This window comes from Haliotis cracherodii, unplaced genomic scaffold (genome assembly GCF_022045235.1).
Source record: "Haliotis cracherodii isolate W230 unplaced genomic scaffold, xgHalCrac1.p SCAF_6, whole genome shotgun sequence".
Classification (NCBI taxonomy): Eukaryota; Metazoa; Mollusca; class Gastropoda; order Lepetellida; family Haliotidae; genus Haliotis; species Haliotis cracherodii.
Window position 1 is genome coordinate 31,956,654 of NW_027266319.1, and position 72,089 is coordinate 32,028,742.

Genomic DNA, 72,089 nt, shown 5'->3' on the forward strand with positions numbered 1-72,089 from the left:
TAAATAGTGTTCGAGTTATTCTGTTAGTCCATCTCGATCTCCCTACCTGCATCCTCTGACCCGAGAGGATCCGGCTGAGATTTGGTCTTTGGCAACCAATCACTTATGCATGTCGTAAGAGGCGACTAACGGGATCGGGTGGTCAGGGTCGCTGACTTGGTTGATGGATGTCATCGTATCCAATTTGCGTAGATCGATGCTCATGATTTTAATCACTGTTTTTTTCTGGTCCAGACTTGATTTTTTACAGACCGCCGTCATAAAACTGGGATATTGAAACAACAAACAAACAAACAAACAAAAAGATGGTCAACATACATCTGTACAGCTGTAGTTCAGTTTACTTCTCTGAAAAGTGTTTAATCTCATCCTCATTTGTGAGGGCAATCCCCGCTTGATGTAATTTTCTCGATGCTTCACGAGACTGGTAATCATCTACTGTACGATTTGGGTTTGGTGTCAAACACATCCACGTGATGTCCTTTATTGTCGATATCAGGAAAAGGGCGGAGTATTCCAGATACTCCAAGACCAGGTCATTCAGTACAGACCATTCAGACCATTCAGCACAACAGACCATTCAGCACAACACCCACACATCGGCTTACAAGATTTCTTCACAAATCTTTGAGCTGGAATATTGCTGAGTGCGGCGTTAAACAACAAACAAACAGCAACAAAAAACAAGAAGATGGTCCACATCAATCAACTGTAATGGGTACAGTGTACTTCTCTGAAAATGGGTTCCTTGTGTGAAGCCCATTTCTGGTGTCCCCCGCCCTGATATTGCTGGAATATTGCTAAAAGCGGCGTAAAACGATATTCACTCTCTCATTCTCTGAAAAGTGTTTAATCTCATCCTCATTTGTGAGGGCAATCCCCGCTTGATGTAATTTTCTCGATGCTTCACGAGACTGGTAATCATCTACTGTACGATTTGGGTTTGGTGTCAAACACATCCACGTGATGTCCTTTATTGTCGATATCAGGAAAAGGGCGGAGTATTCCAGATACTCCTAGACCAGGTCATTCAGTACAAAACCCACCCATCGGCTTACAATTGCAAGATTTCTTAACAAACTTCATATTAAGCTCTGATTCAAATAAAAAAGCAAAACTGGTTTGTTTTTCCATATTGCTGCACATAGCCTGTGATAGGTGCATCTGCTACATGACGCACATGTTGTTGTCATGGTGATAGAAATATGACAGTCACATCATCTTGCACAGCTTGTGTTTACATCATACGCCCGAAGTATTAAGCTCGAGATGTATTTTTGACAAAAAGTTAACAGAAAAAAACCCATTAATCTGGAACCTGGAAGTTATTTTGCCAAGGTTTAATACCTAATATTCATTTTCAATTTGAAACACAGAGGTTAACCTTGAAATCGATCAGAAAAGAATTGATTTGTGCATTCAGTAAATGACAACCTAAACCAAAGAATAATCAATACTATATTTAAAAATACAGGTTATCAATAAAAGAAAACGCAATGCAATGGTTCAAATCAGTACCATCAACAATAAGTAACAAGGCCTAAAAAGTAATGTTATTGCACTCACGAATGTTCAGAATATTGTTGATTGTCTTGAATCCAGAATATTTTGGAAGCTGGCAAGAATTCGGTATTTCCAACTTAGTAGATATCCAATCCGCACTCAGCCCGTAGATTTGAAAGAAGCAAGGTTAAAAAGGCCTGGAGAACTTGTATTCTAAGATTGCTATTTTTTTACCTTATTCAAGATGTGGAACCACCCCAGTATGAGAAGTAAAGTCAAAGTAACGCCCTTGTTTGGAACATAGATGACTATTGAATCATTTCACGGGAAAGTAAATGTCCTAACGGTGATATAAAGTATTTTAACTGCGAAAAGCAACTTCGTCTACGGCCACTGAAAATGAGGTGTTGTGTGCAATCAGAATGCCTGACCTAGAAGATGCACAAAACGTTGTTGCTAGGTGTATTGGTGTTCATAGTAGCACCATACAGTCAATGTGGGGTCGGCACTAACAGACGGGCAACAGGAACCGGCCATGTTCAAGACGTGCACGAGTACGTCACGATGGGAGTATGACCATATGTCTCCTTAACCTGCGAAATCGATTTCAGACTGCATCTTTGACAGCTCGCAGCATCCCAGACAGTCGGCTTTCGTCCGATTATTGGAAGGACTGTGAGAAATCGTCAATGACACTGCTACTGGTAATCAAACCCGATACTTTCTTGTGAACTGAAAATTGATCTCATCATTCGTGAACAACACGTGTTATTCCGGGACAAGCCGAGGGCGACTTGTGCCCCTCTCATGGCCATTCTTGCGACCGGGTTCCGTCTTAGCGCAAACGGGCATACCTAAAACAATTGTCAACTCGTTGCGTAAAGGTTCACATATATTTCCTCATATATATATTGGGGGTATTTTTAAATGCAAGACATGTGTAAAATCAAAAACTATTTCTGAGGGATTCTGACAAAGACCTTGAAATCATAAGCGCATTCTCCCACCGCGGTGATAATATTTACACCGCGGTGGAAATAGTTTTCTGTGTATTCATTTTAGTTTTAGACCTTTTCGTTTTGTGTTTTTGACATTTTCATTTTAGTTTTTGACCTTTTCGTTTTGGTTTTTGACATTTCCATTTTAGTTTTTGACATTTTCACTTCACATTTCAGCGACTCAAAAACTACTTAAAAGTACATTTTCTATGTTTTCGTATGTTTTTATACATGATTTATCACATATCTGTATGGCAGGTTGTGTTAATTAGCAAAAGGTTAAGATAAATGTAAGTTAAACATCAAAATATTGAAAAACAGACTTCATGTCCCTTATGGGCCACCGTAATGAATGGATCACTTAAAATCAGTGATGACACCAGGTGTTCGCGAAATGGGAATCCATATATTGCCTTCCCGGTAGCGTCTACCACTCACACAATTCGCATAAAAATAACTGTTTGTTTGTTGCCTGAGGCCGTACATTTGTACTTCTACCATGACACTGCGGTTTGACTACATGTAAATACTTACAGAACATGCAAATCAGGGGAGTTTAGTTTAGTTATAATAAGTTATATATATGCTTTGCCCGTCACTTAAACGCATTTCAAAAGCATAGAGGAAATTCATTTGATATAATGTGCCAAAACTTATAGAACTTAAAGAAATTTAATCCTGCCCTCAAATGAAATGTTAGAAGATGCTGAGAAGAGTTGTCTCCCCTAATATGACGCGTGCATCGTGAACCATTTTACTCGGATTTATTTATTCCAGGTGATCTGTACAAGAGAGAGAGAGAGAGAGAGAGAGAGAGAGAGAGAGAGAGAGAGAGAGAGAGAGAGAGAGAGAGAGAGATTTGACCATCAGGACAATTCAAATTCCATTGCATCATGGAACGAACACGCCCAGACTCTCGCGGTCACGTACATATCAGTTTTAACAGGGTCCCAGCATCACACAAAACATATAATAGGGAGGAAGGTGGGTAGCCTTTCTTTCTCTCTCTCTCGTTTATCTACAGTGTGGTTGCTTTGTATAGGTAATGAGTATATTAGTAACGCTCGGCCTCTCTCCCCTCTCTCTCTCTTTCTCTCTCTCCCCCCTCTCTCTCTCTCTCTCGCTCTCTCTCTCGCTCTTTCTCTCACACACACAACACATATAATAGGGAGGAAGGTGGGTAGCCTTTCTTTCTCTCTCTCTCGTTTATCTACAGTGTGGTTGCTTTGTATAGGTAATGAATATATTAGTAACGCTCGCCCCCTCCCCCCCCCTCTCCTCCCCCCATCCTCCCCCCCCTCTCTCTCGTTTATCTACGGTGTGGTTTGATGCATGACTATAGCATGTTGTGCCGCATGAATGGAACTGGGGACATGTGGCACGAGCGTTACTAATATACTCATAACCTATACAAATCAACCAACGAGGTCGCCTTTGCAGACCTGTGCACAGTACATATAGACGAACATCCACGTGTTGGAGGATCCCACAATAGTCCCAAGCTCTGGATATGTACGTGCGATATGCCGAATGACCGATACAGGTTTTTCAAACAACCGTGACCTACTTGTCACGAGAGAGTCACAATCGTCAGATATGTGTCATCAAACTCAATATTTGCCAACTCACAGGTAGGCGAAGATCATGACGCCATTGCTTATATGAATGCACAGTAACCTCGCTATACGACCATGTATGTATGTATGTGTGTGTGTGTGTGTGTGTGTGTGTGTGTGTGTGTGTGTGTGTGTGTGTGTGTGTGTGTGTGTGTGTGTGTGTGTGTGTCTGTAAGGTACACTCACAGGGACCACTAAGTTTAGTTCGTTAAACCGCATAAACAGTAAACTACCGTCATAAAAAAAGACAAAAAACAACAGTTCGTTATCGTTATAAACGTAGATTACTGTGTATATATATATATACCATTGGTACCACTTTCGTCAGCATCAGTTTTCAGTACAGACGTCGCAGTCTTTATTGGTACATGTACAAGGGTGTTTACAGGCTTACCGTTGTTTGGCGTTATATTGAGGTTTCCACCCCGCTTGGGCCTCCAACGTTGTCTAAAGGATATTTAGTTTTAAGCTTATGCTGTAGGCCTGGTAAATATATTACAAATGTGGGTTTGCTGATCGGTGTGTGTAAAGCTACATTGTTCTAGTGAAGGTGGTAAGTTGGGTAAGTCCGTCACTCAAGAGATGATGAAGTTGGAAATCAGGAGATAACCTAGGCATTAAGTGAGTAGAATATCACACAGAGGACATGGATGGGTGGTACTTCTGACACAGGGGACACGGGTGGTACTTCTGACACAGGGGACACGGGTGGTACTTCTGACACAGGAGACATGGATGGTACTTGTGACACAGGGGACATGGATGGGTGGTACTTCTGACACAGGGGACATGGGTGGTACTTCTGACACAGGGGACACGGGTGGTACTTCTGACACAGGGAACATGGGTGGTACTTCTGACACAGGGGACATGGGTGGTACTTCTGACACAGGGGGCATGGATGGTACTTCTGACACAGGGGACACGGGTGGTACTTCTGACACAGGGGGCATGTGTGGTACTTCTGACACAGGGGGCATGGGTGGTACTTCTGACACAGGGGGCATGGGTGGTTCTTCTGACACAGGGGACATGGGTGGTACTTCTGACACAGGGAACATGGGTGGTACTTCTGACACAGGGGGCATGGGTGGTTCTTCTGACACAGGGGACATGGGTGGTACTTCTGACACAGGGAACATGGGTGGTACTTCTGACACAGGGGGCATGGGTGGTACTTCTGACACAGGGGGCATGGGTGGTACTTCTGACACAGGGGGCATGGGTGGTACTTCTGACGCAGGGGGCATGGGTGGTACTTCTGACACAGGGGGCATGGGTGGTACTTCTGACACAGGGGGCATGGGTGGTACTTCTGACACAGGGAACATGGGTGGTACTTCTGACACAGGGGACATGGGTGGTACTTCTGACACAGGGGGCATGGGTGGTACTTCTGACACAGGGGACATGGATGGTACTTCTGACACAGGGGACATGGGTGGTACTTCTGACACAGGGGGCATGGGTGGTACTTCTGACACAGGGAACATGGGTGGTACTTCTGACACAGGGGACATGGGTGGTACTTCTGACACAGGGGACACGGGTGGTACTTCTGACACAGGGGACACGGGTGGTACTTCTGACACAGGGGACATGGATGGTACTTCTGACACAGGGGACATGGATGGTACTTCTGACACAGGGGACATGGGTGGTACTTCTGACACAGGGGGCATGGGTGGTACTTCTGACACAGGGAACATGGGTGGTACTTCTGACACAGGGGACATGGGTGGTACTTCTGACACAGGGGACACGGGTGGTACTTCTGACACAGGGGACACGGGTGGTACTTCTGACACAGGGGACATGGATGGTACTTCTGACACAGGGGACACGGGTGGTACTTCTGACACAGGGGACATGGGTGGTACTTCTGACACAGGGGACATGGGTGGTACTTCTGACACAGGGGACATGGGTGGTACTTCTGACACAGAGGGCACGGGTGGTACTTCCACACTAAATGGGCAGAATTTCTGCATCCCCAACGATAAATAAATAATACTTGATGATCTGATAGAAGTTGTTTGCGGTATCCTAACGAGTCGTTACATCGTATCCCTGACCTTATAACTGGTAAAATAGTTAAAGTGAGTGATTATTGTCTTACGACGCTTTTAGAAATATTCCTGCAATATCACGACGGGTGACACCAGAAGTGGGCATACCCATGTTGGCAATCGAACCCGGGTCTTTGGCGTGACAAGCGAACGCTTTAAACACTAGGCTACCACATCCAAGGTTATGGACCTCCATAGATTAGTGGGTCACCCGGGTCTTCGGCGTCAAAGCGAACGCTTTAATCATTATGTATAGGCTATCCCAACCAAGGTTACGGACCTCCATAGGTTATTGGGTCACCCGGGTGTTCGGCGTGACAAGCGAACGCTTTAACCACTAGGCTACCCCATCCAAGGTTATGGACCTCCATAGATTTGTGGGTCACCCGGGACTTCGGCGTGACAAGCGAACGCTTTAACCACTATATATAGGCTATCCGTTCCAAGGTTATGGACCTCCATAGCTTAGTGGGTCACCCGGGTGTTCGGCGTGACAAGCGAACGCTTTAACCACAAGGCTACCCCATCCAAGGTTATGGACCTCCATAGCTTAGTGGGTCACCCGGGTGTTCGGCGTGACAAGCGAACGCTTTAACCACAAGGCTAACCCATCCAAGGTTATGGACCTCCATAGGTTAGTGCATGGAGATGATATCCCTAGCTATCCATCCGTATGTTTATACTGTTCCATAATAGGGATGTAACATGTATACGATTTGTCATGATACGATGTGTACCTTGATAGTAAGGTCGCGATAAGATATACAATACGATACGACACATTTGCTGTGCTGGGAGACATAGATTGTGGAGTGAGTGAGTGAGTTAGTGAGTTAGTGAGTGAGTGAGAGTATGGTTTTACGCCGCTTTTAGCAATATTCCAGCAATATCAAGGCGGGGGACACAGGAAATGGGCTTCACACATTGTTCCCATGTCGGGAATCGAACCCGGGTCTTCGGCGTGACGAGCGAACGCTTTAACCACCAGGCTACCCGACCGCCCCATAGACTGTGGAGCTTGAGAAACAATACCTATAAGTTGAATTTATTATATGTTTGACTTTCAATTGCAAATATCTTAAGTAAGCCGTATCATATTCCAAAAATGAACTGCACTGGCGCTTAGTCAGCCCTCAAAGAATATTTCGACATGGTTTCATTTTTTAAATACATTTTGATTTAAAACTTTGAAAAATTATTTTTTTTGGCATAATACACAATTGCGGATGGGTATCTTATACGTTTAGTTTTGAAAATCAACAAATTTGCTTTTTCGGCATGACTACAACATTTCAAATGGAAGGGGTCATGTGGTTGCAAATTTATTTCGTACCCAAGAATTTATTGAACCCATTTATGTTTACACACAATTACCTAGCCACAGATAACATGTTACAAACTGTGTCGTGCTTAAATGGACATTATCAAATTATACAGTGTTCTTTCTCTTTTCAATTACATAAAAAAACAAACTCGGTATAGTTTCTCTTTCCCCCCAGTTTACATATCAGTATCTCATTAAAACAACATGTATTTCACTTCTCTCACATCTGACATTCCTCAAAGCCTCTACATTGTAAACGTTATTTATACACCACAGTAGTGAGTGAGTGAGTTGGGTTTAACGCCGCTTTTAACAGTATTCCAGTTATATCACGGCGTCTCAGCTTAATGTGTGAGGAAGGCCCGAAGTGATGCAGTTCTCAGACGTTTACCACTTCTGTGAAACCAACGAGCACGGGTATGGTGCTGACAAACCTAGAAACATAATCATAGATTTCTGGTGTATACACCACAGTAATTCATGGTAATCCATATTTATGAGTGAGTGAGTATGGTTTTACGCAGCTTTTAGCAATATTCCAGCAATATCAAGGCTGAGGACACAAGAAATGGGCTTCACACATTCTGCCAATGTCGGAAATCGAACCCGGGCCTTCTGTGTGACGAGCGAACGCTTTAACCACTAGGCTACCCGACCGCCCCTACCCATGTTGGTAATTTCCCAGGATGTGGATGTATGTTGTTAAAGGTGCTGCATTCCATAGAATAGAATTACACACATGTAAGGACATCCATAGACATTGTAAACAGTATCTATATTGAAAATAGTAAGGTCAAAAGCATCCTGCATAGTGCAAGCCTCCGTGTCCGTTGTCGCGGGTGTTTGATTGGGTCAGTGAGTAACTAAGTGTTTGTTTGTTTAACGCCTCACTCAGCAATATTCCAGCTACATGACGGCTGTCTGTGAATATTCGAGCCTGGACTAGACAATCCAATGATTGACATCATGAGCATCGATCTACGCAATTGGGATACATTGACATGCATCAACCAAGTCAGCGAGCCTGACCACCCGATCCCGTTAGTTGCCCCTTACCAAAAGCTAGTCACCTTTTACGTTAAGCATAGGTTGCTGAAGACCTTTTCTACCCCGGATCTTTACTGGACGAGTAACTGAGTTAGTTACTGAGTGAGTAATTAAGTGAGAGTGATTATTGCTTAATGCTGCATCAGCAACGTTTCAGCGATCCGTAACTTATACAATCTTATTCCAGGACATCTTGAGCTGAAATTCAGTTATATCACAGCGTCCATTGTTCTACTTCCAAGATAACTGTACCGTACCGACGACCTTTTAATGACAAGAGACCGATAGCTTCTGTGATCTGATAAATTATCGCTTGTTCACACTTGGTGCGACAGTATTTGACCAATGACCTCTGACCTAATTGATAAGAAATATCATTACCATTTACTTCAGATTCATCCCCACATCCGTCATCAGCCGAGTACGATACTCCCCTTACTGCCTGTGATACTGAACACGTTCGTGTTACGACCGCAGGTGAGTGTTTCTAAAACCGTTCTTGTCTTGGCAGAATATTATGTCATCCAATAAACATTGGTATTGTTTAGATGTCTGTACTGTGTGTAGATTACCATTTCGCATGTATGCTCGGTATATGATTTTGTAGAGGCATGTAGTATATGATAATGTACAGGCGCGATAGTTAATATTGTGGTTCGACTTCTTGTATGGGTACAATGTGTAAAGCCTGTTTCTGGAGTTTCCTGCCGTGATGTGGATGGAATTAGGGCTCACTCACTCACTCACTCACTCGGCATGGTATCTCAGTGTGCTATCTCTATAAATCGGCATCAGTCTGGACTAGTACAAGCAGCCCCCCCCCCACACACACACACACATGCACGTCGCTATAGAAGTGCAATAATCTTTGACGCGACGTTAAACCCCATTTCACCTCACCTCACCTCACCTCACGACGCGACGTTAAACCCCATTTCACCTCACCTCACCTCACCTCACCTCACTTCACCTCACGACGCGACGTTAAACCCCATTTCACCTCACCTCACCTCACCTCACCTCACCTCACCTCACGACGCGACGTTAAACCCCATTTCACCTCACCTCACCTCACCTCACTTCACCTCACGACGCGACGTTAAACCCCATTTCGCCTCACCTCACCTCACTTCACCTCACCTCATCTTAATTCTGCGACCCCACGGTCCGTATACAAGGATCTGTATGCGCCTACCGTACTTGGCTTCGCGCCAATTCACGGGTTCTGCATGTGCTGACTTAACAACAACACAGGATTTCACCTGTCAGGATGTTATGCCTAACATTACCCAACACCTTTCTAATGTTGACATTTCATGTTACAGGTAATCATTCCCCTTATATATTCATTCTACATCTATATCTAACTGAATGCTTATGAATCATAAAATACATATTACATATTTACCAATCACGTATTAATGAAATTAGTAAACAATCGGCTCATGTTTGCGTATAACCCAAACATCACTCATATTGCTATTACTAACTTCATCACTGCATCATCATACCACGTAAAGCAGTGCGTGACAGGCATAATATCATAATTATAGATATATTTGATATTAAAATATCATATTATACCCAAAACACGATCTTTTGGATTACTGACCTCGCGGCGTGTGTGACATCATGTCATTGTAACGCGAAAGTATGCATAGCCAGTTAAAATAAATGGTGATACGCATTTTGCCTACTTTACTTATATAATTATCATATGTATAATGTGTATATTCAGTTGTCAGGTTATTATGGTGGCCGACATGGTTCAAAACGTTTCTCATTTCAATTCGTGTTTTATGACAATTCGTGTTTACAGCCAATCTCATTAAAATCAGGCTTAAGTTCTCGCTGCCGCTAAACAAAGCTTTGTTTAGCGATAGCGAGAACTAAGATATGGTTTTAATGAGATTGTGTTACAGCAAATTACTTTGTTTATTATATTCTAACGACACTCCGTCTTCCAAATGCTTGTCTGGAACAACTAGAAGCCTGACCCTGTGACGTGTTTTCGGTATAGTATATCGTTAGACATGTAGTATATCATCGTGTACAGATATATAATGTTATAATTTATGAATATTAGTTATAGTGTGAATATACATATACTGTATTTTATTGTAAATTATTGCTTACATGTATGCGAGAGAGAATGTATTGTGAGGAACACAACGTTTCGGAGTAAAGACTTACTCCGTCATCACCTTGTGTGACATCAATTAATTATATCGCGGGGTAGCCTAGTGGTTAAAGCGTTCGCTCATCACACCTAAAGGCCCGGGTTCGATTCCCTCGTGTGTACAATGTGTGAAGCGCATTTCTGGTGTCCCCCGCCGTGATATTGCTGGAATATTACTAAAAGCGTCGTAAAACCTCACTCACTCACTCACTAACTCTAAATGTCATTCAAGACGTGATACATGTATATAGTATATCCCTGCTATAGATATATAAAGTATACCATTCCTAGTGATGTTTTATATCGTACTAGACACATGTATATATATATGGCACCATTTGGATAAATATTACCATTTTTTATTGTACAGTCTAACGTCGTTCGCATGACGTGGAATAGAGCGTCTTTCATTTTTTGAATAAAAAGTCTTGGACGCGTACAATGGAGTTTCAGTTCTGGTCCGTTGATAAAATAGTTATGATTTAAATACATTAAGATCGCACCTACGCAAACCCACTTGTGTTCCTAAAGTGTTTAACACGTGGCGATTTTTCAAAGTGTCATTGTAACTGCTTTTCTGGTATCTCCTTTTCAGTCTGGTGTTAAGGCATAGACATGCACGCATATGGCGTCCTCATGGCATAGTTTGGCAATGTAGGTCAATACTTTAACGTTACAAGAAACATATACCAACCGCGCCCAGCTGGTAACCGATTTACAATTGTACATGTAAAACGTTCCTTACATTGACACTCGTGTTTGTGCAAGTGACTACTATAGGCGTGACCTCGTTCTATCTGTTGACCTTCGTGACCTCGGTGACCTCGGTGACCTGCTGTTATCACACACTGGATCCATGTTGTAATGAAACTCGGTAAGACCGGAGAAAACAAGGTCAGACATTTCAAACTCAGGTCTTTATATTTTATTGTCCATGGATTACTGATGATTAAATTTGGAAGATCGAAAAAATGTGTTGACGTGAAGAGGGCAGCAGGTTTTGTTTTGTTTTTTTTGTGGTTCGATCCCCGGCCGCGTCATACCCGACAACATCCTTTCAATAGCCACAACATATATCCGCTAAACGCAGAGTCGAAAGTACGATTCCGACGATATCAAGACTATATGTTAATGAATCACTATCAAACAGTGATGATACCAGGTGTTAGCGAAAGGGTTAGCGCATCCTGACCCACCGGCACACCCGGTACAAACACATGCAAAGGAAAGTTAAATTTCATCTGGAATATTGCTCGGCATGAAGGGAAAGCTGACGGTCGGAAAGTTGAAGTCGTTACTTTTGTCAAACAGTGTTGATGAGATATTGTTTTTGTCACTCTGAATCGTTGTACATATACAGTAAACTACGGTTATAACGAACACGCTTATAACGAACTGACGGATATAACGAACTTACTTTTTGGTCTCGACTACTTGCTGTAGTCATGCTGTATATGTACTTATAACGAACTACGGTTATAACGAACTAAAATTAGTAGTCCCGTTGAGTTCGCAATAACCGTAGTTTACTGTATATAACTATGAAAGCCGTTTCACCGTTTTTCTGTTTCTAGTTCAGGTGGGAATTCGAAAGTCAGTGGAGTGAGTGAATATTGTTTTACGCCGCTTTTAGCAATATTCCAGCAATATCACGGCGGGGGACACCAGAAATGGACTGAAAGTCAGTGGAAGGGAATTAGCTATTTGATGGTTATTCAATGATATTGACCGAATCTACGTATACTTATCCTTGGGTGATAGTACATTAGTATAATCTTGTTAATCATTTAGAAATAATAATGATGTCCGATATTGAGCGGTCACAATTAATTTTGATAATTGTTTGGGCTATTTGACCATCTCATACTTTTTGTCCTTTGAAAATGCTCGATGTCAAAGTTGTTTTTATCACTAATTAAAAAACCTTTATGGACGTAACCGGGTTTTCATATAGATATATAATCCAAACTGTCATTCTTATTGTAACATAATCTTTGAAACAGTCTGCAATGAACTAATCACGACCACTTCCGTTAATTTTGTTTTGACGTCAAAAACCCTTACAGTTTCATCGGGATTTTTTATCGGTAAATATAGCTCACGAAAACTTTTCAATGAATGTCTATTTCGACATAGATGTCAAATGTCTATCACCGTTAGGATATATACTTTCCAAGTGTATGATTTATTAGACATAGATTTCAAACAAGGGAGCACACTTGAATTTACTTGCCATATTCGGGTGCTTCAATATAACGATTAACGTAGAAGAGTTGGAAACTTACAATACCAGCACTTGGCTAGACAGTGCATAGATCCATATCCTTGGCGAGGAACTAATGTCCCGTCAGTGTCCCTTTCTTCACGAAGTAGGAGTTAACACATTGGCCTACTCGCCCAATATGCCTGCGCCATAGCTATATCACTAATCCTTTGTGACAGGTATCTAGTGGGCATTTACTTTCACTGATAAGCGGCAGATAAACTTCACATGGTGTTATAATTGTATGTCTTAACTCGATGTATACACGTTCCAAACGGCAATGTTTCAGCGGTACACCGATACTTGTTTAATCAGCAAAGTAGTCCCAGCTGACATGAGGACGTGTATTTATTTCAGGTACCTCAATGACGACATTTTACTTCAGGTACATATGGAAGCACCATATTTCTTTACTTCATACGTGTCAAACGCCATATGCCATTGCTTTATCCGCGTCAAAAACATGTTTCATAACTTCATGCGTGTCAAACACCATGTTTCATAAATTCATGCGTGTCAAACACCATGTTTCATAAATTCATGCGTGTCAAACACCATGTTTCATAAATTCATGCGCGCGTCCAACACCATGCTTCATTTCTTCATGCGCGTCAAACACCATGTTTCAATGCTTCATGCGTGTCAAAACCCATCTTTCACTACTTCATGGGCGTCAAACACCATGTTTCAGTACTTCATGCGTGCCAAACACCATGTTTCATTGCTTCATGCGCGTCAAACACCATATTACATTACTACATGCAAACACAATCATGTTTCTCTGCTTCAGGCACATCACACACGATGTTGTTGAAAGTCCTTCTGTTGGTAGTACTCGCCAGTCCGGCATCGGGGTTCAATTTTACACAAAGCGGCAACTCCTTCAGCGTATCCCTGAAGGACCTGATGGTGAGCATACTGTATATGTTACGTGTCTGTCAGTCTCTGTCAGAAGCAAGTCCGGCATACAGATATTGACGTTGCAAACGTAAGCCAGCAGTGCGAACATCGGGAAAGGTGAGGTGAAGCGGGCTTTAACGTCGCGCTCAAGATGATTGCACTTGATTGCACATCGACGTGTGTGTGTGTGCGTGCGTTCGTGCGTGCGTGCGTGCGTGCGTGCGTGCGTGCGTGCGTGCGTACGTGTGTGTGTGTGTGTGATACCATACGCCTGACAGGGAACAGCAAGGACCACATTTAACTGCTTTTGGTATGACGCGGCCGGGGCTCGAACCATCGATCTCCCCAGCGGGCTGACGCTCTATCCATGAGACCACGGAGGCATTCAGACATCAAGAACAAAGTATTTGACTGTTCGGTAAAATATGTCATTTACCCAGCAGTAAGCTGAACTTTTCATGGCTAATTATTCATGTGTCGTTATCCAGTAAATATCCTCCGTTAACTTTAAAAACGTTGTCAAATGTCGTCAGGCACCGGTGCTATTGAATGCATCCCATAAAGCAATGGTAAAATATCGTTACATTGTTATGGTACCGCACTCATTATATGACGATCGTCAGTAAGACACTGAACATATTGTAAACCCATCGTAATGCCAATCATTTATGATACTGTATACATTTAAAATAATATCGATATATAGTTATATATTGCATTCTTTGTTAAGCCATTGTTAAAACAGACAATACAGTTACGATTGTGTATGCATCGTTAAGACATTGGCAAATCAAGCTTTACAGTTATGATATTGCTTTCATTATTAAGCCGTTGTGATATCACTCTATACAGTTATAATACTGCTTTCATTATTAAGCCGTTGTCATATCACTCTATACAGTTATAATACTGCTTTCATTATTAAGCCGTTGTCATATCACTCTATACAGTTATAATACTGCTTTCATTATTAAGCCGTTGTCAAATCACTCTATACAGTTATGATACTGCTTTCATTTTAAAGCCAGTGTCAAATTACGCTATACATTAATGATACTGCTTTCAATTTTAAGCCATTGACAAATTACGCAAGTTTGCTATGAACCTGCATTTATTTTTAAGCCATTGTTAAATCGCACAAAATCTTCAGTTATGATACTGTTTTTATTTTTAAGCCATAGACTCATCAAGCTATACAATTCTGATATTGCTTTTATTTTTAAGCCATTGTCAAATCACGCTTTACAGTTAAAATACTGCTTTTATTTTTAAGCCGTTGTCAAATCACTCTATAGAGTTAGGTATTCTAAAGCCATGCTCAAAAGTCAGTTTGTGATTTGTAAAGCCGAAGTTTACTGTCGAAAATCATGTTCATGTTTAATACTTTACTTATTGTAAAGTATTAGTTACTTTACTTATTGTAAAGTATTAGTATAATACCGTTATATAGTTATCCTCAGTTACTCTCGGGACATCATAATGACGGCTTGGGATACTTTGGCCCCCACACAGGGTACATCACACCATATACCCCTCGAGATCAGTTGACAAACAATTTATCTCTGATTTCTGATTTCTTTTCATGCACTACTCGCAAACACACAAATCACACCTGTTTCAAGGATATTAACTTTTGTTATGTTTGACATTAGCGTTTGTAAGAACATATTACAATTTTTCATACTTTCTTTTTAACATAAATTTCTACTTGACAAACCCATATTGACAAATCAATAAACTTCAAAAACTGTGCCAGCCTACTTAAGACAGACAGATCGAATGATGACGATGTCGTCCAATCGCTAGGGTAGACAGCGTGAGCTCATTTCGGACTAATGGTGTATATAACATTGAAGCAAAATTAGTATACGAGCAATATTGTATGTCCACTAGTGTCAAAGGAGCGATGGTTAAAACCTTTGCTCGTCATGCCAAAAACCAGGGTTTGACTTCCCACATGGGCACAATGTGCAAATCTTGTTTATGATGTCCCAGCCAATATGATGCTGAAATATTGCTGAAGGCAGGATAACATCATCACTACTGTCATATTAACCGTTTCTAACCCTTCCTACAGCTGCTGAAGCAGAGCCCCGACCTGCCGTGTGTCTACGTGGGGAAGGTGACAACAGTTTTCAATGAGTACCTGGGGAATTTCCACATCAAACAATCCACCGACGAAAGGGTGGGTCTGTCTACGTTTCAATGGACACCAGCCAACAACTCTCTTCTGCTCAGCTATGCTGATTTCTGGGTGAGTTACATACACTATTTGTTTGTTTGTTTGTTGTTTAACGTCGCACTCAGCAGTATTCCCGTTGTATGACGGCGGACGGTACATAATCGAGTCTGGACCAGTGATTGACATCATGAGCATCGATCTACGCAAATGGGATACGAAGACATACAACCAAGTCTGCGAGCCTGACCACCCAATCCCAATAGTCGCCTAATGCGAGAAGCATGGGTTGCTGAAGATCAATTCTAACCAGATCCTCACGGGTTGCATACACTTAATAAACACCAGACAAATGCTCTCAGTCTGGCTTATATGTCCCCATCATGTTCACCCAAGCTAGATTTGCCACCGGGTTTACCCCGAGCGTGGATTTTTGTTAGAGACAGAATGTTTTTATTCAGTCATAGCCTCAAGACTACCGTTATTGTCTTTGAAATGAGGAACTATACACGTCATATTTAGAACACCCGGCATGTACGGCATGGGTCGGCTTTTGGAAGTGAAATAGTAAGTTGAAGGAGTCCCGTGAAGATCCGGGGTAGAATAGGTCTTCAGCAACCCATGCTTGCCGTAAGAGGCGACTATGCTTGTCGTAAGAGGCGACTAACGGACTCGGGTGGTCAGGCTCGCTAACTTGGTTGATGCATATCATCGTATCCCAATCGCGTAGATCGATGCTCATAATGTCAATCACTGGATTATTTGGTCCAGACTCGATTATTTACAGGCCGCCGTCATATAAGTGGTATATTGCTGAGTGCGGCGTTAAACAACAGACAAACAAACAAACAAATTGGAAGGAGATTATAGGTACAAAGGTCGTCAAAACATTATACACTCAGTTAAAAATCCTACAATGCGCACTGGACGATTGTTCTTGTTGGTCGGTTTGCACTGGTAGTTGCCTCCAAGACAGCTGCTGATCACTACCAGGGATAGAGTAACCGCATCTGAGTAGCACATCGCTACACATCTTATATAGATAAGCATTTATACAATTCTTCTCGAAACTGATTATTCAGACCACAAGGAATAGTATAGATATAGAGTTCGCAGGGCGGGAAACTCAACTTTTCAAGGGTTATATTTGCAACCTGTTTTCACACTACGAATATCCAATGTATAGCTAATTATTTTTATGACTGAACTCTAACTCATAACTATAGTAACAAACCTCGCACTAAATTTTACACCAACATATGCCGCCATTATACTGACTGACGTTGCATCCACTCATGTGCCATAAACAGTCTCGGGAGCATTGCATTACCATGACAACGGAGTGTGGTTTGTCGTTAATAATATCGCACAAGAAAATACCTGCAATGCACGTATTAACATAATTTACATTCGCAGTTTAAATAACTTAATCAAAGCTTCACTTAAACTGCCTAGGGCTGTTCACACATTACCTGAATATGTCAAGTTGAAGAAATATGTGTTCCTTTATTTTAAAACGCCTAGCTGAGCAATGTGTTTTCGCCTTGTATGTATGTATGAACGGTTTATCTCTAGTGACGCACTTTGCAGTGTCTCATTGAGACGGACAGCGCTCTCGTGTACCCCGATGTGGTTGCTGTGACTGATTGAGATGAACTCTACATCCCGGGGATGTAACAATGTCAGTTTGACCCAATCGGTTATTTTGCTCCGCACACAAACAAATCAGTTCTCAGCACCTGTGTTTTGGTGGAACGGAATACAGAATCAGAATTGCGATCGTTCTTCTCTGAAGTGATTTCAAACACATTCACGTTACGTATACTCTCCTGTGTTAGAAGTGACAATATATCGGAATTCGTCAAAGAAACGAGACATACCTGTAAGTTATCGCCTCCCAGTAATTCCGGTGGGGTGATTCGCGAGATAGCAATGGGCATGCGTGGTTGACGTCACACCAGATATTTTGTATGAGTGATGCGCATCACCTAGTGCCGTATCAAACAGGTACGTCTAGTTTAAGTCTCGTTTTGCCCAGATATGACAATGAAAGGTGAAGGCACACACACACACACACACACACACACACACACACACACACACACACAGAGCACAGTTTGTGCTATATTATACTTGATGTTGTGTCCCTGTCAACAGAAAATAAACCACTGGTGTTGAGCGAGTGGCCTTGTGGTTAAAGTGTTTGCTCGTCACGCCAAAGACCCGAGTTCGATTCCCGACATGGGTACAATGTGTGAAGCCCATTTCTTCTGTTATCCGCCTTGATATTGCTGGAATATTGCTAAAGGCGGGGTAAAACCATACTCACTTACTATTATTTTCAAGAACAGAAGTGGGCCACGGGTGGCCCAGTCGTCTAAGGCGCCTCGATTAGCTTTGTAGAGTTGCGTCCCTTGGACACGCCAGAAACCTATGACTGATGGTTCGAATCCCGGTTCGCCCCGACTATGTGTCTAGGTTTGTCAGCATCATACCCGTGCTCGTGGGTTTCACCGAAGTGGTAAACGTCTGAGACCTGAATCACTTCGGGCTTTCCTCTCACATTATGCCGACACGCCGCGATATAACTGGCATACTGTTAAAAGCGGCGTTAAACCCAACCCACTCACTCACTCAAGTACAGAAGTTGCAAACGGCAGATCCAATACAAGTTATGTTTTAAACTCTTCAGCTTATAAGCTGGTCACTCATTGAACGATACGGTTTCCCCAAACAGTTGTTATTCGTCATAGTGTATCGGTCCAGATCTGTGTCAGGACGCAGTAAGGTAGCCTTGTGGTAAATGTGTTCTCTCGTCACGTTGGTAGCCCTGGTTCGATTCCTCACAGGGGTACGTACAATTTCTGAAGCAAATATCCGGTGTCCCCCGCCGTGATGTTGTTGGAATATTGCTTAAGCGACGAAAACGCATTACTAACACGGTAATGTTCCAGCACTTCAACAACGCATAATAGCGTTTTCTGGTCAAGGGGAGATAATCGCGGAATACGGGCCCTCAATGCCCGCGAGTGAACACGTGTCTGATGCATATGGCACCAACGTACGTGCTACGCTCTATAGCGGTTGTGTTAGATCTTAGCGGGGATAGCTATGTTTCAGTTTAGACTTTTGTGTGTATATTTCATATAAAAGTAGGGTTATTTAACGTATTAAACATTTTGATAATTTGATGATTATTCATATTAGAAACGTGTTACATTTGCACGGGATTCGGGCTTGTACACCTAGGTCAGGCACACGGGGCTACTGACAACATCGACCGATGCAGAATTTGCTGATACCTATGTGAAGTTATGTTGTCGTCAAAGCGCTTGCACTGCAAACACCGTGATGTTGAAACCGCAGAAAACTGAGTTATCAATGTTGTCCAAGCACTTTGACTACAACTGACTCATGTGAAAGTTTGTAACAGTTAAGCTATATCGGTCTGTCGCGTGCGTTTCAGAAGATTGATGATGTTGAATCAGTGATTGGCATCAACGAGGTGACCTAGCAGCACGTCGCAATGCATCGCATTGAGATAAAGCACTGTCAGTGACTGCTAAAAGTGAAAACGCAGTGAAATTGGCTATCTGAAAGAAAAGAGCGTCATATTTGGTATTGAAAAATAGAGCACAAATGTATCATGTTAAACAATTGTTAAGAGGACTTTAAAAAGAGGCGACTAAGTCCATTCTATTGACATTCTCCATTCCATGGGGCGGGGGGTAGCCTTGTGGTTAAAGTGTTCGCTCGTCACGCTGAAGACCCGGGTTCGATCCCCCACATAGGTACAATATGTGAAGCCCATTTTTGGTGTCCCCCTCGTGATAATGCTGAAATATTGCTTAAAGCGGCGTACAACAATACTTACCTCACCAACAAAGTTCATATGCACGTTCTACGAGTTTTGAGGCAGTACAAGTGCCACCGTTTCGGTCATGTAGCTCAGAATTGCAACAAGAAGCGCCCGTGTGTTGACACATTGGTGGCAAACACCTGTTGACAAATACATTTATGACGGGACGCCAAATTGTTAAAACATATCCGAAGACTATAGTACCGTTAACAAGAGGAGTAGCCAATACTGGAAGCAGTTCCTGTTCAGAGGGATCGTGTTGACAATACGAACAGCCATACGGAGGCACCAGTTTATTAAAATCTGGTACTGCTTCTAAATCAAATGCTTCAACCCTTCAAGATTCAAACCCTAATCTAAGACACGTGTGCCAGACGAGTCCATGCAGATAACCGTTCTCCCAACATTGTTGGGTCGCTGTCAGGTGCTGATATTCCACGGCCTCTTCTTGCTAAAACTGTTAGATAGGTTCAACAGATGAACCCTTTGACACTTAATGTCCAAGTGCTAAGCTTAGAAGTATCCCTTACCCTAAAACATCAAGATACCGGATAGTGTAACCTTTCCGGAATTATGAATTCGCTATGGTGTCTTTAGTAATCATATACAGTGTCATATACGGCAACTAGAGACACCATAATTAATATTTATAATAGTTTTTGTGAATGATAAATGGGTTGTATGTGCCTCATAAGCCTGTATAGCTTGACACTACATTTCAAATACTTGTATTTTTTATCATGTGTGAATCGACTTTTTTTATAGTGTGTGACATAATAATAAAATTAATTTCTTCTTTCTTCTTTATTGCTGAGTACGACATTACAAAAAAAATATTTCTTCTTTCCTTAACTGCCTCCCCCCCCCCCCCCCCCCCCCCCCTGACGGCGCACGTCCTAAAACATCTCCTTCGCATACACAAGTATATGTTGTAATTCTGTTCGAGATCATTGAAATTCTGTTTCCAGAAATTATAAAGGAAGATGAGATGGGCAGCTAAGAATCACCTTGTATTCTCTCGGGATAATTCCAGCAATGTTCACATTGAACAAGAACTATGGATAAGACCCTCCTTATCGTACTACCTATAATCCTTCAGTGAAATGCACGTGGTCCTAATGTGAAATATTACAGTGATAGGTCTTGCTTACCTATGGAATTAATGGAATTAGTATTCAAGAGACATGTTTTGCCCGATTGTGAGTTTTAAATCAATAGTTATGTTAGTCCTAGGCAGGAATGTTTCATAAAAAAACGGAATTTGAAAATCCTCTCAGAAGTGGATGTGCTATTCCGATCTGATGTAGTTTACCAAAACCATGTTCTTGTCAAGTAAAACTGGAAGCTAATGCTGTGAGAATACTCGCATCTGTGAAGGAACATATTTTTGTTATCAACAGTAATGATACAGGTGAACCAAATGTAGAAGAGTATCCTCAAGTTCTTCAAGTGGGGACTTTTGAGAGCCAAAGTGAATCAGAGGTTTGTCAGGAAACAGATCATAATGAGTGAATTGCAAGTGATCTCGCTCTTATAAACAACTCGCACTTATGTCAACGGGTTATCTTAGTAAGTGCTCTTTATCCAGTCTTGACACAGATACGATTGAGTCCCATCATGTCGAGTGATACACTGTTAAAAATGTGTACAGATCATAATTATCCCATATCATTCACATGTTTAGGATTGTGTTTAACAGCAAAATGTGTGTAGAGTTTTTATTTGGGGACGAGCCTTATCACCTAACCCCCCCCCCCCCCCCCCCCCATCCACCCACCCACCCACAACCACACACACACAAACACCCTCCACCCCACCCCTTGAAATTTAGTACATAGGTCATTTTTTTTGTTTTAAAAAGGGTGCTCTCTATATGTTTTTTAGCGTTTAATTGGGCTATAGAAGTATGGGAGGGTTACTATAGTAGTTATCAGGTATACTTCAATTGTCAGGTTCAGTTTTCTGTATGGTAGTAATCAGCCATACAGCAAAAACACATAATAAACACAACACCCACAGTCTGCCGTAGCTGGATGTTTCTGGACACCTTCAGTTTGTCCGGGAATATGATCAAAGGTATCTTTATCTTATACAGCAGTGGTGTTCACAATAGTGTATGCAAGTTCTCAGTCAGTGACGAGTTGATCAGTCGTCGGAAAATTACACCTGGAATCAGGTTACATATTGGAAACAATGACGTTACTTTGGCTCAAAACTTAACTTCTTGCTGGTATAGGTTGCTAGAGATACCTTTTGTCATCACTGATATTCATTGATCCATTCCTTGACATTTTATGTTTAAAGATAATTTCATGTTCGCCCTAATAATGATTTTTGATTGGCCCCGATCGGCACTATATTCGTGCTCATGGGTGTCTCCAAAGTGGGAAACGTCTGAAACCTGCATCCCTCCGGTCTTTCTGTATAACTGAAACACTCTTCAAAAGGCATTTAACCAACTCACTCGCTCAAAACTTCTCGTAGGCGATTGGGGTACACATGATAATGAATGCCTCGTTTTGCCACCCACAGCTTCAGTTTACTGGTTATGATATACCTCATTCGTGATATATACATTTATTTTCCCCAGTTGTCGTTGACATTCAGCGGCGATGCCGATGGTAACGGCTTCAACGTGGACGTGACGGGTATGAGCAAGAACATCAATCAAGTATGGATGAGGTTAGTGGCGCCGGTCGGAGAGAGAGTCTACGGTGGAGGGGAACAGTTCTCCTACTTTAACATGAAGGGACATGCTTTTCCCATCTGGACGCGAGAGCAAGGTATTTGTAGAACCATTGGGGTCTTACCATTACACGTATGTAACAGTTATTAGGTAGGACCTATATGGGGGTACAAGAAGGGGCATTGCGGTGTTGCTCTTGGTTTCATTTGTCCGTGAAGATCCGGGGTAGACTAGGTCTTCAGCAACCCATGCTTGCCGTAAAAGGTGACTTTGCTTGTCGTAAGAGGCGACTGACGGGGTCGGGTGGTCAGGCTCGCTGACTTGGTTGCATGTCATCGTATCCCAATCTCGTGGATGCTCGTGATATCAATCACTGGATTGTCTGGTCCATACTCGATTATTTACAGACCGCCGCCATGTAGCTTGAATATTGCTGAGAGCGGCGTTAAACACCAAACAAACAAACAAACAAAACAAACAAACTTCACGTTTGCCCGAAAGAGGGACAAAGCGAGCATGTCCTTTCAAGGATTCCACAATCGTATCGCTAAAACATCTTAGAGGAAGTTGAGTAGATGAGTGATCAGCGCGTTCACAAAGAAAGCTTGACTTTCTACGAGGAAGTGATAAGACTTCAGTTCTGCCAAGGCACTTGTTTCTAGTGTCTCATCCCTGCTCATGAATTAATTGAGGTCAGGTGATCTGTGGTTTAACATTATTTAAGATTATTGCGTTTATATAACGATATGCATGCACGTTTGTGTGTGTGGCTGCTTGTACTAGTCCGAACTAATGCCGGTTTTATAGTGCCAGCCCACTGAGATATCATGCCACAGTCTCACGTGAATACCCCACTCAGACACATTATACTGTCCCCGAATCGACAACTCCTTGTATTCTACCCTCATAACCGAGCGCCAGACAGGGAAACAACAAGTACCATTAACGTCAATTGGTGTGACTCGGTCAGGGATCGAACTTGCTTATGAAGACGTGGGTCGTAGTCATACTACAATACTTCTAAAAGCAGCTCAGGCAGGTACATTAATCATTGTGCCAAGTGGCCTATAGTCGAGATGAAGATCACGTTAACCTACATTTTTATACAGAGTATTAACTTCATTCATTTATTTTTTTAAACTGAACAAATGTTTTAAATAAAGAGCAGCGTTCACATGTCGTAATTGATGAGGTTTTAAGTTTATTACATATTTCATTGATGAACGAAAGATATTTCCATCTAAGAATTTCATATTTATCACATTAATAAACATACAGTAAACTACGGTTATAACGAACCTAAGGGACCACTAAATTTAGTTCGTAATAACCGTAGTTCGTTATAAGCATATATACAGCATATATACAACAAATGACCTGGACTAAAAATAAGTTCGTTATATCGGTCAGTTCGTTATAAGAGTGTTCGTTATAAACATAGTTTATTGTATTCATCATCCGACTTCTACTTTGCGCGGATGAACGTTTTGGTAATTAAAAGCGACAATACCCTTTCCATAATCCCTAGAAAAGCAGAGCAAATTGTACGATTCCTACTGTATCATTAGTGCGTTTTTATGAATCACCATGTAATATTGATGATACCATGGGTAACTCAAATATATACTGTAACATATATCCCACACTGAAAGCAGGATTCGCTACTTAACAGAACTACTTATTCATTGTTCTCGTTCTCTGTTGTGCTGAGTAATAAAAGCAGTGAGGTTCTACCGATGACGTCATAAAGGTGACTCTATAGCTACCACAGCTTTATCTGCCGCAATGTGCTGAGAGTAGAAGTAGGGAGGTTCTACCGATGACGTCATGAAGGGTAACGTTATCCACAGTTCAACTTTCCTTTGTAGGCGTGGGGAGAAATCTCAGCACCCTGGCCACGTTTTTTGCCAACAACCGTGATGGCGGTGGCGGGGACTATCACACGACCTATTTCCCTCAACCAACTTTCATCAGCACACGCAAGTACTACTTTCATTACACCGGAAGTAACTACGCGAAGCTCGATTTCAGCAACAAGTTCCACGAGATCTCGTTTTACGAGACTCCAATCAGTACAATGAGGTTTGCTACAGCCTCCTCTATGAAGAATCTTGTCAGCGGATTGATATCAATGTTGGGTAAAGTTCCTGAACTACCGGACTGGATCTATGATGGCGCTGTCATCGGTGTTCAAGGTGGCACTCAAAAGGTATGCACTTCGGTCCACTCGGCTTCCTCCGCAACCAACACAATACCATGGGGTACAATGGAATAGGCACATGGTGTGGTTTCACTGTAAACTGCTTAACGACGGGTCCCACCTGTTGTATTTCGTGTTACATGACAACGCGTATATATGACCCGTAAAGATCCGGTAAAATTTGCTGTTCAGCAACCAATGCTGGAGACTAACGGGATCGGGTGGTCAGGCTCGCTGACTTGGTTGATACATGTCACCGTATTCCAATTACATAGATAGACGCTCATGATGTCAGTTACTGGATTGTCTGGTCCAGACTCGCCGTCATGTAGTTGGAATATTGCTCAGCGTTTCCTGAAACAACAAAGAAAAAAATATTTACAGAACAGACAAACAAATAAAACAAATTATTTTATAGAACTAGTTATCGTGCGCTCAACACAAATTAGGAATACACTTTGACTTGAAACAAAAGTCAATGGAAAGTATAATTTTATTTGAACTGTTGTATAAAGATTTGCGGCTGCCGCCCGGTTGGGTTATATCTTGGAATAGTCACGTGCACGAAACCATTTCCAATATGGATTGTTGCAGTGCTGGCGAAGGTCCTGATGGACTCGAGCCAACTGAAAAGAATTGCGAAAGTATGGTATAACTTCATGTGATAAATAGTATGCTTTATAAAACAATGTTACAAAAATTATAACATATACCATTCCTCCTTTCACTACGTTCATTATTGAACACTCTATGTGATTTTATTTAAAGATGATGGATTATATAAATTTGGCGGAAGCTCATGGTGTGAAGGTAACTGGAGTATGGATACAAGATTGGTCCGGAACTATTCACACCTCATTCGGACAGAGAGTGTTCTGGGACTGGAAGTGGAATCCCGAGAAGTACCCAGGTAATCCATGATCCACAGTGATTGTATATTGATCTGCCGATAATATATAGTATTACTAAGAAACAGGATCGTGTGCATGACGTGCATGTCTTGGCTATCATAAATGCTGTTTAAACACCTTAAGCCCTAACTCGTTGTGTACGTTGGGCACATACGCATTAGATGTTTGCCGTTTGTTTCAAATATATTAACATGCTTTTCTCGGCTGGATATGTCGCCCTTTATTGGTTTCACTACAACTAGAGATGGTGTTCCATACCAAATATTTTACGTGACTTCAGTTGAGGGTCTGGCAATGAACGGTGTATCACAAGAAAGGTGTCGGTGGTGCTTTGTTAACATTGACAACACTGTACCCTCTTTAATCTGGATATCCTAGATAAAATTGGCAAGATTTCGGATCTCCGTATACAGTAGAACCTGTTTAGTCCGGAACCTGTTTATTTCGGACAAGTATTGTTTTGAATGTTTATATGTATAAAAAGAGACATGTCAAAGTACCTGATTCGTTAATCAGGACATCTGTTAATTGAGGTTGAGGTCAGAACTGCGAAATCGGGATTAACGGGTTTCACAAAATCGACAAAGCTATTTGGTCCCAAAGTCCATTCAGATTAAGGGATCTCCGCATTAAAAAAGTGAAGGTAGTTTTTAAGAGCTTATCTTTATTGTCAGGTCTCGACAAGACTATCAACACACTCAAGGCCCGCGGCATCCGAGTCTTCGTGTACGTCAACCCGAACCTCAATGCTAATGGAACGTTGTTCAAGCAAGCAGACGCTAAGGGCTACTTCATCCAGAACACGGAGGGAAAGACGCTGGTGCAGAACTTCGGGGAGTTCTTCTGTGGCACCATAGACCTGACAAACCCTGCAGCCTTTCAGTGGTACAAGAACGGTGCGTATCCCTAGCAACGCCCTTCAATCAGAGCTGCTTCGTTCGGGGTCTTCGAGGCTGTTAAAATTGTTATGAATAGCTAGCTTGCGTCTTGATTGATTGATTGATTGATCGATCGATCGGTCGGTCGGTCGGTCGGTCAGTCGGTCGGTTGATTGGTAAACATGCATATGTCTCATAGTAGTATTAATATATTGCATCAATGGCGCATGCGTACTCCCTGATCTACACATCATATGCTGAATGTTGCCATACACTTACAAGGTGATTTATGGACCATTTTCACTAGTTACATACAATGTAGGGTTACAGGTGATTTTGGTGAATCCAAAATGTTTGCCCAAAGACACAGGGCGCAAAAGTTTATCAGTTTGGTGAATGTATGGACATGCATCGGATCCTGGTAAGGCTTGGGGACAGAACTCTTACTTGTTCGGTACGTTAGTGTGTGAAACATGCTGTCGGGAGCAATGTACAGCTCACACTGAAACTTAGACACGTGCTGTCTGTTTCAGAGATACTGATCAAGAATGTGATAAACTTTGGGTTTGGTGGCTGGATGGCCGACTTCGGGGAATACACCCCGGCGTATGCCACGTTACACAACGGCACAGCTACAATGCGGCACAACGAATGGCCTACCTTGTGGGCCCGAATGAACCGCGAGGCTCTACAGGAGACGGGGACTGAAGGCGATATTGTGTTCTTCATGAGGGCAGGATTCACAGGTACAGTTCCCCAAGATAGGCCAAGGGTTAGAGTTTGTCTTCCTAAACCCATGCTTGTCCCCAGTGAAGATCCGGGTTAGGAGGGTCTTCAGCAACCCATGCTTGTCCCCAGTGAAGATACGGGTTAGAATGGTCTTCAGCAACCCATGCTTGTCCCCAGTGAAGATCCGAGTTAGAATTGGTCTTCAGCAACCCATGCTTGTCACAAACAAACAAAACTCATCAATAGAAGGTATTTTCGACGTCATAACGTACATGTCTCCAAAAATAATATTATACTACTCAAAAGAAGTAAAAGAATATTCGATTTTTTCACATGCATATAGTTAAACTGTCATAGCATGATAGATTAACTTTAGTCAAATGAAAAGTGTTATTAAACTTTTTTTTGTAGTAGTTTATATACTGTGGGTTTTAATGTGCCTTAAAATTAGTACTGGTGAAACCCACATGCACCGATATAGTGCTGACAAACAATTATTATCAGGTACGTAATCCTGCTCACGTAAGTAAATATACACCCAAGTATATATGTCATGCAAACTCATTTGCTCACGGGGCGGTCAGGTAGCCTAGTGGTTAAAGCATGCGCTCGTCACGCCGAAGACCCGGGTTCGATTCCCGACATGGGTACAATGTGTGAAGCCCATTTTTGGTGTCCCCCGCCGTGATATTGCTGGAATAGTGCTAAAAACGGCGTAAAACCATACTCACTCACTGACTCACTCAATTGCTCACGTTAATAATAATACTATCCAGACGTATATTTGTACCTACTTTGGAGGTGATGCAAAAGTATATTTACACAAAAGCAAATTTGTTCCGATTGGCAATATGACTCACGTGTATACTAGTTTTATATTTGACCAACATGTTATTGGCTGTTTTATCAAATCTATTTTAGTAACAGTCTGTCAAGATATGACGTAAATTTGAAGACAGATTGTTTGGTTTATTTGCCTGTTCGGTTGGTTTCGTTAGGCAGCGGATTCGGTTCCACAAAACGGCGATAAGCACAAACCGGTACCGATGACACAACCTCTACTCGTATAAACTCGGTTCCGGTTCCGAATACTGGTTCGCCCTGATTATGTTTCTAGGTTTGTCAGCACCATACCCGTGCTCATGGGTTTCATACGTCTTGAATTTTGTCCCCGAAATTTCTTGAACAAATTTTTAAATAATTAATATGCTTTATACTGTTAAAAACGATTGCCTGCCACAAAAATGACATTGCTATAACGTGTATTTTTAGAAGAAAGAAATTATTGTTGTTTATGTTTAAGTTGTTTTTGTTTGTTGTTGTTGTTGTTGTTGTTGTTGTTGTTGTTATTATTATTATTATTATTATTATTGCGGTTTAGGAACAGGGAACTACAGCGTCATGATGTGGGCTGGGGACCAGAACGTTGACTTCAGTTATGCAGATGGACTCGCCTCCACCATACCCGCTGCCCTATCGATGGGAATAACGTCACACGGACTCACCCATTTCGACATAGGGGGTTACACGACCTCCCAGGCAATGGGATTGGTCCGGACTGAGGAGAGGCTGCTGCGAGGGGCAGAACATGCAGTGTTTGGGCCCATGTTCCGAACTCACGAAGGTAGAACACAACACTATGCCGTATTCACAAAGTATATCTCCATTCCCTATCCATACATACCCTGGACCAATTCGTAACACTGGATTAAGACTGATCAGTTTTAAGTCAATCAATTTTAAGTTAGAAAAGTTGTGATTGTGTTAAGGAAAGACAGTTTTCTCAGATACCCAGATACGTTTCCTTTTGTCCTGTGATCTATACTGGTGTGTTTCCGTGTGTGTGTGTGTGTGTGTGTGTGTGCGTGTGTGTGTGTGTGCGTGGTGGGGGCAGTTTTTAGGCGGTAATTGTGTCCTGGTATTGGGGTAGTTGTTACTCTCATACTTGCACTATTCCCAGGATCCGTAGAGTTAAATTGAATCTGTCCTGAAAGTTGCAATGCCTCCTAAAACGAATGAAATCGACTGATTCGGGAAGAATACCAAGTCATCAGATATAAAGAATGCTCATTTTCCGTTTCTCTTTCCATTTTTTTCGATTTTGTTTAGGTAACCAACCAACTGCTAATGTTCAGTTCTACACCAACAAGTGGATTACTGTCAAGATAGCCCGTCTCTGTCAAATGTTCACCCTGTTGAAAAACTACAGCAAAAGTGTTGTCCGCGTGACGTCACAGACAGGAATCCCTGCTCAGCGCCCTCTATTCTTAAACTACGAAGATGACGTAATGACGTATGACGTCACTTATCAGTACATGTACGGAGATGACCTTTTAGTCGCGCCAGTATTTTTAGCCAATCAAACAACGTGGGACGTCTATCTGCCGAATGACCCAAGTTCCGCATGGGTCTTCCTATGGTCTGGCAAGGAATACCCTGGATCACAAACGGTCAAGGTCGACGCCCCGGTAGGTCAGCCCCCTGTGTTTTATAGGAAGATATCCCCATATGCTTCAGTCTTCCAGCGGATGGGGAACCTCTCTCTAGTGGTGATCCCAACAACCCCTCAACCTACTGGCCACCCGATTCACACTACCGCCCACACAACATGCTCGGCGGGATTCATTACATTTTCATTCCTGTTAGGACTTTTGTCTTTGTTCTTTGCCCTTAAAGCTCTGTTTTGAAGATGCCCATTAGGAGTAAATAGTTGATACATGTTCTGACCCTGTGAGGACGTGCAGATGCAATTATATAATCATGATCATATCGACTGGTCAGGAACGTCTGGTTGTGGGGTCGAATCTTAAATATGCCCCTCTTATGTTTCTTTCTTTGTGAGCACCATACCGGCGCTACCCATTTTATGTGTCATAGTTTTTATAATTTTTTAAATTATATTTTAGCATTTTTATTAGTTTTCTTAGAGAAATGGCATTTTTACGTTGTTGTGTCAAGACATAATCTTTTCAGGTGGAAGCAGAAGGGTTTGTTCATTATATCCAGAGAACAATCATATTATGATGCAACGCCCAAGACAAACTACCAAAAAATCAGTATTTTGTATTTATGCTATATATAATATTGCTGAAAAGATCGAGCATGTACACCAATAAAGAATACGTTATTAGTCCGGAACCCGTTTACCCGGAATCTCCACACGTACATTCCGGATACTTCCGATAGGAACGCATCCATGGATACAAAGGGTAGAGCCCTGAACCAGTGATTCGTTCATCCGGATCATTCGTTGTTCGAGATGTATGTATGTATGTATGTATGTATGTATGTATGTATGTATGTATGTAGTATGTATGTATGTATGTATGTATGTATGTATGTATGTTATGTATGTATGTATGTATGTATGTATGTATGTATGTATGTATGTATGTATGTATGTTATGTATGTATGTATGTATGTATCTATGTATCTATGTATGTTATGTATGTATGTATGTATGTATGTATGTATGTTATGTATGTATGTATGTATGTTATGTGTGTATGTATGTTATGTATGTATGTATGTATGTTATGTATGTTATGTATGTATGTATGTATGTATGTATGTATGTATGTATGTATGTTATGTATGTTATGTATGTATGTATGTATGTATGTATGTATGTATGTATGTTATGTATGTATGTTATGTATGTATGTTATGTATGTTATGTATGTTATGTATGTATGTATGTATGTATGTATGTATGTATGTATGTTATGTATGTATGTATGTATGTTATGTATGTATGTATGTATGTTATGTATGTTATGTATGTATGTATGTATGTATGTATGTTATGTATGTTATATATGTATGTATGTATGTATGTATGTATGTATGTATGTATGTATGTATGTATGTATGTATGTATGTATGTATGTATGTATGTTATGTATGTATGTATGTATGTACGGAGTAATTGGCTGGGAATGGTATCGTTAGGATTAGTGGTACTTAACTGTACTTAATGTAGCAGTATTCTGTTTTCCTGATTGAGCTCTGTCTCATTTAATGATTATTCGCGCATGTGTATCGTTATTGAGAGAAGGGGACTACCATACGTGGATGAGGGAAAGCGTGGTACTGTGCTTGAATCTGTATGTACATTGATATCACGGTAATTTTGAACGGCTTCGTTCTCATTGACATCACTTTTCAGGAAAGGGGAAACATTAATTTATGTATTCGCATACATATATACAGTGATCCCCCCAAAGGAGCCCCCGGAATGAGGGATTTCCTTATTAGTGAGGCTATTAGGGAATTGAATGAAAACACCAGATACTAACATTCACCAAAAGATTTATTTCCCGGGTCCTGTTCCACAAAGCGATCGTAACTTTCACACTTTAACATAGACTTACGACCTAGCGCTAAGACGATCGTAACTTTCACACTTTAAAATAGACTTACGACCAAGCGCTAAGATCACTTTGTGGAACATGGCTCTGGGTCCCGTTCCACAAAGCGATCTTGGTGCTATGATTATCGTACGCCTGTGTTAAAGTATGGGAGTTACGATAATCTTAGCGCTAAGATCGCTTTGTGAAACGGTACCCTGGACGTAAAACGTAAACGGGACTGTTCTGCAAGTTTGCTGTCTGTTCCGTTATTTCTTTCCATCAGTATATTATGTAAATACACGAAAGAACGAAATCTAAGTAATCGCCCCATGCCTTTTATTTTTCGTAAGATAACGTTATTACATTAAATGTGTGTTTTTGATTAACAAATGACACGAATGCTTCTAATTATTTAATATATGTACACAAAACACCACAAGACATCAATATTTAACATGGAAGCATGCTACACAGTGCAATGAATGTATAACCATTGTGAAGTAGTGTGTTTTAATTATCTAGTTGGGTTTTTTTAAATAAAGAACAATAAATAAATTTAAAGTGACCGTTTTAAAGTTAATCGTGTTAATCTAAGTCCTGTACGAAAACAAGTTTGATTCGTATTTCTAACCAACCCAAGCCAACATGTGTCAATCTCCATGGACTGAGGTGGTTCATGGACAGAAACTTCAGGCTATGGTCACAAATATATTGCAGACAGTTTCTATCGTCCTTGCTTCACTGGCTTATATACACTACGTTCCTCTATAACCCATGAATACACACAACCGTCTTGCAGTGTGTCTAAATTTTTAACCAACCAATCAACCGACAGGATGCAGACCCGATCAAACCATTCGTGACCAAATCGTGTTATTCCGGGACAAGCCGAATACCAGTTACGGAAAGGGGCGAGTGGTGACGAATGCAGATCAAACCAGCGTGTATTCCTGACAACATTCATACAAGGAGTAGCGCTCATTTGACATCCACACGAGGGCTCATCATTCTATTGCTTGACTTGACTATAGGTATGTGTGACCACTGCACCACAAATCGGTCGTGTGTATTGACAGGCGATGAAGGATCGTCGTGTGTACAAGTCTGTGAAGTATTGATTATCCCGTTCTGAAGGAACAGTTGTTCCTCGTGCCGACATTACACAGTCCTTGGGGGTGAGGCTGGATTGCCCCAGGTTGGGCGGGGTCCCATCAGAGGGCCGGGAGCGTTGGTCTTAATTTCGAAGTCAGTGGCGGAGAGTTGGAACGGGTTATCAAACATGCATATAATTCTCCACAGATGAACAGGCATATACTGGCGGTTTATAGTAACTGTCATGGTAGCGATGTGTTCGCCACGAATTCGGCTGACGGTTCGCTCGACTCTGTAATATGGCGGCATGGTGTTGATCTCGTTCTGGTAGGCGTAGTTCTCGAACATCGTCACGTGGGGAAGTGGGCGCCCCCTAGCGGCACAGGTCACAGTCACCTGCAGCAACAAGTTCACAAATATGTTTTGGTATTTGAACATATATATCATGTGACAACCTTTTCTGGTTGTGACGGAAACATTTAAACGATATGTAGATCAATTATAGAATTGTTGTTTAAAGTCGCAGTCAGCAATATTCAAACGATATCATGGCGGCCTGTAAATAATTAGGTCTTGATCAGCAAAGCAGTGAATGACGTCAATAGAAACTATCCACTATAGGGAAGAATGACACGCGCAGCCCATTCCGATCCCATTTTCGATGAAATGAAGTACCGGTGGGGGGCTGTTTTGACTCTGAATCTCCACAGTGTAAGTGAAGCGTGATCTAACGCCACTTTGAAGAAGAGTATTTCAGTGACCGAGGTGACGCGGGTGTCATACTTTTCACTATTGTACATCATTAGGCAACCATTTTGGCGCTCTCTGTCAAATGTATATGTGTGTGCGTGTATACATGTATAATGGACCGGTGGCCTCATTCGGGAATAAACAACACCAACATCAACGTACGTTTGCCGCCTTGGTATGGGAAGGTTGATGACAAACCCAAGGATCATTATCAAGCCCAATCTGGGAATCGAACCTACGAAAAGCAGAGCCTGGCACAACTATGAGACGCAACTCTGCACAGCGCGTTGTGGCGTTCAGCTTAATGTGGGAGGAAAGTCCAAAGTGATGCATGTCTTAGGCTTGCCACTTTGGTGGAACCGACCAACATGGTTATGGGGCTGAGAAACTCTTGAAACAATCAGGCCAATGGTGCCACTGCTAAGGGACGCATCTTCAAATCGCGGCGCTTCAGACGACTGGTCCTGTAGTCATCAGTTGAATCGAACACGGTCTTACAGCGTGACAAGATAACCTTTCAGCAATTTGACTACTAACCGCCTTCAAGACGGTGGTGTTCAGTGGTACTTACCGACTCTTGTCCGTACACGACGCCGGAAGAGCTGTTGACGTACTCCACGGGTTCGCTGAGTAATAACGTCGTCCTCATCTCCGTGTGTTTGGTGCCGCTGAAGGCCACGCATACGTACTCCCCCTCATCTTCCTCCATCATCTGTTTGATACCGTAGTGGTTGTAAAGCATGTACGGCTCGCGCACCTCCAGCTTCGGCAGCTTCACCTCCATCAGGGACTTGTCAATCTGAACCTAGAACACGACGTCAGTGTGATGAACGCTGGAGTACATGTAGATTAATTTATTATTCTGGTTGAGGGGGCTTTAAAATATACTACACAAGTTAATAGTCTTTGAAAGGCATTTAGAGTGAGTGAGTGAGTATGGTTTTACGCCGCTTTTAGCAATATTCCAGCAATATCATGGCGGGAAACACCAGAAATGGGCTCCACACATTGTACCCATGTCGGGAATCGAACCCGGGTCTTCGGCGTGACGAGCTAACGCTTTAACCACTAGGCTACCCGACCGCCCCGAAAGGCATTTAGAAGTGATGAAGGAGTAGGTATATACTCCGAAACGTTGTGTTCCTCATAATACAGAAGTTGACATCCATAACTTATCTTAACATATAAGGACCGCCTCCGTGGTCTAGTGGTAGAGCGTCCGCCCGGAGAGCGGAGGGTCCGGGGTTCGATCCCCGGCCGCGTCATACCAAAAGACGATAAAAGATGGTACTTGTTGTTACCCTGTCTGGCGCTCGGCATTAAAGGGCTAAAACAAGGACTGGTCGGCTCGGAGTCAGTATACAGTGTCTGAGTGGGTATTCATGTTAAACTGCAGCATGGTATCTCAGTGGGCTAGCACTATACATCGGCATCAGTCCGGACTAGTACAAACAGCCGAACACACACGTGCATGCACGTCGCTATATAAGCGCAATAATCTTGGACGCGACGTTAAACCCAATTTCACCTCACCTGACTCTTAACTTATAAATTCATGACAACTTTTTATGGATGACTTCTTTTGTTCTTTGTAACGACGTTTCAAAGCTGAATCTCGCAAACGCAGTAACCAAAAGGTCATCCATTTAGAAGAATACACAAGAAGTCATCCATAAGGAAATATGTATTTCTGTTCTTCCAACTCTCTAAATGCCTATCAAAGACTTTATTCAACGTTTGATAGAGATAATCAGATATGTCATTCTATCTAAATATACACTTGACATTATGAGAATCGTTTTTGAGTATCATGAAAGGATAAAAATGTCCCTATCAAAATTGGAGAAGTTTAGCTTTTTATAGCCATGTCTACCGTTTCCAAATGAGCTCTATATACAAAAATATACATTATACATATATACATTAGTACTTGACATTAGACAGTAACAGAGTGAGTATGGTTTGGCGACATTTTTAGAATTATTCCGGCAACATCAAGGTCATAAATTGGCTACACACGCTGTACCCGTATGAGTGAGTGAGTGATGTTTTACGCCGCTTTTAGCAATATTCCAGCCATGTCACGGCGGGGAACACCAGAAATGAGCTTCACACAATGTACCCATGTCGGGAATCGAACCCGGGTCTTCAGCGTGTCGAGCGAACGATTTACCCACTCGGCTATCCCACCGCCCCTGTACCCATAGGAGGAATCGAACCAGGACCTTTGGCGTGATTAGACAACGCTTTAAACACTGGGCTAAACTATCACCCAGTGACAAAAAAGTAGGTTCATCATTGCTCTTTACGCATCCTGGCCACTGTTAACTATCATATAAGAACGTAAAAACAGTCCTACCTCCTCCTCCTCATTGTCTTTTTCAGGATTAACCATGTCAACACGGACTGTACAGAGTTATCTCCCTTTGTATATGTGGCGATGCTCCGGACAATATGGTCGTAACAAGTGAGCGAGTATGGTTTTATGCCGCGTTTAGCAATATTTCAGCAATGTTATGCTGCAGAACACCTGAAATTAGCTTCACACATTGATCCCATGTGGAGAATTTAACCCAAGCGTTCGGTGTGCGGAGCCAACTCTTTAATTCTTATGGGTACCATCGCCGCCATTTTTATCCTATTTCCATGCTTAGATAGATGAACCATTAAAGATAGCGGTACAAATATATAATAAATTGAAAATTATGAAATGGTTCATTCTAATTAACAGACGGGAATCATAGTATTATTCTTGTGATAGAGAAACGAATATTAATACCCCTTGATTTATAGGTCTTCGATTTACCTTGTACAATCGGATGCGTTCTGGGACAACGCCAACAGCGTGGCAGGCGATAGAACAAGTCTGGTTGGAGATGCAGGGCTTGAGAGGTGGGTCACGGCGTACAAAGGCGATGAAGCCTTTCGGGAAGGGGTCGAATCTGTCTGAGCGATGAACAAATACATATCTCATCTCTGTGAGGCCAGTGAGGACTGAATCCCGCTCTGTAGCCGTGTAATACTTAGAGAAGATTAGGATGCCATCATAGTCCCCTTTGTCCGTCATCAGTTCATAGGTAATCTTTAGTTCAGACCCTATGTCGTTCTTCTTCAGGGTTCTGATGGGCCCCACCCTGACCACGCCGCCTTGGATCTCTCTCCACTGGGGGTACTCCTCTATGACTGGGGGTGAGGCGGTAGTGTTGGCCATCCAGAAGCTCCACTGGTAATCATTGGGGGAGGTGAACCCGGGGTAGAACTTGGGGGAGGATACTGTTATCTGCATCGCCTTCTTCTTGAAGTAGTTGAAGCTGCCGTGGGGGCCGGTGTCGACGTCGAAGTTGGTGGGGCGGAGGACGACTTCGGCGGTTTTGTTGGGGTTTGGTCTGAAGCTGAGGACGAAGGTGACGTGGTCGACGATGACGGAGGCGACGATCTCCTTGGAAGGGTGGATACGGAGGGTGGTCTTCCCCATCCCGTTCCTGAAGACTTTGGTGATGATGCCTTCGTCGCTAATAGCTGTGAATTGGTAAAGGGAAGCCACTTTTAATGCATGTATATCATTAATAACCACTTAGAAGAAGGGTTTTGAAGATGCTAGAATTCAACAAACTAATCAACGATTGTGAATATTGTGCATAGACCTAAAGAAAAATACTGTCACTCACTGTTCATTTTTAAACAAGATGAATTGGAATTTGTTCATAATATGAATGTCACTCTATTTATCAACTCTTTGAAAACATAATATTGATAGGTGATCACTCCACGAATAAGGGAGCGGTGGGGTAGCACGTCACGCCGAATGCGTTGGTTCAATTCCCCTCGGGGTACTATTGCGGCGTAAAACTGTAGTCACTCACTCAACACAGCAGACGAGCATGCTCAAAGCTTTATTACCCTGATCAGTGGATCAGTATTAACTCAAACTACTCTCTCAGCTCCATTTGGAGTATATAAACCAAGATGTCGGTAAGACGCGAGATTAACATAACGTTTTCCTTATCATTTCATTCCTTGGAGTGTTGTTTAGTGAACAGAAGCCAGATCGTAACACCTAAGGCAAAATCAACCTGAGTTTCAGCCTTGAGCTATATGACTCTCCTGTACGAGACATGAAGACACACGTAATGTCCGGTCATTTATTGTCTTACAGTCGCCCTGTACATCACACCATGTCATCGATGATAGATCGCCACGAATGAGGCCGTGCTATTATTGTCACGTGACGGCTACTCGCACAACACCCTGATCCTACTGCTGGAGTCAAGTGTACTTGCCCTGTTTGTGTTTGTACAAATGAGTGAGTGCGTGATGCCAGAAGCCTCTTTTAGCAATACTCGAGTGATATTCCAGCGGAATGACACTACGAACTGGCTTCACCCCATGTCTTCGGTGTTCACTCATACACCCAGGTTTGGCATTGCCTAGAAATTGACACAATTTTTGTATCTTTAATTTATTTATGTAACTTCTCTTCCGGTATGTCTACGACGTACTGGGGCCACGGGTGGCCAGTCGTCTAAAGCGCCGCGATTCGCAGTGCAGTGTTGCGTCCAACGGGCACGCCATAAACCTATGACTGTGGGTTCGAATCCCGGTTCTGTTTTGGAGTTTTCCGCCTGATAACGTTTTGAAAACGCTTTGAGTTTGTTGTTCAAATCCAATTTTCAAGCGTACAATTACTTTCCCCATGCAGTTTATATGCTAGTATCGCCTCAATGTATTCTAGGGCTGGTTGGTTGGATGGTTCGTTTGTTGTTTAACGCCGCACTCAGCAATATTCCAGCTATATGACGGCGGTCTGTAAATAATTGAGTCTGGACCAGACGATCCAGTGATTGATATCATGTGCATCGATCCATGCAATTGGGATCGATGACATGCATCAACCAAGTCAGCGAGCCTGACCACCCGATCATGTTAGTCGCCTCTTACGACAAGCATAGTCGCCTTTTACGGCAAGCGTGGTTGTATTACTAGGGACATGTAAGAGTGAATGTGTGAATGTGTTGTTCAATCCTCTATTATTGCAAAAACGATGCACAAAGGGGCATTCACACGGTACAACTAGTTGTATATACTTTGTTGCATGCAACACATTGCATCGTGTGAATATGAAAGTCGGACGTATGCAACTTGGTAGACGTGAATTGTACATGGGGTCGGTTAAAATGACTGATGTTACGGCGAGATGATGCAATGGTGAGTGAGTGAGTGTGGTTATACGCCGCTTTTAGCAATATTCCCGCAATATCACGGCGGGGAACTACTCGGCTCCCCCACCGCCCCTGGTACTGCGGGGATGAAGTTAGTGACATAGTATGTTGCTTCGATGATGGAAAATGATGCCGTATGCTTCTAAGGCGATATTTATCCGAACGTTGCTATGGCGACGGTTAACTGAAATAATGCGATATGTCGATAAAAACAGGGATAAATATTACTATATGTTGCCATGGAAGTGAATCACTGAGGTACGTTATTATTTGACAAGGGCAGTATATTTCTACGAGGGAGGATACATAATGCAACAAATATTTGTTTGTTTGTTGTTTAACGCCGCACTCAGCAATATTCCAGCTATATGACGTCGGTCTGTGAATCATCAAGTCTGGCCCAGACAAGCCAGTGATTGACAACATGAGTATCGATCTACGCAATTGGGATACCATGATATGCACAAACCAAGTCAGCGATACTGACCATCGGATCCAATTAGTCGCCTCTTAGTACAAGCATGGGTTGCTGAAGACCAATACAACCCTGATCCTCACGGTTAAAAACGTATTTCAGAACCAGTATACATGTATTAGGCTGCTAACAATTGCAAGAGATGGTTCTGGCAGACAGGAGTTAGATAGAGACACGTGCAATAAAACGATGCAAGGAGGCGCCAGCTCGCCGAGCTCTACATCACCTGCCATCATGGCCATACAGGCGACCTTTGATATCGCGAACATTGACATATTAGGCCCAGTTCCACAAAGCAATTATAGTGCTACGACTGTCGTAAGTCTATGTTAAAGAATGGGAGTTACGATCATCTTAGCGCCACGATCGCTTTGTGGAACAGGGCCCTGGGCCCTGTTTCCAAAAAGCGATATGAGTGCTAAGACGATCGTAACTCCAATATGTTAGACGTACGACAGTCGTAGCGCTACTGAGATCGCTATTTAAAACAGCGCCCTGACTGTCAGCTCAATACTATCTTTCAGTGCCCAATGTTTTTAAGTATTGTTTGGATCTTTCCGTTCTGATATAATCTGGGTCGACTGTATGTTCACAATGCACACTACGCAAACTCCCCACCTAGAATACCCGGAGAGTGCACTGCTATGTCCATAATTCCTTGTGGTCAGTCGCTGAAACATTCCGCGATTACAAAGAAAAATTCTGTATTCACTCTTGTCAGCGGAATGACAATAGTTTTGTAAACTGTTGAACAGAATTCTACAATTCGGCTTGAAATGGATATTAAATAAATTTTAAAACCAAATTGAAACGGAATAATTAGCTATTTAAAATTCGATTTTTGCATCGGGATGTTAAGAATGATATATTAAAGCGTATTGTCCAAAGCAAAAACATAAATGTCTTTTTCAATGTTAAACGGTAAAAAATGTTATCAGCGGATTAGCAGATACCGTGGCTTGCATTATTTGCCAAATTGGTCCGGAATCCTTCAAGGATGGGTGCATTTGATTGAGATCTTTTACCCGTGATAGAAGCCTTAACGGCCTCCAACACACACATGCAAAGTTACGGGGGGAAAGACCGCAATCTCAGGAGCGCACCGCCTAAGTGTGCACATATACCCCGGATACTCAAGATGGGTAGTCCCAAGTATGTACAAACCGCCATCTAGCGAGCCCGGTGTGTCTTTGAGATTCGTTTGCGCTTTGCTGTTACCTATAGTTGGAAACAGAATTATTTTCATACAGTGTCGGCTGATGTCATGAACGTGCAAATTTGTCAGCACAATGGGTTTGCCATAATGGTGAATGTCTACGTCAGTTTCATGTTATGCTGACCCACCGTGATACGACTGAAATACTATATAATGCGTCATTAAATGTTAATTCCTCACTCACTTAGCCCCCGTCTTAAAGTGGTTACGACCGCCCTCGCCGGGAGTGGAACGTCGGGAGTTCTATTCCCAGCCGCGTCATACAATAAGACGTTAAAAGATGGTACTTGATGTTACCCTTCCCGGCGCTCTAGTCCGAACTAGATATTGATGGCAGATCCACGTTGACATGACCAAATGCTCTATTGAGAGAATGTTTCTATAGAAACCATTCAGCATCCCGCCTATATTTCTGCAAGTTGCATTGGTTAAATATCACTTAATCCAGAACTTATGAGTGAGTGAGTGAGGGAGTTGGATTTAACCCCGTTTTTAACAGCATTCCAGTTATATCGCGGCGTGTCAGCTTGATGAAGGAGGAAAACCCGAAGTGATGCAGGTCTCAGACGTGTACCACTTCGGTGAAACCCACGAGCACCGGTATGGTGCTGACAAACCTAGATACATAATCGGGGCGAACCGGGATTCGAACCCACAATCATAGGTTTCTGGCGTGCCTAAGGGACGCAACTCTGCATAGCGAATCGCGGCCTTAGACGACTGGGCCACCCGTGCCCCCAACAAAGATAAGGGAAATCGGATGAGAGTGTTGGATTCAGTATACGTATCATGTTTAACTTATGAACATATATGTACATCCATCAATGCTGTTGGTTCTATTCTCATTGGTTTCACGCTGCGCTTGTGTATATGGTCAGCCAGAGATAGGCAGTGTTAGAAACATCGTAAATGAAAAACATTATATCCTCCAAACCAAGCAAAACATATTAGACCGTACCAGGTTTCAGAATGGCGTTTAGTTTATGCAAGGTACGAATTAGGCAAAAAGCTTTATAAATGAAATACAAAATGCCCTAGTTTTCAAAGCGTCACCTACCGGCAGGTTCTGTGTTGACTCTCCAGATAACTCGTGGTTCCTTAATGGCCTTGTATTCAATTGTGTAAGTGGCGCTATCCTTGGCAGCGTTGACCTCGACCTTTGCCTTCGTGGGTTGAAGGTCGACTGGGTGTACATATCCATTCGGTCCAGTCTAAAACATACCCAACATGTCAGCCACCTCAATGTCTAACATCACATTCCATAGCTCATGATGTCAATCACTGGATTCTTTGATACAATTTATATTACCGTATTCGACATAATAAGCGCCCAGGTCGCTCTCAAAATTGGAATTAGGAGGCTCTTATTAGAATATTATTTTGGTGAAAAACAACAGAGTTGAATCGTAAAATCGTAATGTTGACAGCCTGAAATGTTTATATACGACAAAATATATTTTTTCAGAATTTTATTTCCATAATTAAGGATGCATATAGCACACGTATTATACACGAATAAATAAGTCTTGTGTACATTCAATCGGAAGGGGTGCTAATTGTGGTTTGTTCACTAGCCAATATATTAGCATATATCTCCGTGGGCGCTTATTACGTCGAATACGGTATTTACAGACCGTCGCCGCGTAGCTAGAATATCGCTGGGTGCAGGGTTAAAACTCAAACAAACAAACTAGAAGTTAGAAATACTTACTGATTTTAATGCCGTCCACAGTTTGTTAATTTCATGTTCAACATATGTCTGAAAGTTGTTGAATCTGTCGAGAAGTTGTTGTACTGTTGTCGTAAGTTCACCCTGAAACATAAACAACAACATAAACATGTGTCATAAACTACATGTATCATGCGCCACCATTGAGATTAGGTCGGGTAATGTTTCAGGACTAACAAATTAATAAATGAGCTCAGCGAAATACTTTCATCGTTTGCTAACCCCAAGTTTCATAAACAGGATAAATCCTTCGATGTATTTAAACTCGTGACTAATGAGAGATATGTCCATTTCTCCCAAGGCACGTCAAGGCACGGATGGCCCAGTCCCGCCATTTGCTGTGCAGAGTGGGTTCGAATCCCATGTTCTTCCCGATTAAGATCCTTGGTTCATCATCATCTGCCTCGTGCTCGTTGGTTTCACAAAAGCGCAAAATGTACAAGATTGTCAGCACTTTGAACTCTCCTCCCACATCAAGCCGACACGCCGTGATATAACCAAAATATTAAGACAACTCACTCACTCTCTCTCCACTAACCAGACCAGACAGAAGCACACCACAAACATCCATATGTCAAGAATGTATAAAATGGAAAGTATTTAACCATTTTTCAATTCCAAACCTGAGGGTATTAACCGCATCTCGAAGATGTATGTATATTGAATGTTTAATCTTGAGTTAAATTGTTTGATAGGCATAACTTAGAAGTTGACGGATGAAAAAGTAGACACAATTTATGGATAACAAAGAAGTTGTTTTCCAGAAATTGTGTCTACTTTGGCAAGGGAGATAACTGGAAACTGGACCGGGAAGATAGAGTGTTACAAATTGGTTCCGATGCATGCAGAACATGTTCGCAAAATTGCTACTTTACACGGGAATATATTGTAAGCGGTGCGGAACGCTTCTTCCAGGTGTATGTCTGTCAATAAGGTTTGCTTTGCTTTGTTTGTTGTTTAACGCCGCACTCAGCAATATGTTTGTTTGTTTGTTGTTTAACGCAGCACTCAGCTGCTATATTCTAGCTATATGACGGCGGTCTGTAAATAATCGAGTCTGGACCAGACAGTCCATAACAGTCTGGACCAGACAGTTGACATAATGAGCATCGATCCACGCAATTGGGACCGATGACATGCATCAACCAAGTAAGCGAGCCTGACCACCCGATCCCGTCGCCTCTTAAGACAAGCATCGTCGCCTTTTACAGCAAGCATGGGATGCTGAAGACCTATTCTACCCTGGATCTTCACGGGTCCTGTCAATAAGGAACAGAGCTTTTGTATGTTATATGAATTATTTAAAACTGACAATATTCAAAATATTTCAATTTCGTTCTTTAAATAAAATTATTGCAACCCAAAAGTCAATTGCAGAAAAAAACTAAATTTACGACATCATGGGCGCCTTTAACGACATTGTCAAATGAAAGCGTTACTCAAGTGGTTTTAATATACCCATTTCCATAAATGTGTCAGCATGGTATAGAAATCTAACTGATACACGGCAATTATATGAGAACGTGCCTCTATTGAAGTTCCGAGCCAACACTTGCAACAATTTACGACCATCAGCTGTCAAGGCTCGTCGTGACTGAATCTTCGAGCGAGGCTGTTTAGTATACTTGTTGCAAGAGTAAGAAATATAGCTTTGCAGCAAGTATATGCAACACGTATAGGAACCAATTCGCAAGGCAAGAACAATCTCACCTTAGACCATTATCTATACCCTGGGGTTTGGTAAGGAGATTCTGGCACTACTAAGGGACGCAACTCGGAAACGTGAAGTGAGACATTTTCAACCACTCGGCTTCAAGTCACGCTTCAATTTAACATATATTATTAATGAAATAGGTGTAATTTTATAATAGCGGCGTAAAATCATACTCAGTCAGTCCTTTTATCCACTTGTCAGGCAGATTTTGTGAAAACTAAGTTAAAGCATGGTTACGCTATTGATTCATTTGTTAAGACTGTCCTTAGAGCTTTTATCGCCTTGTTAAAGAAACCGTTCGGTAATTTAATCACCACATTTGACATGTTATAATACATTGTCTACATTTATTACTCATAGCATGAAACGTGCTCACATCCATCACAACATAATCATCACTTGAAAGAAACCTCTTCACTATAATATACCCACAAGGAGTTATCACACCGAAGGCTTCACATGAATAATATAAATAAATAATCCCTGATATTTTATTAGGCTGTAAGTCTTATTTGATTAATCCTTTACTTTTTAAAAATAAATTTTAATGATACATTCTCTTTGCATACAGTTTGATAGAATACACGCGAACACGTGTAATATTCTGTTCAGTAACACGAAGTCGGCAATATTCCAGCTATATATCTAAGGCCTGTAAATAGCCCAGTATTTGGGGTCACGATGACACACAAGTGACCATCTGATCCTCACTGCAACCAGAAAAGTGGTCCTGCATCACTTCGGGCTCTCCTCCCGCATCCAGCTGACACGCGGAGATAAAACTGGACTACTGTTCAAAGCGGCGTTGAACCAAACTCACTCACTCGTGTTACAACCGTGAAGCAGTGGAATAATTACAGGGTTCTACTGTAACATAATTACCATTATACCACTGTAACTGTAACACTCTCAATAACTCGTCTATTTCCAAAATGAACATGGTTTCACGTCCTGAAATGATCCATTTCCTAGTCCCGTGCACGAATAATATCAATTTATGTATTTTCATGTGATCAATGTTTTTTAGTGAAATTAATAAATCAGAAAAAATACATTTGGGGTAATTCCTTTTAAAGTCCACGCCGTACCAGGGTGACATCGTAATAAATTATTGAAATATTAAAATGTTTTCAAGAAATGAGCAAAAATGATGATATGATTTCAAAATAAATTCCTCTACACAATTTAAAACCAAAACCAAAACATTTCCTATCTTCAATTCACCTGAGTTGGTTAGTTTAGTTTAAACATATTTTTTTTAGCTGAATCTACAACGGGATTACCTGGTTCTCTCCCAAATGTGTGGTTTAATGCCGCTAAACCTTAATGTGTATAAGTTATTTTAATAAATGTAACACTTTTTTGAAAACTTTACGATTATCTCTGATCGTGATATTCTGTGACGCATTGTGCCAAAGACAAGACATAAATAGATAAATAAATAGATAGATGACGTCATTGTGTCACATTTGCGTAGAATTATATCGTGTCAGTTTTATAAAAAACAATGGCACAAATTCCATTTCATAATCTTATCAACAACAAATGGCCAATCCTATCAACAACAAATTTCCAATCTTATCAACATCTCATGCGGTTGTGTCTTAATGCCTTTAATCTTAAATGAATGAATGACACAATGTCGTTGTGAATACTAAATAGTCACGAGCTTTTCGTGCACGCGGCGAGGTGTGTCATTTGATTGACAGATGAGACACGACAGGCATGTCTGTTTCATCGAGAAAACCATAAGAAATATATATAAATCGGTTTCGTTGACAGATCGTTGACTGTTACATTAAGACGCACACAAACAACGTGAGGCAGTGTAGGTCAGCCGGTTTGAGCTTCAACAAAACGAGACAATTACTGCTTCTTCCGCAATTATATTAAAACAAAACAGTGAAATATTATACAGAAATATGTCATTGTGAACATAAGGGTCAACAATTTACTTTGACGATCACCTCCCATAGAATTCACGATGTTAACACATTCATGGCTACTTATATAATGATTTTCTCATAATATTGACCCAGGGTATCACGATGTTAACACATTCATGGCTACTTATATAATAATTTTCTTATAATATTGACCCAGGGTATCAGAAAATATAACGAGAAATTTCATTGAAAAAAATTAACAATAATATTAAATTTGGAAATCTAAATAAAAGTTGTATATATACACATAAATTAAGAATATCGAATTAAAGTAAAACAGAATTATAAGACTAAAGTAAAGAGTGGACTCAATATGTTTCAAACAGTAATGTAGCAACTATTAAGTATTCTAGGGTAGGGACTGGGAACATAGATTTATATTTAATGGTATTAATATAAAAGAAGGAGCCGGAAAAAAATTATCTATACATTATATTTCAGGAAGTGCAGCATGTCTGGCAAACCGATGTGTTTTGAAAAAAGATTCCTAGCAACCCTCCCTGTCTCCCAACCCCCACACCCCTATTATATAATGGTCGATCCCTAATGAATATGCATATCTCGCTCCTCCTTTCTACAGAGACGTGGTATACAGTGTGAGCCAAACCCGTCATAGAGTAAAAACGGACTTTCTACAAATTAGTTTCATGTACTTTAGAATGTAAATTCCTTAATTTATTTTGTGGAAAGTAAAAGAAAATTGTGATTGAGTATGGTGTTTAGCAATATGTACAGCAATGTCACGCCGGGGAACCAGAAGTAGGATTTACACATTACACACAGAGGGAATAGAACCCGGGATTTCGGCGTGACGAGCGGACGCTTTAACCACAAGGCTATTCCACCGCCATAAAATTAACGAAGCACTCGTTGTATTGATCAAAGTGTAATTCTCCTCCATAGCCCACAGGTGTTTTATATCATATAACCCACACAGTTGCTATAAAACGTACGTTTAGTGAACTGCTTGAAGCATAATGCATTTAGAGGTCGTGCGTACGTATAATTGAGTTCATGTTTTATCTAATAAAAAAAATACAAATATATTTTTTTTCAATGCCAAGTCATTGAGATCAATTAAGTCTACCATAGGGGTCATGTTACTGCACTTGCTGTTTATGTAGGTAGGTTTCCAAGTAAAAGATACTAAAATGTTTTTTAGCACAACCCAAGGCTATGGGTGATAGAGAGGGTGATTGGCAGATGGAGAAATAGCACTGAAAAATTGTCGAAAGCATTTGGCTGGAATATGGCACCGGCTACAGTTTATAATTTACGATCTATCTATCAACGCTCCTTACTGACAACAGTTTAAATACGGTAATGAACACACTTTCACCATTTTGTGGGCACAGGTAACAAAGATAAGAGAAATCGGATGAGAGTGTTGGATTTAGTGCCACTTTTACCAATATTTTAGTTAAACCACGGCATGTCCGCTAATCTGGGCGGGAAGACACAAAGAGATGCGTGTCTTAAACGTTTACCAATTGGAAAACACCTCGTAACAAACCTAGAAACATCTGGTCGAATCGTTACTCGAACATTGGTTCTTGACAAGGCTAAGGGACGCAACTTGTCACTCAACGTAGTCGACTGGACACGGAAATAGTTAGGAGATACACAGTCTATATTGTGACCCGTTCCGACTAGTGAAGCTGGAATATTATTAACCTCCACGTACAGCGGTTATTGTCAAATCGTGTGGCTCCACATGGCACTATTCAAGTTCCCCACAGGGGCAAGTGAGGACGCGCGATATCACACGGAAAACATAAAAGCTTTCAGAGTTTCCAATTTATTGTGATGATAATGTATGTGACGTGTTAACATGGCATAACGTATTCGGATCTATCACAGGAACGTGTTATGTAAATAGTGGAATGCCACAGGAAATAATGGATCACGTTATTCTAGGCTCCAAGACAGAATGTAATAATTTATTCAACCATTTCCGCACATATGTGCGCACTAACATGTTAGGGCATATAGGGCATGTAGGACGTTTTACAGGAGACTGTAAACCTTTTAGCGACTCAAACGGCAGAGTGGTTTGTATACTCCCCGGGGGGTTGAGAATTTAATTTGAGCGCACATTGATCCAAAGACTAAATAATAAAGCATTCCCTTGGTGAATGGAATCTGGCGCATTAGTAAATTGACTGGTTTTGTTTGTTTGTTTGTTGTTTAACGCAGCACTCAGCAATATTCCAGCTATATGACGGCGGTCTGTAAATAATCGAGTCTGGACCAGACAAAACAGTGATTGATATCATGAGCATCAATCCAAGCAATTGGGATACGATAACATGCATCAGCCAAGTCAGCGAGCCTGACCAACCGATCCCATTAGTCGCCTCTTACGACAAGCATATTCGCCTTTTACCGCAAGCATGGATTCTACCCCGGATCATCACGGGTAAAATGGACTAGTAGTAGTAGTAGTAGTTGTAGTAGTAGTAGTAGTAGTAGTAGAAGTAGTAGTAGTAGTAGTAGTAGTTGTTGTAGTAGTAGACCTTGTTGTTGTTGTTGATGTTTCCCATATAATCTATTGATCATAATTAAATTTCATTTTTTGATAAGTTTATACGAATAAACCCTTTGCTATACAAACTACTTTTAATTGTACACCAAAACCGGCACACGGTATGTAGCCTATATTGCCATATACTGTGTCACTAACATGTATTGTGGTGGCTACTTGAAGGTGAGGTGAGGTGAAATTGGGTTTAACGTCGCGTCCTAGAGTATTGCACTTTTTACGACGTGCTTGCACGTGTGTGTGTGGCTGCTTGTACTAGTCCGGACTGATGCCGATTTATAGTGCAAGCCCAGTGAAATACCATGCCGCAGTTTAACATGAATACCCCACTCAAACACAGTATACCGACTCCGAGCCGACCAATCTTTGTTTTAGCCCCATAATGCCGGACGCCAGACAAGGTAACAACAATTACCATCTGTAAACATCTTTGGTATGACGCGGCCGGGGATCGAACCCCGGACCTTAAGCTCTCCGGGCGGACACTCTACCACTAGACCACGGAGGCGGTCGTACCTTCTTGAAAAAAATAAGGATCGAGAAAAAAATCGGAAAGAGACAATAATGAATAATAACATCAAGAATAGTCCTAATTCAAACTACCATGTTAGACTTAGAATCATGATAACATATTCACTGTGTTCTCCTGTGTAACAATACCGACATTTACCTGAATACCAACGTTTTTAGCTTAACTTTAAAGTTCAGAAAACCGTCTTTTTTATCACATACTTTCAGAAAATTCATATAATATATTTTGATTGTGCTACAACCAGCTACTGGTGTGATTTACTGGCGACTCCCCAACAACGTGGAATCACAGATCGTTTTGTAACATTAACTTTATGAGTGTTTTTGCCTACAAGGTAAAAAGAAACACCAGCATGTATTGTTCCAGGAATAGCCTGCCGCCCGGTGATGCATCGACGACATGGCGAGGTTTGACACTCAACAGTCAGCAATGACCGCGACGTAATATTTCACGGACAGGGCATAGCAACTGTACACGGAGATGGCCCGGAATGGAAAGGGGGATTCATACTACGTACGTGTGCTCTTATTGTATGCCAGATATGGTTATGGTTGCGAATATGATTTTGTATGAAATCTGAAATTCCAATTTTTTAAATAAAGTCAAACAATAGATGCAAAAGAAAATATAAACTAGAATTCTGCATCAAATTGATTATTTGTTTGGGTAAGTCTGTGTTTAGATATGGAGAACGAAAGGGTAGTTTCAGTAATCTCGACCTCGACCATAATCATAACAGCTTTTGTGTTTCCATCGCAAACAGCCCCGTGAAGATCAGGGATAGGTCTTCAGCAACCCATGCTTGCCGTGCAAGGCGACTATCCTTGCCGTAAGAGGCGACTAACGGGGTCGGGTGGTCAGGCTCGCTGACTTGGTTGATGCATGTCATTGATCCCAATTGCGTGGATCGACGCTCATGATGTCAGTCACTGGACTGACTGCTCCAGACACGATTATTTACAGTCCGCTGACATATAACTGGAATACTGCTGAGTGCGGCGTTAAACAACAAACAAAAAAAACCCCATGAGTATTGACTAAACAAGAAACAAACATAACAAGCAACCAGTTGACCCATATAGAGGATGATATAAAGTAACCTCTGACGTCTTCTCCTATATAAGTCCTGAAAATCCCTGCGATGATATTCACAACGCTGTAGTGTAACTAGCCAAGCCATATATATTTCCGCCTCACAATAAAACTGTCATGTAAAATAATGTGCTCCACCTTGGGACAAAACTTGACGTCTCCTACTTGGGCCCCGGCAGGTCGGAGTATGGACCGGGCTGGGGGAGCTATAATTGTCAGAGTGCTGAGCATAAGAGCCTCGCAGTGTTGACATTGTCGGAAATATATCATGACTGAGGGGAAAAAAGGGGACCACAATTCGGCTGACGGGTGTTGTTTAGGCTCCATGAAACAGAAAAATAGATTTAGTAATGGTGAATCTGCTTTTAACTGTGTTTCAGTTACATGTATATCGCGTGGTGTTAGCTTGGTGTGTGTGTGGGGTGGGGTGGGGTGGGGGGGGGGGGGGGGGTGCTACAGCTGTTGCTGTAACAATAGTAGTTAGAATATGAAGACGTAATAAATTCATTCGTCTTGAAATAGTAGTTACTGTAGCAATAGCAGTAGTATTTGTTTGTTTGTTTGTTTGTTTGTTGTTTAACGCCACACTCAGCAAAATTCCAGCTATATGATGGCGAAATAGCAGTAGTAGAAAATGTATAGCAGTAGCAGCAGATGTAATAGTAGCAGTCGTGGTAGCAGTGGTGTTGAAGTGGAAGAAGCAGTAGTGGAAGCAGCAGAAGTTGTAGCAGCAGCAGCAGTAGTAGTAGTAGTAGTAGTAGTAGTAGTAGTAGTAGTAGCAGCAGCAGTAATAGTAGTAGTAGCGGCAGTAGTAGAAGTATAAGTAGCAGCAGTAGTAGTAGCAGTAGTAGTAGCAGCACTAGTTGTAGTTATTGTAATAAAATGAGCAGTGATGAACACAAAGATAGTCCACTTCAACAACCTATCGTCCTACAAGTTCTACGATACAGTGGCAACACGTGGAGCAGCAGTGTAGGAAGAGGGCATCTGTAACAGACAGGTACAGCTTACGATGCCGAAACATCCGAGCACATCCAAGCACAACCTGCCCCCTGGTACATTGGGGGCACAACTAGGAGTCTCCCTCCCCTACGGACATAGCCTGGCGCTAAGTCACCGTGTATGATTACAATGCTGACAGATATTAATCGTGGTAATACATTCAGCCGACCATACACAACATGCCATCATGTTTATGGCTCGTCGTGACCAAACATCATCCGCGCACAACCTGGGGGGACAACAACGACTCTGTCTACGTCGTGTGATCATACAGTGTCACTCTATTACTTTGAAACTAGACTGACGGAACTAAATAAAGTGACGTAGTTAATTCAAATGTTTAGTGTATGTCAGGTCATAGGGCCACATACACGAAGGACATTCTATACAGTGTAGCATCATGTTACAAATAGATTCACATACTCCCTTTAAGTACATTTTTGCTTTTGAATAAAAGCGACAAAACCCTTTCCATATTCAATAGAAATCTGTGCTAAAAGCAGACATACTTGAAATATTATGACAGCCTTTAAACTTCATCATTTTTGGTTGCTATTAAATTGTTGCACTTAAGGGTGAGTTATTCTTATGTATTGCTATCGAATGCCTTCTAAGGATAGACATATAAAGATGAAATGATACAGATCTTTGATGGTTAGGTTACAATATGCACATGCTTATTGTTTGGTGCCTCTGAAGGTTTTCCTATTTACTCGTCACGATATGGCTGAAATATTGCCGATGTGATTTTAAATATTTACTCACTCACTCACTTTTCTATGCTATAGAATTATTAGTCTATAGCAGAAAGGCAGGAGTTATTTAACAACTGAACTCAAGATCAATATATCTTAAGGAATGACACGTGTACGGGTGTATGGCGACGCATGTGCGCATCTCATCTCATTTCGCGAAAGACGTTTCTGTATTTGTGAACTAGTCATATTTAAGATGACATGTTTAACCCCTCGGATGTTTCACCCGGTAAGTATTAGTCATTTTCCCTTTTACCAGAAACTGTGGGTACTAGACGTGTCACCTGAAGACCTAACCGCGATACGGGCCGTCGTTCTGATTGTACCCTGAAGCGCCCATTCTCCTAAACCTTAAGGCTGTTGTTCCGCTTTAAGCCTTTTTTTTTTAAGTGAGAAGATTTTGTTGACTTACAAAAACAGTTTTCCCCTCCGTTTTGAATGTGTAGAACAAGGAATACGAGGAGTTACTGGCACGAGACTTAATCGTATGCGGAAAATAGTAACTGATCCGAACCTTTGAGGACGTTATCAGAAATTGATCATATGTAATTATAAAACGTCTTGATGTTAAGCTGTAATGACGAATCATATTCAGCACAAAGTGCTAGAATACGGAATACAATTTCCTCTTGTTAATACGTGTGTGTGTGATGTGTGTAAATTGGTATGTACGGGATGTTACATTGCCATTGATGGGTACCAGGTAGAATCGGGACAACAAGAACATAGCAGATCTAGAACGTAACCTAACGCAGTCCTTGCTGTTAAAATAATAACGCAAGGTTAATCATAGTCTCCACTTAAACCACACGCGAAATATATTCTACTTAACTATCTTTTCATTGTACACAAAACTGATTTTTATGATAATGTCAAGTGTATATATATATATATAGAATATCATATCTGATCCGTATTAAACGTTGTGTAGCATATATTGATATTAATTAAAACAGCACCTTGTTGTTTTTGTACAAAGGTACAAAGAAACCTCATCTTCCTGTTCATTTCATCCAAGATTTTGTTTAAAAAAAATAGGTCCACGACGATCCAGTGGTCCACAAAGCTGAAACATGAACGCTACATTAAGACGGGACTTACCAGAGTTGGTTGTGCGGGTGCTTGGCCATTGCAGGACAGTAAGCAGAACGAAAGAATCCATACAAGCAAAAACATTGACGCGGGTGGAAGAAGAGATTTTGATGAGCCCGCCATGGTTTGTGGATCTTGCCGAACTGAGGAGGAGGGAGTTTTAACACAGTTACACCTCCTAGGTGGCGCACATAAATCTCGCGAAGGACACGTACGTCACGAGATTGATGTACGGTGATCCGTCATTGCTGAGATGAGCAGACGTCACCCCGCAGACGTCACCAAGCAGACGTCAAATTGGTGGAAGGCTATGGCTGAAAGTCTGGTCGACACACAAGGGTACAGTCAGAGCAAATCACATGACATGGCGGGCCGATACTGTTGTTGTGTTATGTAACTTGTCTTTTAGAGTTGAGCCAGATGGCAGGAAGGTTTTTGGGACATCCACATTTGTTGTGAAAACAATGGACATGTCTCCTTCGGGTCGTGATAAGAGATCGGTTTTGGTTATTTATATCTTGGCGTTTGTGGAATTGGCTTAATGCCTTAAGAACACTTGTAGGTAATATCTTGACATGTCCACGCCAAACGTGTTGTGTTGTGGACGGAACATGTACGGTGTACCTGATACAATATTACGTTAAAGGCTTTGTCATTCATCAGTGTCGTTTCGGCGTATAACATATTTGCCCTTCTCTTCACCTTAAACTTGAAGAAAATAGATTGCATCTGATGGTGAATGTAGGGCACCGCACAACGCAGGCTAATCCGTTAGGTCGAACATGGTTAGACGCTGATTGTAGTAATCTACTTTTGTTTACTTGTTCTCGAACAACTTAAGTCTTTTTTAAGTATAAGAGGCAGAATGGTTTAGAATGATTTTTTTAAACTTTTGACGTGAATAGTCAGCTGTGATTAAGGAATGTATTTCAAGAAACACGGGTTCTATTGTTGTATCATGTGCTGAAGTCAGATTACTACACCGTTGTCCATTCGTTTTTTATTGATGTTGTTTATTTGTTTGTTTGTTGTTTAACGCCGAGGTCAACAATATTCCAGCTGTAAAATGATGGTCTGTAATTATAAATAATCGAGTATTCCGAGCTGATTTGAGTCTCTAGCATTATTTGTGTTCTTGTTTGTTTGTTTGTTTGTTTTTTGTTTAACGCCGCACTCAGAAATATTCCATCTATATGACAGCGGTCTGTAAATAATCGAGTCTGGGCCAGAAAAAAACAGTTATTCATATCACAAGCATCGATCCACGCATTTGGGATTCGATGCAATGACCCAAGTCACCGAGCCGGACCGCCGGATCCATTTAGTCGCATCTACGACAAACTTGGCTTGCTGGGACCTATATCCAACCCGGAATTTTGAACCCGGGTTTTGACTGATGAATAGTGCTGAAAAATCGAATACGTACCTCAGCTGTAGCACTGACCATGCATACATCCGGCTACTGTAACACTTGAACGATAACACAAGTGTATTGCGGAGATATAAAGGCTTTTCTCATACTTGTACATTTGATAATATTTAATATTTTACTTTAATAGTTTTTTGCTCCATAAAACGTTTGTTTTGCGGTACACGAAGGTCCTATTTACTTCCATTTTTCTTGATTTTAACTACATAAATAGTTTGAATGTGTTTAAAGGTTAAGGATTACGATGAATGTTCGCCATGTACATTGGTGTATACGTGTGAGTGCATTATATACGTGGATTTGTTCAACCATTCTATTCTTTAATATGATTTCAAAGCGAACTTTCATCAGTTCACCGTTGGGAGAAGATATATTTTACAACAGCAATTTTCATACCTCCATCTCCGAATGATGAGATCTGATTGGTTCACGTGATCTTGATAAAATACCATGTATCACGCTTTGGAGGGAAATATAGTTCTCAGCGGGGGAATAAAACCCTTATACGCAGTAAACAGGATGTCCGTGGATTTCTGAGCCGTTATCCCTCATACCCCTCTTCGAAGCAAAAAGCTTCAAGCTTTTTCCATGTCACGTGACATAACACAAGTTAACCTCAACTCTATTGTTTTTATTCATTTAAAATGTCATATTAAAACATGTCGGTAAAGATAAAATTCGTTGTAGCAGGACCACTTGGGGTTCATGGGGTTATATGCGTCCCTCGTTAGGTTTTATATCTGCTTCGGCGTATAATCTAGAATGGTTATTTTCTTGCATTTGCAATTTTTATTTGTTTGTTTGTTGTTTAAAGACGCATTTGGAGTCCAACTTTTAGACTGCGTTGTGTAAATAATCGCGTCTGGACCAGACAATCCAGTGACTGACATCATGAGCATCGATCTACGCTGTTACGATACGATGACATGCATCAACCAAGTCAGTGAGCCTGTTTCATCTTACGACAAGCATGGGTTGCTGAAGACCAATTCTAACCCGGATTTTCACGGGTCGCGGCCATTGGAAGGGAAATGACGATATAAGTAGCAATATAACGAATTAACGAATGGACCTTTTACCATGAGTAAGTACAATGGTATGTACTGCATAGAAAAAAAGACTATCAACAACAAAAACGTTTGAGTGAAAGGATAATGAAATATCATTTTTCAGAAAGAAGTCATACCGGTATTCACGACACACCATCACGTCGCTACCCCCCCCCCCCCCCCCCCCCCCCCCCCCCCCCTCCCTCTTCCTCCTCCCCCTTCACGAGACAGCCAGTAAATCAATACAACCCAACTGTCAACAGGGCCGTTGCGTGCCCTCGTCATCACATTCATAACCCGGCTGGACTCCAACCGTTCATGAGTAACACTGCAAGGTGAAATATCCAAATCACATGACACGTAGACGCGCAATCGACGTCATTAGATCGTCTACCTCTGACGGAATACAATACATGCATTAATGAGTTTCGTTGTAAATATCGATCTTACGATTGGACGAACTATCGACGTGTTGCAATTGTCCATGACGGTAAATCCCACTGATGATGAATCTCTTATGTAAGCATCAGTGTGAAGGGTTTACATGTATAATGTTAATTTATATTTATGTGATGAGTTATAAGCTTGTAACCACGACTGCTATAAATCCAAACCGTTATAAGTGTGGTATAACTCGTAGACTAGACTGTCTCCGAGACCGTCGAGAATATATTAAAAAATATATTCAACCCAGTCTAGAATGATTTGGCAAGCCTAGATTGTTCTGGGCTCCATTTGGATTTTATTTATTATTTTGTAGATATGAATTTTCAAATAAGATAACTTTATTTCTTGGACTTAATGTTATTCTATCTGTATTATAATTATGTCAAGTTCCAAATATCACGCTAGTCCGCTAGCCCGAGACAACTAAATTGCGCTGAGGACAGGTAAAAATCTAGTGATGATAATCCTCATGGACTAGTATCATTTGAGGGCTATAAGTATTGACCAGTTCTCAATTTTGCTTCAATTTTGCGTCAAACTGGAACTGAAAAAAACTTGAAAGAAACTCTAAACTTATCAACATTTTTTGTCAAATTCAAGCAGGACTAGCTACAAACTTATCCTCTAGACTAGTTTTCCAAAGAATGTCTAAGGCTGTATGTTCGATACGAAATCACAAACTTAAAACCGAAATTCTAACTGCGATCTTTGTACAGTCGAACCTCTTTGTGTCGAACCCGTGCGGACCAAGAAAAGAGTTCGATTTATCCGGGGTTCGAAACAGCCAACAAAGTGAATTTCCGAAAATCGAATATCATAAGAGATTATTATATGTAACATAATTGTTATGTAACCATATTGTAACAAATATTGTAGTGCATGAAAAATTTGATATTGTATTAACTAAAATATGTTCTTAATATATTTTCAATATTCAATATACATTTAATTCATTTTGTACTTACAAACAAATTCAATATTCCGCCGCAGCTTGTAAACAACTATATGCAATCAATAGGCTACTTCATCATTTTATGCTCCTATGCACTGATCTGTTCGTGCTTTTTGCGATTCCCAATCTTCATCCGCTTCATCTGGTCCAGATGGTGTCCACATGACCCGTGGAGATGCGTGGTAGAATAGGTCTTCAGCAACCCACGCTTGCCGTAAAAGGCGAATATGACGTCTAAGGCGCCGCTGTGCAGAGTCCCTTGGGCACGCCAGAAACCTATGGTTGTGGGTTCGAATCCCGGTTTGCCCCGATTATGTTTCTAGGTTTGTCAGCATCATACCCGTACTCGTGGATTTCACCGAAGTGGTAAACGTCTGGGACCTGCATCACTTCAGGCTTTCCTCCCACATTAAGCTGACACGCCGCGATATAACTGGAATACTGTTAAAAGCGGCGTTAAACCCAACTCACTCACTCGCTGAAGGAGGAACACCGAACGACCTGTATATTGTAGCTTCCCATGGTATATCTGTGTTTTATAAACTTACTAATCAAGAGGTAGCAATTCTTACAGCATTCACACGAGTTAGCTGATCACACTAGTTCGTTGTTGTTTTTTTTCCTTTTCAAAAACATGTAACATTTTCAACTATTCAGCCCATGCGTAATATTCTGGCTCCTATTTCCTGGCAGTCGTCGAATAAAATGTTCCAGAATGTTTCTGACAAGAACACTCCATATCAGTGTCTTAGCTTGTGATACGTGGAGATCTGGTGATTTTGCCGAGAAATTGCCAGACTTCCAACCCTATTTCTAGCTACAACAAACGCTATAATTACACATTTCCATTTGCAAGTAATTGTGTTGGGAGTTTCAAACATATCACAGCATCCTCATCAAACGTTGAGTAATGTATAACAATTAAACACGTAAATAACATTTGTCGTTAAAGTTTTGAAAATTCAAAATGAGAATAACTCACACAAGTTTTATAATTATTGCCGCATAAACACGTGTTGTGTGTGTCATATGCCAGATGATTTTTAAAGTCAGTAAATAAATATGCCTTAAATAACTAACACCAAGCCTAGGGAGAGAATAAATAGCGTGTGTCATAATATTACAAGTACACACTGAGATCTGTTCTGTTATAAATCCGCTAAGACAACAGTTGCATCGATTACAGGTGACACTGGGATTACTTGCAGTGATTGATGGGGTGTAAATATTGCGCGGACTGTTTTAACCCGCTCCCGTTGACGTGATGTTACAGAGGTGCTGTGGTCTATATATACCGCCCTCGTTGCAAAATATGCATAACGTGGTGGCTGTTGTAAATAACGGGGGTGAAACAGGACCGTCTTGACAGCTGTTTTTGTGTTCCAGAAACAATGTGCTTCCTATGTGTCGGATAAGAGGTATTTTGTCGAGGGGGCTTAATTAGGCTCATTTTTATCAAACGAGTTCGCTTCACATTTTTCTTACTTGTTTCATTATACATAACTCAATGTCACCCCTAGTCTGAAAAATCTCTTCCTCAATTATTCAAGAATATATTTGCACATTGATGAGGATGGGGAAATATATCAATTTCACAAAATTTCTATAAGTCGCATGTGACAAGTCGTTTGAACTTTAAACGTGTTTACATTCTCAGAGTTTTTCGTTAGGAACCTTTAGTTTTGCATTTTTAAGGTTATAGCGCTGATTGAATATTTACGGTTGTATTTATGAGCTACAGCAAAGCTTAAAGCGTTTGTCCAAAGAGATGTCGTTAAATCTAAACTTGGATTTAGATATAGAGAAAAATAACAGTTCATATGGTTGCGGATTGCACGTGCAGTTCATGCATACAGTGATTGATACTACGAGGAACGACCAACGCTGTCGACACGTGATCCACCAGGTCACCACGTGCCCATTTTCAGTGAATCCTCGCCCCTTACAGTCGGCGTAGGCTGCTAGGACGCTATTCTCACCTGGAGTCATGGCATAACAATTGAAATATCAGGTAGGTGTAGGAGTGAGTGAGTTTGATTTTACGCCGCTTTTAGCAATATTCCAGCAATATCACGGTGGGGGACACCAGAAATGGGCTTCCCACATTGTACCCATGTCGGGAATCGAACCCGGGTTTCGGCGTGACGAGCGAACGCTTTAACCACCAGGCAACCCGTAGGTGAAGGAGGTGAAGGAGGGGATATGAGTACAAAGTATATACTAAAGTAAATACAAAACATGCTTGCACATGTGTAGTATATATTTCCAGTTACGTAAGGGACCCGTGAACATTCTGGGGTAGAACAGGTCTTCAGCAACCCATGCTTGCCGTAAAAGGCGACTATGCTTGTCGTAAAAGGCTACTAACGGGATCGGGTGGTCAGGCTCGCTGACTTGGTTGATGCATGTCATTAATCGCAATTGCGTGGATCGATGCTCATGATATCAATCACTGGATCGTTTGGTCCAGACTCGATTATTTACAGACCGCTGTCATATAGCTGGAATATTGCTGAGTGCGGCGTTAAACAACAAACCAACCAACCAACCAGTTACGTATGGGACGTGAAGGTGGCCCAGAGGTCTCACACGTCGCTTTCAGTGCTGCTTGTATTAGCCGCGCTGGATTCGTTGGTTCTAGTCCCAGATCCGCCCTGATTATGATCCTTTGATAGCACCAGGCGTGCTGTAAACGTCATTAGATCGCCAATTTCATTTTTCAAAACTTTGACGACAAATCGTTTTATATGTGTTTAAATGATATCCAATACTCAACGTTTGATAAGGATGCTGTGATATGTTTCGAAACTCACAACGCAGTTACTTGCAAATGGAAACGTGTAATTATAGCGTTTGTCGTAACTACAAAAATAAAAATGGGGCTGAAAATGGGGCAAGTTCTCTGCAAAATCACATGATCTCCACGTATCACAACCTAAGACGCAGATACGGAGCGTTCTTGTCAGAAACAATCTGCAACATTTTATTTGATGACTGCCAGGCAATAGGACCCAGAATGTTACTCATGGGCCGAAATTTATATTGGTTCAAAAACAGTTGAAAATGTTACATGTTTTTTAAAAGGACAATGAAACACGAAATAGCGACCAGCTATCTTGTTATCGAGGGGTGGGTGCAAATAATATCATATGGAACATACTCACTGATTTCCAGTCAATGTAAAGATAACACCTTATAAAATTATGGGTGGTGCTTAACTCTTGCACAAGTCTAAATGAACGTGTGTTTGTTGTTTGACGCCGCACTCAGCAACAGTCCAACTATATGCAGTCGGCCTGTAAATAATCGATTCTGGGACCGACAAACCCGTGATTGATGTTACGAACAACGTTTCCACGAGGTTGACAGAAAGCATCTTCCCGAGGCAAGAGAGTTAACTGACAATAAAAGTCCAGTTCCACCCTTGCCGAACTAGGCTGGTATTATGGAGTTACATTTTGGCTGGACTAACGAGTCTATGCATAGTCCAATCAAAATCGCGCTACGAAATCGAAATCCGGTCAGTAAACTGTCGTGAAGATTTCAGTCAATTTCAGGATTTGCAAAGCATGTTCACCGCCAACTCGTAGTCAACAAATCTTTTCATGTTTTTAATCAAGGTGCTCACGCAATTTGATGCACTTCACGATGTAAGACCCGTTTTATCACACAATAGAACTTGTTTATCGATCAGATCGTCTTGACTGGGCGCCGCCATTTTGTTTGATACAAATGCAAGTGATACGAGAGGGGGAATCTGATTGGTCCATAGGAGAGGCTTAGAAGGGACAGGACTCATAATAACCACTGGTGACGCTACGATCGAGCCCAGGAATTACAGCCTAGTTCGGCAAGGGTGGAAACTGGACTTTTAAAGTCAGTTAACTCCCTTGCTTCGGGAAGATGGACAGCAAGAGATTCTGGGTCTGAGAGTGCGTACAGGCCGGTCAGACGACTTGCATGTTTTTTACAAAGTTTGGCAAACCAGACAGACAGAATAAATAATGTTTACAATAACGCCGCGTTTGCACTGTGCCAATCCAGGTGTTTGGTGGATGTGTTGTGTGCATTGGTCACGTATGGTTTGTGTCTGTGGTTTCGGAGGGGAGCACATTGACGGTAGTTTCCCTCCAGTGTCCGTGACAACCGATGTGGTGGCACGTGCTCCTGTGCACAGCGCACGGGTCACGAATCAGGTGAAGTTTGTCACGGAGAGATGTGAAGTGTTCAGCAGCTTGACTCCTGAGAGTTTCTAGGGCTTTGGCCCTGGACCACACTGAAGCACACGCGGTGTCTCCTTAGGCAAGTGACTTTATTCGAAATATGCCTCTGTTCACCCAGCAATGAATGGGTACCCGGTAGGAGGAGATGGTAATGTGACTGTTAACTGTTAACCTTCTAGTGCCTGATAAGACAGCTTGGGTTGTATACTCCCCAGGGAGCAGAGATAGTTATAATGTCAGATACATCATGGTCTAAGCGCATTTGAGCAGTCATAAATGTGCGTTATATACACATTCATAATTTAAATTTAAATACGCGGTCTTCAATTTGATATTAACCACTTGTGGCTGCTGCTTGTGGTTGGTGATTGTTGAATATGATCAGTAGCTACTGGTGAACGTGCCCTGCGCTGCGGAGCATGGAAATAACTATGATTGAATGAGCATTATACAGTAAACTACGTTTATAACGAACACGCTTATACCGAACTGACGGATCAAAACGTACTGCTTTTTGAGTCTCGGTCATTTGCTGTATATATCCTGTATATATGTTGATAATGAACTACGGTTATAACGAACTAAAATCAGTGGTCCCTTTCAGTTCGTTTTTTTACAGTAGTTTATTGCGTTTGTGTTTAATCTGGGATCTGAACCAGCCATAGGATCCTGGAATGTCCACGAGAAGGAACTCGGCACTGTGATGAGGGCATCTTACACTCCATTTTTTGTTTGTTTGTTTGTTGTTTAACGTCGCACTCTGAAATAGTCCAGCTATATGACGACAGTCTGTAAATAATCGAGTCAGGAGCATCAATCGACATAATGTGAATACAATTACATGCATCAACCAAGTCAGCGAGCCTGACCACCCGATCCAGTTAGTCGCCTCTTACGACACCCCCTTGACATAGATTACACTCTGAACATGATAATGTGGAAGGTGTTTATTGATGTTTATATTGGGATTAATATGACGGAAATACTTTAACATACATATTTTACATACTTGGAAGTCTCCCCACTCGGGTTGACAGACATGATCTTGACTGTCACCTAGCAACTATTATTTATGGTGATATGTTTACCCATCCGCAGAAATATGCTGATCAGGTTGACAGGATAAAATATTCCTCCACTACAACTCTGACATCACAAAACATTCTGACCACACATGGAAGGGTTTAAAATGAGAACGGTTTTGTTGATGTTGTTTAATGTTGCACTGATTCGATTAACGATTCATTCCCCAATATTCCAGCCGTATTCCTGCAGCCTGTAAATAATCAAGTCTGGACCAGACAATCCAGTGATCGACAAACGGGATCGGATGGTCAGGCTGGCTGACTTGGTTGATGCATGTCATCGTATCCAAATTACCTAGATCGATGCTCATGATGTCAATCACTGAATTGTCTGGTCCAAACTTTATTATTTACAGACCGCCATCATATAGCTGGAATATTGCTGAGTGAATCATTAAACAACAAACAAACAAAAATAAGACAAGCTAATATTCATACCCGTAATACCCATGGGGTCAAAATGAGAATGAATAAAGACCAATTAATGAGGGTTTCAGATTTAGTGCATTCTAGCCATGCAGCATTTCATCTATTCAATATAACCTTATAATCAGTGCTATTCTGGGATTCAAATAGAGGTGATCATAGATTCCTGGCACACCTAAGGGAGGCAACTCTGCAGTGAATAGCCACCTGTCCCTCACTCCTCACACTGATATTAACGAATAAATGGTGCTGTTTCTCAAGTACCATCGTGGCATATGATATTCTCAATAAACACAAACACATCAGTTATATATACCATTTTTATTCACATCTGTAAAAATCTCACTGAGAAATTCAACAATGGTAAACCAATACCTAATAAATTACCCACATGATGAAAGCACTAGAACAATAAGCACTGTAGGGGACCAGCTACTCCTACCGAACTGACAAGCATCCTCCTCTGGGACACTCCGTAACAAAGAACAGCGGATCTGTAGAAGTAGGGGAAATGTATTTTTATGACTTGTAATATTGTCTCATAAATTAACACCATCATCCGTTGTTAGCCATAATAAAATTATAATTATCTTTCAATCGACCATTCTGAATGGTCTGTATGTCTTAATTTCAAAGACCGGAGAACAACCAGTCTTGATTTTCCGATGAAACAATTTCCACTGGACGTAAAAGGCTAAATAGGGGTGAAAAATATATGAATTGATAACTGAAAATGCAGTGATCAAATAAATATATTACGTCTTCATCCAAATGCCCCACACCACTATCCCACAATTTTTATTTCAATTCAAAAATATTAAATGGTATGTCTCTTACTTAAATATATATATAAATAAAACAACATCCCAAGTTCCAGTGTTGTTCGAATCAAACAGCCTTGTGATGAATGATAATATTAACTGACATTGTTTCGGGGCAACATTCCCAATACACTGCCATCTCCAGACCCAGTTCAAAAGGGTAAGGAACTTCAATACATCTGGTGAGTGAGTGAGTGAGTTGGGTTTAACGCCGCTTTTAACAGTATTCCAGTTTTATCATGGCGTGTCAGCTTAATGTGGGAGGAAAGCCCAAAGTGATGCAGGTTTCAGACGTTTACCACTTCGGTGAAACCCACAAGCACGGGTATGGTGCTGACAAACCTAGAAACATAATCAGGTTTCTGGTTTTCCCAAGGGATGCAACTCTACACAGCGAATCGCTGCGCCTTAGACGACTGTGCCACACGTGCCCCCTCAATACATCTCGACACTGAGATGACCAGTCCATCTTGATCACTGATGACACACACAGTGAGTGACTGAGTGAGTGAATAGGGTTCAAGACATCCTTCCATGACAACCATATTCCATGGCACAGCTTAGTATTGTTCACTGTCAGCCATTTTGAAAAACGCAAACCACACTGTTGTCTGCTGTGAAGTCAGCCATGTTGTAACAGGTCTCAACTGCCCAGGAATCTCACAGCAAAAGCACCCCTTGTTGCAAACAAATCTAATTTTGTGGGGGAAACAATTGATGAAAAATGTACAAAATCAAAATGACTTCAATATGTTCAATGATCCACATGCAAAACCCTCACTATCACTTATTCACCAAACTTATAGTCAGTAACAGTATAACAACAGACGCAACCTTACAAATTCCCAAGAAGGACAAAACAAACTGCAAAGGAAACATACTGAATGTCAAACACAAGGTGACTTTACATTAATATACAAACTGACAGAGAAGAAGATGCAAAATCTTAGTTATATACAGCTTTGCTTTTACTATCCAATATCCATTGGTCATGAACATGTAGGTATCACTCAAGGCTTCATAAAAGTTATGATCAGTGAGTATGATTTTACGCCGTTTTTAGCAATATTCCAGCAATATCACAGTGAGGACACCAGAAATGGGCTTCACACAAGGAACCCATTTTCAGAGAAGTACACTGTACCCATTACAGTTGATTGATGTGGACCATCTTTTTGTTTTTTGTTGTTGTTTGTTTGTTGTTTAACGCCGCACATGTCGGGAATCGGACCCGGGTCGTTGAACGCTTTAACCACTAGGCTACCCGACCTCCCTGATTCTGATCAGGATGCAAATTACTCAACATCATGGAAATGGTTATACCCCTTGACCAAAATACCCCTCGAGTCTAAAAACACGAACAGGTCAGGTTGATCTCTTCGGCACCCTTACTTAGACACAGCGACCAAGGCAGCAAACATGTGCCCAAAGACGTATATAGAATACGTCCGTGATGTGCCCTATCTTTTTAAACTCATAACTCAGACATATACATTTCTAAGGGAAGGGATTGGAAAAATTAAAGAGAAATAGTTCAGGAACAAGGGTTTGAATATTTCCATGTATTACTTAATTTGCACCCTGACAAAGCTTGTGAAGGATGGTGAAAAATCCGCATCAGACTTTAGTAGATGGCGATGAAGGCGACAATCGTAGCCTCGTCTGATGTTTTAGCAACCTGTGGATGTTGGATAGTAACAGGATGATGTTCATATCTACAATTTTTAATTCAATACTGTCCTTCGCTGAATTTATACACTCAACCTTATACATGATTTAAGTTCCCTTGTCAATAGCAGGACTTCCAGAACATTCATCTGGAACACCATGACAACCACATCCTAGGGGTCACCACGGCAAGTGTTACATGTCACATGAAATGTACATACTTCACCTGTTTAGTACAATAAGTAATGTAACAACACACTCTCAACTCTATTTCATTCACACAGGTTAACATAAACACACTTCATATCTGTCTCTTGACCTCTGTAAACAGACAATCAGAGCAGTTCATCCATCAAAGGGTAAACAGGTGACCTGCTCCTGGGTGCTGCCACTATCACCATACACTGCAGCTTGATCTCCCTATAGACAGAATGAACTCTACCATGATGGGGCTGCTCCCATTCGCAGCAAATTCAGAATGAATGCATTTTCTTGCTTAACAGATCAATAAATCCAAAACAAATAATTTTAAGTCAAGATAACAATCTTCATAAATTTCAGCAATCCTTGGAAGTGGATTAACAAGGAAAGGATGTTACCTCTAAGTGACACTTGTGCATCATAAGACAAAATATTGACAGAAAACAATATTATAACATCAGTGTTAGAAGGTGTAAATTGCCAACAATATATTTTACGCGTTAAAGAACATGTTTTTTTCCTATGACTATAGTTAAACTGTCATGACTGGTGGTATTGTTACCCACATCCTTCCAATTGTGTGTGTTCCTAAACTTATTTTGAGTATCATACATCAGTTTCAGAGAGCATGACAGACAGTGATAATTCACCCCTGTTTTGGCCCACAACACATATTCTTCATCCATAACTAGCTGCATCTTCCAGAGACAAGAGCATCCACTCGCCTTTTTTATAAAAGTCTTGTGTACACCCTTGCCACATCAAGACCACTTTCCTGTGCTAAACATGATTGGAATATCTCACGTATCAATAGTCACAAAATCAACATCCACGACATCGAAAGTGATTTACCGCTGCCTGTCTTTGTTGACACAATTATGTCTTTTTCATCTTTTTAAACCCCCCAACGATTGCCAATGTTTTTGTGTCAGGGATGAAAGCATGAATGTTTTTGTTTTCTGATCGACTAGGTGGTCGCCTATGGTAGTCGCCATCTTTTTGAAGCTATACGAGATAAGAACAGCAATCTGAATGGATATTGTGTTTTCATAACAAGGGGCACAACTCTTGGTCTACGCGTGGTGGTGCCAGTTTGAGCAAAGAAAAGTGGCCTTGATGTGGCAATGGTAGACACTAGGCTTTGATTTTGGCTAGTGGACACGCTTGCCTAAGGAAGATGTAGAAACTAGGCTTTGATATAGGCTAGTGGACACACTTGCCTCAGGAAGATGTAGAAACTAGGCTTTGATATAGGCTAGTGGACACACTTGCCTCAGGAAGATGTAGAAACTAGGCTTTAATATAGGCTAGTGAACACACTTGCCTCAGGAAGATGTAGAAACTAGGCTTTGATCTTGTCTAGTGGACACACTTGCCTCAGGAAGATGTAGAAACTAGGCTTTGATATAGGCTAGTGGACACGCTTGCCTCGGGAAGATGTAGAAACTAGGCTTTGATATAGGCTAGTGGACACACTTGCCTTAGGAGGATGAGTGAGTGAGTGAGTTAAGATTTAAAGACACATCGGCAGTATTTCAGCCATATCGTGAAGACTTGGGAGGATGAACTATTAACAGTGTAACATGAGTTTGGGTGAAAGTCTTGATAAGCAGCACATTAAACACCAACCTTTTCAAGACAAACTAGTGACAGACAGGAGTTGGAAGAGAAATTCATAATATACTACTCAAATGAAGTATTTGATGTACATGTACCACCCAAAGTAAGTTTAAGAAGACAAGATTCTTTCGTATTACTCTAGTCAATATACCCACTGCCGAAATTTATTTTGGTTTACAGATAAGCACTAATATCTGCTGTAGGATTCTTCATGAGAGGTCTCGTGAATCATTGTCATAAGATTTGTATATTTAAACATTATCTGAAATCACTCGATAATTGTACCACTGAGATAGAGATATGTTCTCCTAATGGAACTTGTCCTGTACAAGTGGGCTCTTGAATTCAAGTAGGACTCTCTGCTATCTGGAGGCACAAGACCTGTCTCCATGTCATGTCAACTGAGAACAAAGTCCAAATAAAACTAGTTCAAGATCACAGTGTCACACTAGGACACACACAATATTTGGTTGTGTTCCATCAGCTGGCTGTATCCAATACTTTTCCTACTTATCACATTTACTGCTGGCCCCGTGGTCCATGGCTAGCAGAAACGGCAAAGGACCTGCTGTTATTTTAAGTTGGCGTGGCCCAGTTATCCAAAGTTTGAAGTGAGTGAGTGATTGAGTGAGTGAGTGAGTGACGACTAAGGGGTTAAAAGCCGTTTTAACAGAATTCCAGTTACATCAAGGCCGGCTTAATATGGGAGGAAAGCCCGAAGTGATGCAGGTCTCAGACGTTTATCATTTACAAGCACGAGCATGGTGCTAACAAACCTAGAAACATAAGTGGGGCTAAACCGGAACTCAACCCACAATCGTAGGTTTCTAGTGTGCCCAAGGGATGCAACTCTGCACAGCAAATTGCGACTGGGCAACCTGTACCCCTCACAGGAACTGGCAATAAAGAGCCATTTTTATCAAAACTAGGTGTACCATGGTTATTTTCCATGTGTTCAGCATCACCTGCAGCATGGGTACAGCTGTTAGTAAACGTAGGAGAACACTTTGTGATTTGGCGATTCAAATTCAGTAATTTTGTTGAAAAAATATCACCCAAAAAGTTACACATAGTGAGTGAGTGAGTGAGTGAGTGAGTTGGGTTTTACACCGCTTTTAACAGTATTCCAGTTATATCACGGCGTGTCAGCTTAATGTGAGAGGAAAGCCCGAAGTGATTCAGGTCTCAGACGTTTACCACTTCGGTGAAACCCACGAGCACGGGTATGGTGCCGACAAACCTAGAAACATAATCGGGGCAAATCGGGATTCGAACCCACAATCATAGGTTTCTGGCTATCCAAGGGACGCAACTCTGCACAGCGAATCGCGGCGCCTTAGACGACTGGGCCACCGTGCCCCCTGTTAGACATAGTGTCATTATACATTACTTATAGTATACACTATAACATATAAACTTACTGAATTTATAATGTTTATTTTGTTTGTTTGTTTAACGCCATAGCAATATTCCAGCCATATGACGGCAATCTGTAAATAATCAAGTCTGGACAAGTCAATCCAGTGATTGACATCATGAGCATCAATCCACAAAATTGGGATACAATGACTTGTTAGTCGCCCCTTACAACAAGCATAGTCGCCTTTTACGGCAAGCATGGGATTCTGAAGACCTTCACGGGTCATCAAACAACAAAATGGGTTTGTGGGGAGCACCCATCCCTTCTGAATCCATGTACGATACATGACCTACAACACAAACTGACCTGTCACTAACGATGTTGGACATTGTTCACCCTGGCCTGGGACAAAGGTTGGGGCACGCTGACCAACGCGGTCCTGTGAGACAGCGATGGATGATGGGCACAGCCCTAGCTATCTCACAAGTACAACACTGTCACAATGGCATTTATCACATCATAATGCTAGCTGTTGTACATCAACAATACGTTTCCATACAATACAGTATTTAGTTGCTAAATGGATCTACCTGATTTATATATACTACTCAAAAGAAGTTAAGGATCACTTGATTCTTTCATATCACCGTAGTTGATCTGTCTTGTTATGACAAATTAACTATAGTCGAATGAAAGAAACTTCTTTTGAGTAGTATATCCAGTTATGTGATTCTCAGAAATCATGCTGATTCCAAACCACTAGTTTAAAGTTCACATACCTTGAAAAAATAATTTAAAAGTCTAAATATTCTGAAATACAGTATTATTGTTTTTCAGCAAAATGGAAATAATGAGTTGACCAACACAACTGTACATACAGTACATTGAACAGCAGGACCTACAGACTGATTTAACACTGCTCACTTGGTCATATACTGTCTGTCTGTCTGTCTGTCTGTTGTTTAATGCTGCACTCAGCAATATCCCAGCTATTTGACAATGGCTTGTAAATAGTCTGGACCAAATTGATATTGTGAGAAAATTCGCCATCTGGTTATGATGACAAGCCATCATTCAAGTCACCGCCAAGCCTGACCATCTGATACATTCAACCATTTAGTCGCCTGTTAAGGCCAGCATAGGTTGCTTGGGACCTATTCTAACCAAGTCACCGAGCCTGACCATCCGATACATTCAACCATCAAGTGGCCTGTTAAGGCCAGCATAGGTTGCTGGGGACCTATTCTAATCCGGATCCCACAGGGCACTAATATATTAAGATAACCCTTTGAATAACAAAGACACAAAATCTGAATATCTTTTTTTAGTGTTTTTTTGTGTTTTCCCCACCTACCATGTCGCTACCGACCAGGATAACTTTCAGACATCTGAACCATGACATAAATCTGGCCTGACTATTTATTAACATTCATTTTTTTAAATAAATCCTCAATTATTGTGACATTAATGGTAGTTCAAACATTTCACATCTTTAAACTATGTTAACCAGCATACAACATTGTTGTACACTTCTTTTCAATGTACAACTTGGACTTCCTCACAGCTTTCTTGACCCCTGAAGATTCCGGGGTAGAATAGGTCAACCTATGATTGCCCTAAAAGGTGACTATGCTTGTCGTAAAAGGCGACTAACGGGATCGCGTGGTCAGGCTCGCTGACTTGGTTGATGCATGTCATCATTCCCAATTGCGTGTATCGATGTCTCATGATGTCAATCACTGGATTGTCTGGTCCAGACTTGATTATTTACAGACGGCCGTCATATAGCTGGAATATTGCTGAGTGCGACGTTAAACAACAAACCAACCAACCAATTACAGCTTTCTTAAAGGCAAAGTAGTTGTAAAAAAAGGCATATGAACTTGAAAAATTTAAGTAAGGAGTGAGTGAGTGAGTTTGGTTTTACGCCGCTTTTAGCAATATTCCAGCAATATCACTGCGGGGGACACCAGAAATGGGCTTCACATATTGTACCCATGTCGGGATTCGAACCCGGGTCTTCGTCATGACGAGCGAACGCTTTAACCACTAGGCTACCCGACCGCCCCTGAAGTAAGGATAAACATGAAAGCGTTACAAGTTTGTATCCTGATACACTGATCTAACAAGAACTAGTGTACAATGCCTAACAAATCATGGCAGTAAAATGGGTCACGGCAGTAAAATGGGATCAGCACATTCTTCCTGGTAGCACACATCTATTCTGTTACTGTTTCCTCATAAGGTCAACCCACAATCATGGCTAGTTTTACATGTGTTCTTAATGCTTTGTTTCACATCGCACATTTTGCCCTACAAATGCCATTAGGCCAAAATACATTAATAATTAGATTTACCAAAAAAATTATAAAAATGTTATAATGGGTGTATTTTATGTTTTAAAAACAAACTGTTCAGTCATCGGAGTACAGGAATGTCAGGTTTCCTGAGGTTTATTACAAAGGCCACATTAAATAATTGTTATATTTTCATCTAAATTGATCAAAACAAGATATCTTGGGGGGGGGGGGGGGCATTATTGATACAAACAGATCAAGGCTTCTGGATGTTAACTGTTGACATATTTACATGATGCATGTGTTATGTGTTTTGGTAGGAGTAGGCACATGTGTATTTTAGCCATGAAAGTGTGTGAGTGAGTGAGTATGGTTTTCCGCTGCTTTTAGCAATATTCCAGCAATATCACGGCAGGGAAGGTACTTGGGAACAATAAAATGATGTGATATGGTGCTGCTTGGTAGTGTTTGTTTGTTGTTTAACGCCGCACTAGGTAACAATATGAATATCATACTACTCATTTTTTTAGGGATTTGAAGATAGTACATGCTATTAAAAAAGCAAGATAACAACTCCATATGATAATGTCTACTAACTTTTTGATCTAACTTAAAGCTATAAAAGTCTATGTTCCCTATCAGTATCGAATTCTCTTAGAACAGGGGCTTCCGTAATCAGATTAGCACGTTATGAAATACGAGGAATATCCTTATCACAAGTTGTAGTATATGTGGTGGATATTTTATGGCATGCTCCTGGCTATCATAGATCTTAGTGTCTTAAAGGGGGACTGGGTCCAGCTAATGGGCAGTGCCAGCATATTTAAATTACAACCCTAAAATGAACGTTTCTGGGGCTGCTAGGTTACATATTATGACGCGCAGTTCCTGATAACCCTAATTACACAGAAACAATGTCTAGGTGTCATACATGGTATCAATTTTAATGTCTAGAGAGTGAGTTGGGTTTACACCAAGCACTGGAAGAGTTCAGTCTGTGACATTTTTAACAGTATTCCAGTTATATCGCGGAGTGTCAGCTTGATGTGGGAGGAAAGAACGAAGTGATGCAGGTCTTAGACGTTTGCAGCTTCGGTGAAACCCACGAGCACAGGTATGGTGCTGACAAACCTAGAAACATAATCGGGGTTAACCGGAATTTGAACCCACAATCATGGGTTTTTGGCGTGCCCAAGGAACGCAACTCTGCACAGCGAATTGTGGCACCTTTGACGACTGGGCCACCCATGCCTCCTGTCAATGTCTAGACCTTGGCAGAAAATTGCATTAGACCTTGTAGCAAAGTGTCCCTTTAAACACACTGAACAATGTGAATGTTAACTATTGTATTAATTTCACCATCCCAGCCGTGCAAACCCTAAAAATAAACAGACCCGGAGGACAGTAGAGAATGCTCAAGGGCTTCCATAGTAATGTCAGAAACAGAAGCACAAATATAAAAGGGCGGCATATCCTCATTGTCTTGATGATGTACTGTTACAGGGAGCCGTCTGGAGCGGTCTCAGGCAGTCCTAAGCAGTACATCCTGACAAGACTGCTTGGCAATGGTACAAGTTTTATTAGCCTTGCTCCAAGTCTGTACTGAATGATAAGTCCATGGATGTAGAGTAAATTCATCCTAATAATAGGCAAGTCTAGGT

At 41.3% G+C, this 72,089-nt stretch overlaps 3 protein-coding genes across 3 annotated transcripts; 1 reads left to right on the top strand and 2 right to left on the bottom strand.

Annotated features, from left to right (window-relative positions):
- Nucleotides 1–2,271: 2,271 nt before the first annotated feature.
- Nucleotides 2,272–6,108, bottom strand: LOC139446365 (uncharacterized). Its single transcript, XM_071227701.1, has 2 exons — nucleotides 4,860–6,108; nucleotides 2,272–2,357 (listed from the first exon to the last, which is right to left on the bottom strand). Exons 1-2 carry the CDS (start codon nucleotides 6,106–6,108, stop codon nucleotides 2,272–2,274), a joined length of 1,335 nt encoding a protein of 444 aa, XP_071083802.1.
- LOC139444613 (sulfoquinovosidase-like) lies at nucleotides 3,864–30,745 on the top strand. Its single transcript, XM_071225522.1, has 11 exons — nucleotides 3,864–4,132; nucleotides 8,951–9,034; nucleotides 13,790–13,908; nucleotides 15,977–16,153; nucleotides 22,528–22,720; nucleotides 24,492–24,832; nucleotides 25,592–25,733; nucleotides 26,409–26,630; nucleotides 27,146–27,358; nucleotides 28,723–28,965; nucleotides 29,451–30,745. The coding sequence occupies exons 3-11, from the start codon at nucleotides 13,804–13,806 to the stop codon at nucleotides 30,026–30,028; spliced, it is 2,214 nt and encodes a 737-aa protein (XP_071081623.1). The 5' UTR covers nucleotides 3,864–4,132; nucleotides 8,951–9,034; nucleotides 13,790–13,803; the 3' UTR covers nucleotides 30,029–30,745.
- A 1,279-nt stretch (nucleotides 30,746–32,024) lies between these two features.
- LOC139444617 (uncharacterized) lies at nucleotides 32,025–52,976 on the bottom strand. The gene is made up of 7 exons (XM_071225525.1): nucleotides 52,860–52,976; nucleotides 42,158–42,259; nucleotides 41,504–41,657; nucleotides 40,395–40,448; nucleotides 36,343–37,055; nucleotides 34,108–34,341; nucleotides 32,025–33,182 (listed from the first exon to the last, which is right to left on the bottom strand). The coding sequence occupies exons 1-7, from the start codon at nucleotides 52,971–52,973 to the stop codon at nucleotides 32,853–32,855; spliced, it is 1,701 nt and encodes a 566-aa protein (XP_071081626.1). The 5' UTR covers nucleotides 52,974–52,976; the 3' UTR covers nucleotides 32,025–32,852.
- Between the last annotated feature and the right edge of the window lie 19,113 nt (nucleotides 52,977–72,089).

Bases quoted from the DNA above. Each gene is read 5' to 3' on its own strand.
- LOC139446365 (XM_071227701.1), bottom strand. From the start codon at position 6,108: ATGCAGAAATTCTGCCCATTTAGTGTGGAAGTACCACCCGTGCCCTCT. The intron at 2,358-4,859 runs GTACCATCCATG...CAATTGTTTTAG, and splicing joins CCATGTCCCCTGTGTCACAA to GTATGCCCGTTTGCGCTAAG.
- LOC139444613 (XM_071225522.1), top strand. From the start codon at position 13,804: ATGTTGTTGAAAGTCCTTCTGTTGGTAGTACTCGCCAGTCCGGCATCG. The intron at 25,734-26,408 runs GTAATCCATGAT...CTTTATTGTCAG, and splicing joins GAATCCCGAGAAGTACCCAG to GTCTCGACAAGACTATCAAC. The intron at 27,359-28,722 runs GTACAGTTCCCC...ATTGCGGTTTAG, and splicing joins CATGAGGGCAGGATTCACAG to GAACAGGGAACTACAGCGTC.
- LOC139444617 (XM_071225525.1), bottom strand. From the start codon at position 52,973: ATGGCGGGCTCATCAAAATCTCTTCTTCCACCCGCGTCAATGTTTTTG. The intron at 41,658-42,157 runs GTAAGTATTTCT...GGTATGTTTTAG, and splicing joins TGTGGACGGCATTAAAATCA to ACTGGACCGAATGGATATGT. The intron at 34,342-36,342 runs GTAAATCGAAGA...GTCGTGTTCTAG, and splicing joins AACGCATCCGATTGTACAAG to GTTCAGATTGACAAGTCCCT.